At 44.9% G+C, this 72089-nt stretch overlaps 1 protein-coding gene across 4 annotated transcripts; it reads left to right on the top strand.

Moving 5' to 3' along the window:
• Window positions 1-28943: 28943 nt before the first annotated feature.
• On the top strand, window positions 28944-69773 carry BTG3 (BTG anti-proliferation factor 3). 4 transcript variants are annotated; one of them, XM_068270570.1, is made up of 6 exons: window positions 28944-29086; window positions 45548-45696; window positions 53917-54167; window positions 57063-57200; window positions 62089-62293; window positions 66499-69773. In XM_068270570.1, the coding sequence occupies exons 3-6, from the start codon at window positions 53995-53997 to the stop codon at window positions 66715-66717; spliced, it is 735 nt and encodes a 244-aa protein (XP_068126671.1). In that variant the 5' UTR covers window positions 28944-29086; window positions 45548-45696; window positions 53917-53994; the 3' UTR covers window positions 66718-69773. The 4 variants fall into 4 exon arrangements, with proteins under 4 accessions (XP_068126671.1, XP_068126669.1, XP_068126668.1 ...); XM_068270568.1 differs by lacking the exon at window positions 45548-45696; XM_068270567.1 differs by lacking the exons at window positions 28944-29086; window positions 45548-45696 and adding an exon at window positions 51275-51360.
• The last annotated feature ends 2316 nt before the right edge of the window (window positions 69774-72089 follow it).

The following is a 72089-nucleotide window of genomic DNA, read 5'->3' as shown; positions in this document are numbered from 1 at the left end:
TGTCTGTGTTTCCCACTGCCAGGGTACACAGATTTACCTTCTGCTGCCACTCTGCCACCAGCTATTACGTCAAACAATAGCTATATATCTGTGTAATTTGTTTTACAAACAAAACCAAAAAACCATTAAAAAAAAAAAAAGGTTTAATTTTTCTGAGGTGCCCGGGTTGAAAACTGTGTTGTCCCAGTTGTGTATTGGACACGATGTGGGCTGCACGACCGCTGTCTGGGACCTCCTGTTGTGTTCATTTATGGCCTGGTATCACCGCTAGGTACCAGGGCTATTATGTCACGCTGCCTGCCTGCTGCCACACTCACACTACTCCTCCATTCCTCCTGCTGCTGCTGTCTGTCTGTGTTTCCCACTGCCAGGGTACACAGAATTACCTTCTGCTGCCAGTCTGCCACCAGCTATTACGTCAAACAATAGCTGCACACATAATTACTCCTCCATTCCTCCTGCTGCTGCTGCTGTCTGTCTGTCTGTGTTTCCCACTGCCAGGGTACACAGATTTACCTTCTGCTGCCACTCTGCCACCAGCTATTACGTCAAACAATAGCTATATATCTGTGTAATTTGTTTTACAAACAAAACCAAAAAACCATTAAAAAAAAAAAAAGGTTTAATTTTTCTGAGGTGCCCGGGTTGAAAACTGTGTTGTCCCAGTTGTGTATTGGACACGATGTGGGCTGCACGACCGCTGTCTGGGACCTCCTGTTGTGTTCATTTACGGCCTGGTATCACCGCTAGGTACCAGGGCTATTATGTCACGCTGCCTGCCTGCTGCCACACTCACACTACTCCTCCATTCCTCCTGCTGCTGCTGTCTGTCTGTGTTTCCCACTGCCAGGGTACACAGAATTACCTTCTGCTGCCAGTCTGCCACCAGCTATTACGTCAAACAATAGCTGCACACATAATTACTCCTCCATTCCTCCTGCTGCTGCTGCTGTCTGTCTGTCTGTGTTTCCCACTGCCAGGGTACACAGATTTACCTTCTGCTGCCACTCTGCCACCAGCTATTACATCAAACAATAGCTATATATCTGTGTAATTTGTTTTACAAACAAAACCAAAAAACCATTAAAAAAAAAAAAAAAAGGTTTAATTTTTCTGAGGTGCCCGGGTTGAAAACTGTGTTGTCCCAGTTGTGTATTGGACACGATGTGGGCTGCACGACCGCTGTCTGGGACCTCCTGTTGTGTTCATTTACGGCCTGGTATCACCGCTAGGTACCAGGGCTATTATGTCACGCTGCCTGCCTGCTGCCACACTCACACTACTCCTCCATTCCTCCTGCTGCTGCTGTCTGTCTGTGTTTCCCACTGCCAGGGTACACAGATTTACCTTCTGCTGCCACTCTGCCACCAGCTATTACGTCAAACAATAGCTATATATCTGTGTAATTTGTTTTACAAACAAAACCAAAAAACTATTAAAAAAAAAAAAAAGGTTTAATTTTTCTGAGGTGCCCGGGTTGAAAACTGTGTTGTCCCAGTTGTGTATTGGACACGATGTGGGCTGCACGACCGCTGTCTGGGACCTCCTGTTGTGTTCATTTACGGCCTGGTATCACCGCTAGGTACCAGGGCTATTATGTCACGCTGCCTGCCTGCTGCCACACTCACACTACTCCTCCATTCCTCCTGCTGCTGCTGTCTGTCTGTGTTTCCCACTGCCAGGGTACACAGAATTAGCTTCTGCTGCCACTCTGCCACCAGCTATTACGTCAAACAATAGCTGCTCACATTACTCCTCCATTCCTCCTCCTGCTGCTGCTGCTGTCTGTCTGTGTTTCCCACTGCCAGGGTACACAGATTTACCTTCTGCTGCCACTCTGCCACCAGCTATTACGTCAAACAATAGCTGCACACATAATTACTCCTCCATTCCTCCTGCTGCTGCTGCTGTCTGTCTGTGTTTCCCACTGCCAGGGTACACAGATTTACCTTCTGCTGCCACTCTGCCACCAGCTATTACGTCAAAAAATAGCTATATCTGTGTAATTTGTTGTAAAAAAAAACCAAAAAAAAAAGGTTTAATTTTTCTGAGGTGCCCGGGTTGAAAACTGTGTTGTCCCAGTTGTGTATTGGACACAATGTGGGCTGCACGACCGCTGTCTGGGACCTCCTGCCTGCTGTGTTTATTTACAGCCCTGGTATCACCGCTAGGTACCAGGGCTATTATGTCACGCTGCCTGCCTCATTGACTGCCTGCTGCCACACACTCATCCTCCTCCTCCTGCTGCTGAATTTACCTCCTGCTGTCTGTGTGTTTCCACTGCCAGGGAGCACATACAATGGCGCTTCCAACATGCGTGCGCCACCAGCTATTTGTTACGCTCAAAAATAGCTGCATTTCTTTAAAAAAAAAAAATTGAAAAGAGAAATAAGTGAAGGAGAAGAAGATGAAGAAGATGAAGATGAAGAAGATGAAGAAGATGAAAAAGATGAAGAAGAAGAAGATGAAGAAGAAGAAGATGAAGAAGAAGAAGAAGATGAAGATGATGATGAAGAAGATGAAGATGAAGAAGAAGAAGATGATGAAGAAGAAGAAGAAGAAGATGAAGAAGAAGATGAAGAAGATGAAGAAGAAGATGAAGAAGAAGATGAAGAAGATGAAGATGAAGAAGATGAAGAAGAAGAAGAAGATGAAGAAGATGAAGAAGATGAAGATGAAGAAGATGATGAAGAAGAAGATGAAGAAGATGAAGAAGATGAAGAAGAAGATGAAGAAGATGAAGAAGAAGATGAAGAAGATGAAGAAAAAGAAGATGAAGAAGAAGAAGATGATGATGAAGAAGATGAAGAAGATGAAGAAGATGAAGAATAAGAAGATGAAGATGAAGAAGATGAAGAAGATGAAGAAGAAGATGAAGAAGATGAAGAAAAAGAAGATGAAGAAGAAGAAGATGATGATGAAGAAGATGAAGAAGAAGAAGAAGACAATATAAAAGAAGAAGAAGATATAGAAGAAGACATAGAAGAAGAAGATATAGAAGAAGAAGATATAGAAGAAGAAGAAGATATAGAAGATAAAGAAGAAGAAGAAGAAGAAGTATATACAGTACTGAACAAATTTCTGGACACAACTTCTCTTTTCAACTTTTTTTTTAAAGGAACATCCCCACATAATCACTTGCTGTTGTTACTTGGAAAAAAAGAGGTTTCTTGCATCATTCACCCTCAAAACAAGTGTTGGAAGCTATTTAAGGCCATTTCGAATAGTCAGCTCGAATAATGAGCTCGAATACCGACTCGAATAGTGAGCTCGAATTCCGAGGTCGAATCGAATAGTAAAAATTATTCGACTCGAATATTCGACTGACCTCGAATAATTTACTATTCGAATTCGACCTAACTCGAATTTTGAAAAGGGGTATTTGAGCACTACTAGGGACAGAGGAATTTGGTTCCCAAAGAGGGACTGTCCCTCCTAAAGGACATATGGGAGCTCTGCCTGTAAGAGCCATTTATTTCATGAATGAGAAGAATCTAATTCTATACTCAGGAGAAGGAGCTTAGTGCTTTGCAGGAGTCGATTGCAGCAAAACGGTTCATAAGAGTCTGATAATTCCCGGAATGTTGCGGCAGTAATTGACGACAAGCGTCTTCCAACAGATCGCGCCTAGCGTATGTATCCTTCCAGTATTCCCACCCTGCCTGTTCTCCGGATCTGTTGTGACAATTTATTCCTAAAGCGATATACCGCGCAATTATCAAGGATTATAGTAAGCTTAATGATACGTTGCCACTAAGTGGGGGGATATTTATTACATCTCTGGATCAGTTTTGCTGAGCCGCTGAGGGATAAGATGGTGGGCGGAATCTAAGCAAAGATAGATTATAATAATATTGTCAGCCTGTCTGCCACAATCCATTCCCCACCTATAGTAATATCTACAGGGCTGTGATAGATGAGATCCCTTTTATCGCTGGTATTTAGCAATTAGAGCCAATTAATCAACACCCCCCTCTTGTGGTAAAATGTGATAATGACAGCACACATTCAGCTAATTAAGAATCATTTAATCAACCTGTTCCCTTGTGATCGGATGCTCATATTTATGGCAGCACTTTGTGTGTTTTCTTCTGTCTTAATATTTAAAGGGAAGTATCACTTTTTAAGAAAACAAAAAAACATGCGGATCAGATCATAGGCTGACTGAATGATTCTTAAAACGGACCTGAACTCAGAACTTCCTCTATTCTCTAAAATATAAGCAACAGCATAATAACCTTTAAAGAAAAAAAAAACATTTCTTTGTTACAGCTGATACAAAAATCTGCAGTGTGTCTACTTCCTGCTTTCATGGTTAACATCCTGTGTTTACCAATTATCTGCTCTGCCGTGGCAGAGGAAATTCCTGAGCTGACACATCTGAGAGATCAAATTACAGTTGTGATTAGTCACAGATGAGGGTGAAATTAGACAGGCTAAATGCTCTAAATACACACAGGGAGCATTTCTCTCTGTTTCTTTCTGTCTTGTGCAAGAGGTCAGGTCCACTTTATTTATATAAATGCTTTCAGTTTGGCTCTGTATATTGCAAGAAAGGAAACCGTAGGGGAGAGGAGTTATATAAAGGCTGACATATTTATTTCCTTTTAAACAATACCAGTTGCCTGGCAGTCCTGCTGATATCTTTGCAGCAGTGTCTGAATCACACCCCTGAAACAAGAATGTGGCTGATCCAGTCTTCTTATGCTAGGTACACACGATACGTTTTTGCGTTCGATAGATAATTTCCGTCATGTCCCAGAAACAGTTCAAGATGACTTAAAGTGAAATGGGCAATACAATTAGACCATAAGACGCGGGAGCTTCACAGATTGCGATCGGTTTCATGCTGAAATCGATTCACAATCTGTTTGCCGTAAAGGCAGCCATACGATTTGATCAGAGAGGGATCTATCTGTTGGTCAATCTGATGGCAAATCGACCACCTACCTTTAGATTTTCTGTAATGCTGGGAATACACGGGTCGATCCGTCGGCCGATTAGCCGCCGGATCGGCTCTAGCCACGTCCCCGCCGCATCCCCACTCGTCCGCGCGGATCGATTACCGCTCGTCCCCGCCAGCACTTCCTTATTAGCGCTCGATTCCCTGCTATTGTCCGCCGGCGGGGATCGAGCAGGCGGGAGTCGAGCGGCTTGATCGGGCCAGCTGAATATTATCAGCTGGCCGGATCAGCTGCTCGATACACGGTACAGAAACTTACCGTGTATCCCCAGCATAAAGCTGGCCATACACTACTGTAGGCCGATTCCCTGCCGATCGACAGCAGATTTGATCACTGGGATCGAATCTGCTGTCACATCGTTCACGCTACACGCTAAATTTCGATCTATTTCATCCCGAAATAGATCGATCCCATCGATTGCTCCGTGTGGGAAATTACCGTCGATCGCACACGGGTAGGGAGCGCGTCGCTAGCGGCGTTCGAGTGCCCGACGACCGGCGCAATACAGCTGCAATACATTGCCTGCTCCGCCGGCGCGACTCCGCTGTCTTCTCTGCTCTGGTCTGGTCTCCGGGTCCACCATGCTTCACGTCTTCCTGTCCCAGCAGGAAGTTTAAACAGTTTAAACACTGTTTAAACTTCCCCCAGACAGGGGGAAGTGAAGCATGCCGGACCCGGAGACCTGGGGAGTCGCGCCGGCGGAGCAGGTAATGTATGCGGGGGGGGGGGGGGGGCGTTGAGCGGCGGCAGCAGCACCACCACCACAGATTGTGAATGGTATCAGGCTGAAATCGATTCACAATCTGTTTGCAGTAAAGGCAGCCATACGATCCCTCTCTGATCTGATTCGATCAGAGAGGGATCTATCTGTTGGTTGAATCTGATGGCAAATCGACCAGTGTATGGCTACCTTAAGATTTTCTGTAATTAGATTATTTTCTGAAAAGTACTGGTAGAGACTGGTCATTATCTCTGGTGCATTGTCTCCTGCTGAGTAGAACAATGCCTAATTGCTAGCCAGATAGATGGTTAGATAGATAATTTCCAACATGTTACAGAAAATCTTACAGAAAATTGTGGTGTTAAGGCCCATACAGACGTCGGATTTTTCCGAACGACGGGTCATTTGAACGTCCCGTCGTTCAGTCGTCCGCACGCCAAATCAGGCATGTGTACAGACTGTCGTTCGCGTGATAAGACTGAGTTTGAGCGATCCGCCTCAGTCTTATCACACAAACGACAGTCTGTACACACGCCTGATTTGGCGTGCGGACGACTGAACGACGGGACGTTCAAACGACCCGTCGTTCGGAAAAATCCGACGTCTGTATGGGCCTTTATGGTCATTCACTCCCTTAAGAGGAGGAGATGGGAGGGTGACAGGAGCGAACTTCACAGCAAGCCTGCCTCTTCCTGTCTGAAAGATTGACTCTGGCCAAAAGTCAAATTTTTCAAGTGGTGATTATGCAGACTGAGTAGAAAGAGAAGAGGAACGGACAACCAGGGTCTCTGTTAAGGTTTTGTGACCCCAAGCGCCACGTAACATGCACAACCCCCCCCCCCCCCCCCATTCCCGAAGGGAGCAGCACGCAAAGTTGAAAACAGGGCACGGCCATGACATGGGGCGAGTAGTGGGAACTCAACTTGTCTACAAGCCAGCGCCAAACCTCACTGCTCTACTGCTGCTTAGCGTCCTGTCACTTCTCATGATGGCGTCAGGAAAGCAGAGAGATTCGGAGGATTGTGCAGGGACGGATCTAGACCAAGTTGCGCCTGAGGCAAGGTCAGGTTTTGGCGCCTATGCTCTTATCCCTACTGTTCGAGGGTGGCGATTTACAAAACTCCCCCATGTGGCGACCCCCCCCTGCAGCCATCCCCTGCCCGGTGTAACTATACATACCGAGCCTGCAGATGTCACATAAGCTCTGCAGCTCCTTCTTCTCTGTCGGGACACAGGCTTAGTGACTTCACCAAGCAGAGTGTCTGTGTCCTTGGCAGGGAAGACGGAGCTGCAGCGCAGAGCTTGTGTGTCATCCATCCGCAGGATCGAAGGCTCGGTATGTATTATTACACCGAACAGGGGATGGCTGCAGGGGGGGGGGGGGGGGGGGGGGGCTCGTCACAGGGGGGGTTTAGTAAACCGCCTTCCTCGGAGGTGGATGAAAGGGGGGATTGCAATAAACGGGGCGGGGGGGGGGGGGGGGAGTCAGTAAATCGCCACCTTCAGAGAGGAAGAAGGAGGGGGATTGCTATATATGGGGGGGGGGGGGGGGATAGAACAGGGGAAATGCCGCAGAGGAGCTAGAGATTTCCCTGCTAGTAATGACGAGTGAGACTCGGCATATATGGGGGGGGGTGGATAGAACAGGGGGAATGCCGCAGAGGAGCTAGAGATTTCCCTGCTGGTAATGCCAAGTCTCACTCGTCATTACCAGCGACACATAAGCGACGCGCCGACGTGTCACGCTCCTGCGTCCGCCTATTAATGCTGCCAACTGCCAAGTGTTTATTTCCCCATCCAAATTTTGCCGCCTTTTTAAGAATTCAACAAACTGTGCCTGGGGCAAGAGACCCCCCCCCCCCCCGATCCTTCCCTGGACATGTGAGTTCCCACTACTCGCCGCAGCCGCCACAAGTAATTAATGGCAGTAGGGAAGGGGGGGGCGCCTCACCACATCCCTGCTGGCACATTGGCACAGCCCAGGGCAGCCCAGCATGGGAGATCTGAGGCCCCTGCAGAGGGTGCTGTCCCAAGTTGCCACAGGGGTCACTTGTTACTGTAACTAGTATTGGCCAAATGGACAACGCACAGAGCTATGTGGATCCAGCATGAGCATACCTCTATACTTACCTTCGGGAGGGAAGTTCATAGACAGCAATGGCACTAACATCACACTATGGGAAGGGCTTCATCACAATATCAGCCATACAGATGTCCCTGATGCTCTATTCAAGAGAAAGTAATGATTTCTCATGGGAAAGGGGTTACCGGCTACTTACTGAGATGAAGTTCAATCCTGGGTTTAAAGGGATACTGTAGGGGGGGTCTGGGGAAAATGAGTTGAAGTTACCCGGGGCTTCTAATGGTCCCCCGTAGACATCCTGTGCCCGCGCAGCCACTCACCGATGCTCTGGCCCTGCCTTTGGTTCACTTCTGGAATTTCAGACTTTAAAGTCTGAAAATCACTGCGCCTGCGTTGCCGTGTCCTCGCTCCCGCTGATGTCACCAGGAACGTACTGCACAGTCTCAGTACGGTCTGCGCCTGCGCAGTACGCTCCTGGTGGCATCAGCGGGATCGAGGACACGGCAACGCAGGCATAGTGGTTTTCAGACTTTAAAGTCTGAAATTCCAGAAGTGAACCAAAGGCAGGGCCAGAGCATTGGTGAGCGGCTGCGCGGGCACAGGATGCCTGCGGGGGACCATTAGAAGCCCCGGGTAAGTTCAACTCATTTTCTCCCGACCCCCCTACAGTATCCCTTTAAGTTACTCTTTAAAGTGAATGGGAACCGCATTTTAAAGAAAATGAAGCAAATACTTACCTAAGGAGAGGGAAGGCTCTGGGTCGTGTAGAGCCTTCCGTCTCCGCTCTCGGTGCTCTCTATCCTGTGCTGGCTCCCCCCCCCCATTTAAATCCCCCGCCGAAAGGGTATTTGGAAGTCTTCGGGAGCCGTGTCCTCCCAAAGACGTGCGGCTCCATACTGCACAGGCGTGAGCGTGCAAGAGAGCGTGCTTGCGTAGGCGCAGTACAGGGCGGCCCTTGTTCAGGAGCACTCGGGCTCCCTGAAGACTTCTGAAGCCTCCTTCGGCCGGGTAAAGCAGTATTTGACTAAATTAGTCAAATACTGCTACCGGGCGAGCCAGCACTGGAACGAGGGGACCAGGAGAGGAGCTGGAAGGCTCTATAGGACCCAGAGCCTTCCCTCTCCTTGGGTAAGTATCTGTCTCATTTTTTTTAATTGCGGTTCCCATTCACTTTAAGAGGGTCAAACGCTATAGTTAATTTATACTCCAAAGCCAACTTGTACTCAAATATACTAAATCTGTCTTATAGAAGCATGAAAAACAAGCTAACGTTTAATAGCTATTAAGTTAAAATGACTCTTGGAAAGACACATGAATCCTAAAACGTGAGCGTATTCTTCACAGCGGGCGATGAGAAAGGCACTGTCGCCGCACAGCCACATCCAGCTGGTCCTCTTCATAACGGATGCTGCAGAATTAGCGCCAAGGTCCATCCTCCTCACCGGCTCATTCATCATGCCTCTATCCTTCTCCATTGTTCCTTCAATGCATCTTCATTTTGTCATGCAGATTGCAAGCAGTCATCTCCTGTATTATGCAGATCTCCAGGAGATGAATCATGCTTGCCCTCACTCCCACACAGGATAACAATCGTTATTAATGAACAATGGCTCTTGGTGAGCTGAGAGTACAGCCTCTGCACTGAGAAGCCCACAGAGGATAAATGTGCTCCATTCAGTACTTTGCAGGTAGCTTTGTAAGTCTATTTGTGTTTAATAAAGCTACTTATTGCTTTCTCATCCGGCAGAGGTTCCTGGATTCAGATCTCTGCACATTATACCGTTATATCATCCTCGTCCCCCTGTGTTACAGCTCCAGCAAACTGCTCTCTTTTTTTGCACTTACAATTTTTTTGATTTTGTTAAGGCAAAAGAAATTGTTAGCAGCACAGTGAGATCTGTCATTAGGCAAAGGTGCCATCTTGTGGATAAAGAGTGATTAACATGGGAAATGTTACTGCTTGTCGGTACAAAAATATATATCACTGAAGTCTGGTACGCACTTTTAATTATGATTGGCCAATCGCGGACCACTGTTACTACCTCCATGTACTGTGAGGGTTTACCTACACAAACTGGTCATAGTATTCAATATCTGTTGACCCTCAAACTACATGGAGGTGGTTAAATTGGTCAGTGATTGGCCAATCGAAATTGAAAGTGTGTACTAGGCACATCCAGTTTTGATTGGCCTACCTTCATGTAGTATTAAAGTTTTTTTACCTACACAATCTGTTGATACTATTCAAAATCTGTTGGCCTCAGAATTGAAAGTGTGCACCAGGCTTAAAGGAGCAAAAATTATGACAAGACAAATAACATTTATTGAGAGGACTCCTGGCAGACTCAAAGCGCCAGAGCTGCAGCTACTAGGGTGCACTCTATAGGCATGAGCAGTGTTAGGGAGACTTGCCTAACGTCACCTTACTGAATAGGTGCCAGCTTACTGAACAGGCAGAGCAGAGATTCAAACCCAGGTCTCCTGTGCTAGAGGCGGAGCCCTTAAAGAGGAACTTCAGCCTAAACAAATATACTGTCATTAAGTTACATTAGTTATGTTAATTAAAATAGATAGGTAATATAATCTCTTACCCACCCTGTTGTAAAAGAACAGGCAAATGTTTGATTTCATGAGGGCAGCCATCTTTTTGGTTGAAAGGAGGTGACAGGGAACATGAGGTACAGTTCCAACTGTCCTGTGTCCTGATCACCCCTCCCAGTTGCTAGGCAACTTGAACAACAACATAGGAAATTCCATCATGCTTTGCACAGCATCAGGGAAAAAAAGACCGGGCAGTTTTCTTTGATGGGTGGAGCTTAGCTAAAAATGCAGCTAAAAATGATGCTTTGGTAAGAAAAACAAAGTTCTGATGCTGTGAAACTGTTAAAGAAACACCAAGCCTTTTCAGTGCTGTTGAGTAGATTTTTAGTCCAGAGGTTCACTTTAAGCAGTACACTATCCAGCCACCAATTATGCTGTTCCAATATCCCCACTTCAGTTATTTAGTATGGACAACATAAATTTCACCATAGACCGTGTATTAAAAAATATATATAAAAGGGGTTTTAGGAGATATTTTTTTAACACAAGGTCTATGGTGAAATTTATGCTGTCCATATTAAATAAGTGATGCGGGGCTAATGGAGCAGCATCATTTTCGTCATAGTGCCCCTTTAACCACTATATGACCGCCTAACGCCTAAGTGCAGAATTGTAAAAAATGTGGGGTGTAAGCCTGTGCTCCTCAAGAGGTTAAAATGAACTGCAGTGAAAATTACATAATGAATACAATTGCTTAATTTTTTTACAATAGTCAATTATAAATTAAATGAATACATTTCTAAATTCAGTGTTTGCCCATTGTAAAATCTTTCCTATCCCTGATTTACAGTCTGAAATGTATCACTGGTGGTGACATCTTTAGCTCTGCCAGGTGATCTGTATGGAATGTTCATTACTGAGAGTTCTATGCACAAAGGGAGATGCTGCTTGCCTGGCAGCTGGTAAAAGCCGTTATTTCCCACAATGCAACAAGGTTCACAGACAGCAAACTGTCAGGAATGGTCATGACATCACATTGTGGGAGGAGTTTCACCACTACAACAGCAACATTGACACCCCGATGATCTATTTGAGAAAAGGTAACGATTTCTCGTGGGAAAGGGGGGGTCAGATACTGATTAGTATGAAGTTCAAAACTTGGTTAAAGTTTCTCCAACTCAGAGACGAACATAAGTGCAGGTCTGATAGTTACCCGGGGCTTCCTCTCGCGGCTCGCCCCATAAACACGTCTAAGTCCCACACCGTCCTCCCGCGGTCTGCTGTTCAGCCATGGTGAGCTCCGTTACCAACCTCAGTGACGTCAGTCCGGGTCTACTGCACATGCATGGGAGGTCTGCGCATGCGCAGTAGATCCTGACTGGCATCAACTGAGGCTGGTACGGGAGCTCACCGTGGCTGAGCGGTAGACCGCGGGAAGACGGTGTGGGACTTAGATGTGTTTATGAGGCGGGAGGAAGCTCCGGTTAACTATCAGACCTGTACTTATGTTCGGCTCTGAGTCTCTTTAAAGGAATACTGTAGGGGGGTCGGGGGAAAATGAGTTGAACTTACCCGGGGCTTCTAGTGGTCCCCCGCAGACATCCTGTGCCCACGCAGCCACTCCCCAATGCTCCGGCCCCGCCTCCAGTTCACTTCTGGAATTTCAGACTTTAAAGTCTGAAAACCACTGCGCCTGCATTGCTGTGTCCTCACTCCCGCTGATGGCACCAGGAGCGTACTGCGCAGGCCCAGTATGGTCTGTGCCTGCGCAGTACGCTCCTGGAGACATCAGCGGGAGCGAGGACACGGTAACGCAGGCGCAGGTTTTCAGACTTTAAAGTCTGAAATTCCAGAAGTGAACCGGAGGCGGGGCCAGAGCATCGGTGGGTGGCTGCGCCAACACAGGATGTCTGCGGGGGACCACTAGAAGCCCCGGGTAAGTTCAGCTCATTTTCCCCCGACCCCCCTATAGTATTCCTTTAGGAGCGTGGCACAGAATCTACTATTTTCAACAAAACAGACCTGGATTTCTTAAAGCCTAAATCCAAGAGAAATACAGAGAAACATTAAATTTAATTATCACATTATTTTGCCTTCTTATGTCAACTTTGTTTATTGTTTATTCATTTTAAAGGACCACTATTATGAAAAAATGTAACATTTTAAAATGTGTAAAGTGTACACATACTAATGGTGCCCATAGACCCATAGATGGTACAATAAAAACGTTTCCCGTATATTCGACCAAAATGATCAAATCGAATGTAAGTCGGATATAATATATATCGTTTTTTCAATTAAGGAAAATAAACGATTATCCATTTTTTTTTTTATAAAAATCCGATCAGACATGTTGGTAAAATCTTTATATTTGATTAGTTTGTTCAGATTTTGTGACAAATCGAACGTTCGTGTATGGTATCTTAGAAACAACAATGCGATTTTTTTTTCAATCTAGTGTAATAATCGAACAAAATTATCTAATCGAAAAAAAAAAAATGAAAAAAATTGTACCTCGTATGGGCACTATAATAGTTTTCCCCTAGAGTAAAATGTACTATAAATTACTTTTGTCCTAGGTTGCTGTTGCTTACAATAGGTAGTAAAAATCTGACAGGTTTTGGACTACTCCATCTCCTCATGGGGGATTTTTCTCAGCATTTCCTTTATTCTTTACACAAGCGTTGCCTGGAAAGGATCTATAAGGCTGGCTCGCTGCACACATTTCTGGGAGCTAGACTGTGCAACTGTCATTCAATAAGCGCTTTCAAAAATAAAGAAATATCTGAGAAACCCCCATGAGGAGATTGACTAGTCCAAAACCTGTCCGACTTATCAGATTTATACAACCTATTGTAAGTGACAGCGACATAGGAAAAATGTAATTTATGGTTCATTTTACTCTGAGACAATACATTTTATTCATATGCAAGCACTTTTTCTTTCCACAATAGTGGACTTTTAATGTGCATACTGAATAAAGACGTCATGTAACATGAAAAATTAATGTAATACATGAAACAAAGACATCAATAGAGAGAGAGATCAAAGGAATTGAATAGAACAGTAACTCTATGGGGCTCTCATAAAGAAGTAACAAAAAGCTGAGGGAGGACTGCCGATGAGACAACAGGGTGAGGTGCTTGATTGAAGATGCTAGCTATTGAGTTATTCTACATTAGCGGCAGCTGGCAAGTATAACAAAGTATAAACCAGAGTATAAGTGAGGGGGAGATCTGGGACCAGGTGGCCGACCGTAAGGCACAGCAGCCAAAACCATCACAGTGTTATAGAAGGGGTAGGTTTAGTGGTACAGTAAAGAAGTGGGGGGTCGATGTTAAGGTATATTGAAAGAATTGCCTTGTTCAAATATTCAGCTTTATGTTGACAAGAAGGTACTTAGATCATTTCTTTATGTCCCTGAACAAGCCAAGTATATATGCAGAGCTGCTGGTTCACAGCATGCCTATTCATTTTACAGAGTTATACTAATCCAGATTATATAGACAGCTGTTTCAGGCTAGTTGGCCTTCATCAGTGTAAGGTAGAGATGATAGGCCTCTGTGGGTAGGACATGCGAGGACGAGGTGTTACAGAGTACCCAAGTTAAGTCATGAAGAGCTACAAGCACTAGGACACTTTTTAAAGGTGGCCACACACGATACAATAAAATTATCGAATTTTACAGCAATTTGATAAAAACGATCGGTTTTCCTGAAGAATAGAGAGCTTTTATTTCTATTTGAGTGAGAAATCTGATTGGGTTTCCCTTTTTTTCTACATAAGTTCATTGGGAGTGGTGGATATTTCTGATCAATTTTTTAGGAAAATTGAATGGTGTAGGGTAGATTATCAATGTATTACTGTATAGACCCAAGCAATTTTTTTCAAAACTTCCAATTTTTTTTTTAATACATGGGGAAAAATTGAACATATGTGTGTGGTACATTGGTCAGATTTTTGAAATGTTAAGGTGGCCACACACCATACAATTTTTTAAATATCTTTTTAATTAAAGAATTGCAATACATTTTTCTGACTGATTGTAACAATTCAAAAATCTGACCAATGTACCACAAACACGTTTAATTCTTCCCCAATTATGAAAAAAATTAGAAAAAATTGCTTGGGTGTCATGTCGGCTGCTTTGCCGGCCTCTGATGTGGATAGCGGCACAGCCACCGCTTCCGCATCTGCTCTCGTGGCGTCTCCCGCCGCGGTGTCTCCGGGCCTCCCGCCGGCATCAGGGAGGTCCGGGTTGTCTCAGGTTGTGGGCGAGCGTCAGGCTCGCGTGCGCGTGGATCGCCGCCGCACTTATTCGATCAGAAGACATGTCAGCTGACCTGGTGGTCAGCTGACACTGGCCTTCTCTCCGTTTGGCTGGGCCTCTGGGCGGCGCTGTACGCTTGGTCAGAGCCGGGACAAGGTCCTCCAGCACCCAAGGCTGAGACACCAAAGTGCGCCCCTCCATCCCTCCCACCCCAGCCATCACACACTGATTGCTATTAGACTAAGAGGGCCACAGGGACCACAACCTCCCCAACACCTTAATATCTAGTTATCTGGCTTGCAGTCACTGCCATGTATCCCCTTTTCTTATTTCTTTCTGCTTCAAACACAATTAGGAATGACAGCTGAATGAATTCTGCGCCCCCTCCTACACTGCGCCCTGAGGCTGGAGCCTCTCCAGCCTATGCCTCGGCCCGGCCCTGCGCTTGGTCCACAGTATATTAGGACCTACTTGTCATTCGCACCTTGTCTGTTGTTGCAAATACTTCCCAGTGTTAGCTCTCAGACCTTAGTCAGATCCTGGTGTGTTTGATCCGGCAGGACCCCGGGGATTCACACATAGCTTAGGATTATTATTATTATTATATTGTATTGATATTCTCAGGGGCAAACCCAGGATTTTCAAGGGGGGGATTCGCGAAAGGTCTCCCTCAGCACATAATGGAATTTCATGTCCAACCGACAACGGGATTGATCAGGAGCAGTTTGGATACAGATAATAATGAGGACAGCCGACATTGCTATTGAATGGGAAAGTGAAGCATTCACACAGCAGGACACAGGGCTGTGCTCATACCTGACTCTGTTAAGTTCCCCAAAGCTGCTCCATGCTTTGTACACACTGCTGCTCCATGCTCTGTACACACTGCTGCTCCATGCTCTGTACACACTGCTGCTCCATGCTCTGTACACACACTGCGGCTACATCCAAAGTCAACTGTAGCAGGGAAAGAAAGAGGGCAGTGCTGTGAGCTGCAGGATGCCTGCAGATATTCTGGTTTCTCAACTAGTGCCTGTGCCCAGACACTGCACTGAGGGGGGATTCTGGGCAGCTGTAATCCCCCCCTGCGTTTACCTATGATTCTGTGTATGACTTCTTGCTTGAACCTTTGATTACTCTCTCTGCCTCCTGATTCTGTACCTTACCAATCTGATCTGTTGCCGACCCTTTGCCTGATTACCGACTTTGTACTCTGCCTTACGTATCTGTACTTCTGCCTATCTGATCTGCTGCCGACCTCGGCCTGTTTATTGACTACGATTTTGCCTGACGATACTGTACCGCTGCTGACCGACCTATTACCGACCTCGTTTGTACGACCATTCTCTGTCTAAGTGATAGCCCCAGCCATCAAGGGCTATCACTTTAGGAGTACTCCTGATACTACTGTACACCAAATCACGTGTGATCACACTCTGAATAAAATACTGATTACTGTTCTGATAGAGCACGTTCTGATCATCAGATACGCCACTGAGCATTACATTGGGTCTGTACAACGAGTGATTGGCAATCTACCACACATCATACAATTTTGATAAAAATTGATCAGAAACATCCAAAACTCCCAATCTACTTTTATCAAATAAAAATGGGAAATTTGATCAGATTTCTCAAACGAATGAAAAAAAAAAAACTTTGATTTTTCAGGACAACCGATCGTAAAATTATCCAATTGGTGTAAATTTGGATCTTTTTATGGTGTGTGGCCACAAAATTGATTGTATTTCTTGAATTGAAAAGAAATCCAATATTTCTTGAATTTAAAAGAAAAATTGGATGGTGTGCGGCCACAATAAGACTTAGGGCTCGTTTCCACTATTGCGGTGCGGAATCGCCTGGATTCCACCCTGATGAAATCGCATGCGGATGCGATTCCCCATGGGTTTTTTGCCACGAATTCACATGCGAATTCGCATAGGTGAGGGTATATGCGATTTTAACCATGTCACTGCCTGTGTGAATTTACATTGGTACCTATGCGAAATCGCCTTCGAATTCGCGGCAAAAACGCATGGGGAAACCGCATGGGATTTCCCTATTAAATACATTGCATGCGATTCGCATGCATTCCACTCGCAGGCGAATTCTGCGGCTCTTTTGTGCGTTTTTTCCCCGCTGAAAAAACGCACCTCAACAACGCTACAGTGGAAACAGGCCCATCCACTTGCATTACATGTGCGAATCCGCATGCGTTGGACGCATGCGGATTCGCGATAGTGGAAACGAGCCCTCCAAGAGAAATCGTAACCAAGGATTGAACTTCATCTCAATCAGTAGCTGATACCCCCTTTCCCATGAGAAATATTTTCCTTTTCACAAACAGATCATCAGGGGCCTCTGTATGGTTGATATTGTGGTAAAACTCCATCCACAGTGTGATGTCAGGACCATGGTTCTGACAACACACTGTGGGAGCCTTGTTGCATTGTGGGAAATAACAGCTGTTTACAGCTGTTTCCAACTGCCAAAAAAGCAAGCAGCTTCTTCTCATCATCATTTATACATAATTGTAAAAATGAAGCACTGTTTTGTTACATGATTTTCACTGGAATTCCTCTAGAGTGATATACAGATTTACTTCCCTGGGTCTTCTTTTAGCCTCTAGAAGTCTGTCTGGTTCCTTGGTGGAGGTCCGCTGTGGGGCTGGAACACAGCAAACCTGCGCCGAGGGTCCAGACCAGACAGACTTTTAGGCCTGGAACCCGCTGAAAACAGCAAACGCGAAATGCTACCGCTAGAGTTTTGTCTGAGCGGTTTGCAAGCGGATTCATGCGCGTTTGCGGTCACGTTTTGCAACACTGTATTTTTTTGCTCAGCGGTTGCGTAGCGATTTGCGTTTTGCGTTTTTATCCTGATTGGTCCTGTGAATAATTTTTCATTTTGCTACAGTGTGCTGAACTGCAAAACGCTCGCAAAACCGCTCAGTTTAGGTTTTGCTGAGCGTTTCCGCTAGCGTTGCAATACTTTACATTGAAGCGCTAACGCTCCCAAAATGCTGCACGTCCTGCGTTTCTGGGAAACGCAAACGCTCCTGTGGAAGTTGCCCCATCCATTAACATTGGCCCAGCGTTTTGGCAAAGTGCTAGCGTATCGCAACGCTGCCAAAACGCTGCCAAAAGCGCTCCTGTGGGTTCCAGCCCTTAGGGTCTGGAAAAACTCCAGGTATGTCAACTTAGCTATGTATCACTTTTTCAGCTCGGAAGTCCTTTAACTGTGTACTCTGTAGCAGCTTATCTAACAACTTTTCCATATACAGCAAGCAAGAAAACAGTAAAAATAAGGTAAAATGTATTATCGGACTGCCCAGGGCATAATTTACAATACATTTAATGTAAATCTCATTTTAACTTTAAAAAGGAACTGTAGTGAAAATATCATAATGAATAAAATTGCATATTGTTTACAATATTCATTTATAGATTATTCAGTCAGTGTTTGCCCATTGTAAAATCTTTCCTCTCCCTGACTTACCTTCTGAAATGTATCACTGGTGGTGACTCTTTAGTTCTGCCAGGTGATCTGTACGGAATGTTCGTTACTGAGAGTTCTATGCACAGAGGGAAATACTGCTTGCCTGGCAGTTGGAAAGGCGTACGTTAAAAAGGGGCGCTGGGAAAAAAGGGCGCCGGGTTTTTAACGATAAGCATGGATAACGTTTAAAAATGTATTGTACTGTATTTCGTTTAAAATTAATGTTTTATAAAGTTATAAATCATTAAATAATGTGCATTAAATCGGCAATTGTAAAAACGTTAATCTTTCGTTTAAATAGCGAAATGTATAATAACGTTTAAAAAAAAAATTACTAAGTAACCCTCCCTGTACCTACCCCTAACCCCTAGACCCCCCTGTTAGTGCCTAAACCTAAGACCCCCCCTGTTGGTGCCTAAACCTAAGACCCCCCTGTTAGTGCCTAAACCTAAGACCCCCCTGTTGGTGCCTAAACCTAAGACCCCCCTTTTGGTGCCTAAACCTAAGACCCCCTGTTGGTGCCTAAACCTAAGACCCCCCTGTTGGTGCCTAAACCTAAGACCCCCCTGTTGGTGCCTAAACCTAAGACCGCCCTGTTGGTTTTTTCGTTTAAAATTAATGTTAAAAAAAAAAAGTACTGTTTTTCGTTTAAAAATAATGTTTGGAAAAAAATATTGTACTGTTTTTCGTTTAAAAATAATATTTAAAAATGTATAAATCATTAAATAATGTGTAATCATGAGAAACAGTAATAAAACATTAAGTCTCCGGGCGCCGCTTTTAAAACGTTAGTTTTCTCCGGCGCCCTTTTTTCCTATCGGGCGCCCATTAAACGATATTTATTATAGGAGTGAATGGCGGCGCCCGATTTGTCCACTAGCCTCAGGCGCCCGAATTTACTGTTACCGTTGGAAAGAGCTGTTATTTCCCACAATGCAATGAGGTTCACAGACAGCAAACTGTCAGGACCATGGCCCTGACATCACACTGTGGGAGGGGTTTCACCACAATATCAGCCATACAGACCCCCTGATGATCTATTTGAGAAAAGGAAAAGATTTCTCATGGGAAAGGGGGTATCAGCTACTGATTGGGAGGAAGTTCAATCCTGGGTTACAGTTCCTGCCTGGAAAGAGTTTGTTTGGTCATCTAACCCTGTGGTTATTCACGTTTTGATCTGTTTCTTTTTATCTCTGCTTCCTTTGGCTTTGTTCATTGTGAAAGTGGAGATCAAACATGCACAAGGCTGACAGATACAATAATATGAACAGACTTTTATAAACAAACATTTGTAAGTTAAAAGGTGTGATTTTTTTTTTTCGTACCATGCCTTGGGCGGCTGCAGCCAAAGGGGGCACCTCGAAAAATAGGCTGCTACATATGAATGAGAAGGCTGCAAATGGGTAGCAAAACATGAAAAAAGGGATGCGGATGTCCAAGGGACAGCGGCGTAGCTAAGAAGCCCTGATGCAAGTTTTACATTGGGGCCTCCAAGCACTCTATACATAACAATTGATACGGCGCACCAAAACCTGCCAATGGCAACTAGTACTACAGTGTCAGAGGTGCAAGAAGGGAATGGGGAACAGTGTGTTAATGATTACCACTATTCACAGTATCTATAGAAGTGATTATTATGAGCACAGGACCAATAGAGAGATAATACTGAAGTTGAGGGAGGGCCCTTCGTGGCCCCTCTGGCCCCGATGCGGTCGCAACCTCTGCAACCCCTATGATTCCGCCCCTGCCAAGGGAGCTGTACATGAAAGAGAGGGGCTGCAGTACATGGATGATGCACATGGAAGAGAGGGCTGCATGTGGAATGGGAGGGGACTAATATACACAGAAGAAGAGCTCCAACATACTTGGCCTAAGGCTTTGTTCACACCTGCGTTTTCAAAACGCCGGCAATTTTTGTTTTGCAGGAGTGATTTTTCCGCGATTTCACGCGGAAAAATCACTGAACACTGCAGCGATTTTGCCGCAATCGCGTTTAGCGATTCTATAGCACTGAAACGCGATCGCCTGAAAATCTCCTGAAAATGGTGCAGGCTACGCGTTTGCGCTTGCCGTATTTGGCCGTTTCTGGGCGATTTGCGGCGATTCCCGCAAATTGCTCAAGTAAGAACAGGCCCATAGACTTTAATTAAGCGGTAGCGTTTGAGCGTTTTGCCGAAATCGCGGCAAAACGCTCTAGTGTGAATGGGGCCTTAGGGTGGAAAAAGTATAAATCTGGCCTTGCTAGTGCTGTGTACTTGGAAGCACCTGCAGTCTTGACTTTGGGCTAAATAGGAATAAATGGCACAAGTCCAGTGTTTTTTATCCTGCCTTCCAATACTGCCATCTTGTGGGGGAAAATGGTAATACACTGCCTCTACACTACCTACTACTTACCGTAGGTTTTGTATATGCTACAATGTCCAAGTACTGAAGCTTGAGCTTAATAATTATTAGAATATCACACTTGACTGTGTGAGATCACGGACGATTTATCATTTTTGCATTGCGTTTTTGTTTGCGTCTTTCCTGTGATTTTGTAATTGTGCTAAAATGCAATAAAATTAGGAGCGCACACGGTATGAAGGGGGAAGAAAAAGCAGAAACGTTGTCTGCTCACATTTCCTGCGCATTAAAATAAAATATTAAAAAAGGAAAAAAAATCCTGCATTGTGATTGGACCATTGACTTTCGTTTTATGTGCGGTTTCACACCATGCAATTCTAACGTGTGTGCACCTGTCTGAATGTGCTACTTCGTAGTGATGAAATATTGCGCATATGAAATTAAATTACACTTTTAAAATAAATTGTCCTGCAGCACTTGCAAGCCTCTAATGACATTGGCAGTTGCAGGGACTGAAAAAGAAGCAGCACTAATACAACTTTTCTGCAGTAAAACCGCATTAGAATCCTTATCTCACAGTTTCTCAGCTGTTTTAGCTGCTATTTACTTTTCAGGAGACTGTACTGACTGCATGAAGCTGTCGACAAGCTGGCCATTAACAATATGACTCTTCAGAGGATCGATTCTCAGATTTGTAATATTGATCGTTTGGACCCACTAACAGAAGTAAAGCTGCTATCCAATTCAATCGATATTACGATCAAATCAGAGAACTGATCTTCCGAAGAATCGTAGCGTTAATGGCCACCTTTACACAGATAACAACTCAAGTGTTTTAAAGAGAAACCGTGACCAAGAATTGAACTTCATCCCTATCAGTAGCTGATCCCCACCTTTCCCATGAGGAATCCTTTCCTTTTTACAAACGGAGCATCAGGAGGCTCTGTATGGATCATCAGGATATCTCACATTGGGATGTCAGTACAGTTTCCTATCTGTGCACCTCATTGCATTGTGGGAAATAACAGCTGTTTACAGCTGGGTCCAACTGCCATAAAAGCAAGAAGCATCTCCTTCCACTGACATCACCTGCCAGCTGTAAAAATGTCACCATGTGGTAAATGTCCAAATGTAAATCAGGGAGAGGAAATATTTATCAATGGGCAAACACTGACTAAATCATTTATACATAATTATTGTAAATTATGTAATTATGAAGCACTTTTTTAATTACATTATTTTCACTGGAGTTCCTCTTTAAATCTTGCTGTAATGGAAAACAGAAAGGGGAACTCAGTCTAAGTGTGAAATAGGCCCTTCTAATAAAAAAAATATATAATAACCGTAGTCATCTTGAAATATGTGGAGATTGGACATGCATTTCGATAGGTCAATAGGTTTCACTGCTCCGGTTACAGCAGAGATAAAAATATGGCATGCAAATCTGCCTTCCTAAGGCGGCACGGCTAATTGAATTATTACCACTTGCTTTCTGTAAATTCATTTTTGAACAGCAACTGAAAACATATTAAAGACTGTACATTTAAAATAAACTTGTTAATGCATTTTTTTTCCTATTGGACTTAAAGCAGACCTAAGCCTAGGACTTAAAGGGGAACTTCAGCCTAAACAAACATACTGTCATTAAGTTACATTAGTTATGTTAATTAGAATAGATATGTAATATAATTTTTTACCCACCCTGTTTTAAAAGATCAGGCAAATGTTTGTGATTCATGGGGGCTGCCATCTTTGTCATGGGGGCAGCCATCTTTTTGGTTGAAAGGAAGTGAAAAGGAGCAGGAGACACAGTTCCAACTGTCCTGTGTCCTGATTACCCCTCCCAGCTGTACACGCTAGGCTTCATATGTCAAATTCAAAATGTAAAAAAAAAAAAATTGCACCAAAACAGCAGAACGAGAACAACAACATCAGAAATCCCATCATGCTTTGCACAGCATCAGAGGAAAAAAGCCCGGGCAGTTTTCTTCTGTGCAGCTAAAAATGAGGCTTGGATAAGAGAAACAAAGTTCTGATGCTGTGATACTGTTCAAGAAACACCAGGCCTTTTTAGTGCTGCTGAGTCGATTTTTAGTCCGGATGTTCACTTTAATAAGCATAATAACCTTTAGAATGGGTGCACACATAACATAACGTGAAAGGTTGTGTTTTATGTCATGTTTTACGTTAATGTTGTGTGCGTTTTTGCTGCGTTTGCGTGTTTTTTTTAAAAGCAGAAGCGTTTTTTTAAGTGTTTTTCGTGCATAATGCATTTGCGGTTCGCATATATAAAACACATATGCGTTTTGTATGCGTTTTTTATATTTACATTTATGCAAATCACAAACAGGAAGCGGAAATACATCAGAAACCTTTCTTTAAAAAAAATATATACATAAAAAATGTATCAAAAATGCAATACATTGCGTTTCCACTGATTTTCATTATCTGCGTTTCTGAGGCGTTCATGCATAATATGCAACAAAACTGGCGATTTTAACCACTTAACGACCACCTAACGGCGATAGGCGGCGGCTGGTCGTAAGTGGATTTCCATGGAAACGGCCGCTCGAACGGCCGTTCTATGTCAGTTCACGGAGGGTGTCTCCGTGAACAGCCTGCTCGCAGGCTAAATGTAAACACGTGGGGAAGAAATCCCCTGTGTTTACAGCGTACGGCGCTGCTCTCGCAGCAGCGCCGTAAAGGAGATCGGCAATCCCCGGCCTCTGATTGGCCGGGGATCGCCGGCATCTGATAGGCTGAAACCTATCAGAGGCGGGACAGGACGGATCGCTGTCCTGTACTGCCCATGGGAAGGAGGGAAGGAGGCAGAGGGAGAATAGCGCTGTGGAGGGGGGCTTTGAGGAGCCCCCCCACTAAACACATATAGCCGGCAGCAATCAGACCCCCCCAGCAGGACATCCCCCTAGTGGGGAAAAAAGGGGGGAAGTCTGATCGCCCTGCCTAAAAGCTGATCTGTGCTGTGGGCTGGAGAGCCCACCGAGCACAGATCGGGTGAGAAGACTGCGGTCCTCAAGTGCTTAAAAACGCTAAAGTACAAACGCATACCCATGCTTTTTTTTATGCGGCCCATTGAGCAACATTGGTGCATCAAACGCAGCATTTTACGCAACGCTAGCGTTTCTGCTATGTGTGCACCTAGCCTTAGGGCCCTTTCACACTGTGGCGGTGCGGTATGGTAAATTTACCGCACCCCACCACAGCCTAATGAAAGTCTGTGGGGTAGTTCATACTCCTTACGGTATGCAGCAGCGCTGGAAGTGCCCTATCTAACGTGTGGATGTACCTACATTACCGCATGGCTCCTGTGGCGATCTGCGTCAGACCGGTGGTCATGTAAGTGTATGGCGATGCTGGGATTTTTAAAAAATGTTGGCGTCAGCGTAGCAGCGCACATGCACGGAAACATATTTTTACAATACACTTTCGCACACTTCCGTATTTCCAAAACAGGAAGTGATAGCAAGCGAGCGTCACTTCCTGTTTGGATCTCGGCCAGAAGGGGACTACCTTATACTAACGCGGTAATCCCTGAAGGCCGGTTTTTGGTGCTGCGGTGCAGCCGCCAGAGCCCTGAATAACCGGGGCGTGGGGTGCGCATGATAGCATTGCTGCTATGATGGCGCCCTGCTTTGAAGTGAAATCGGTACAGGGGTACTAACGTAAAAACACAACCACAAGTATTTTAATATTCCCAATTAACCGTAAATACTTACCTTTAATTAATGATCCCACGCCAATATCGTTTTGACTTGCGTCAAACCAATCTGCTCTCAATTGATTGACTGAAGAAGACCCCTGATGAACAACGCAACACACCTCACTCCCCGGACCTGTTATACTAAAGTATAGCCAGCCCCGACAAGCATCATTAAATGTGCCACCGTGGCTCCTCATTGGTCCTTTAATAGACCAATGGGAATCCTTCATGAGTAGAATTCCCATTGAACTATTTTTTCCGCTTGACAACTGCTGGCATCCACCACTCTACCCCTCACTCGACGCATAGCACCCCTGCTGGCACCCACAGCACCCCAGTCAACCCCCAGTGCCCTCTCACATGCCACGCTATAGACGCTGAACTACTGGGGTACCCCAGCAAAAGTATCTTTAAATTTGCCCAATGGGATTCCTCCATTTTAAGGAATTTTTTAAATAATTCCTCTTCCCTTCTTGGTTCCCTCTATTTTCCTTAACCTTTTGAGGACCGTAGGCTTACACCCCCCTAGTGACCAGGCTATTTTTTGTCAAATTGGTGCTCTGCAGCTTTAAGAGCTCGCTGCAGAACACCACAACTTAGCACACAAATGAATTTTTTAATTTTACTTCCTTTTGTTGCCAACAGAGTTTTCTGTTGGTGGCATCTGATTGCTGGTATAACGTATGTTGTTTTTTTAAATTGCCGGCAGACTGTTGACGAGGCGGAGCTCCGTCATTCAAGCAGGGATGTGCGTACATCAGGGCGCGGGATCTCCTGCTCCCCCAGGACTTGACACCAATTTGCGTTACGCGGCCCTGGGGGAGCCAACTTGCGGCCGCCATAGGGCGGTAGGCTGTCGTAAGGTGGTTAACATACCTAGCAAATTTGGTGATTGTGGCATGTATAAGGGGTTCGCTATTAACAGCTAAAACTGGTTGTATTCTTCAATACAATTTTGCCTCGAAACCTGCCAGTGAATTTGTGGAAGGGCGAATTTTACAGTGAAATATGAGCCAAATACTGCAAAAAGTGTGGTAAGTGAGAATGGGCCAGTTTGGCAATTTTGCCTGCTCATCCCTAATTACCACAGACACAGCCCTTGCAGTGAGAGATTTCTACTGGAAAAATAACACTTACCTGCGAAACTCTACAGGTCAGTCATAGGGAAGGGCCGTTGGCAGCAAGAAGGACAGGCTAAATATACCCTATGTCAGTGATGGCTAACCTTGGCACTCCAGCTGTGGTGGAACTACAAGCCCCATGAGGCATTGCAATACTGTGATAGCTCTAAGCATAACTCAGGGAGGCAGAGGCATGATGGGATTTGTAGTTTTGTCACAGCTGGAGTGCCAAGGTTAGCCATCACTGCCCTATGATGTACTGGAGAAGGGGTATAACTGGGGGGAGCAGCCTCTGTGACTGCAGAGGGGCCCAGAAGTGTGGCAGGGCCCCAACTACTAACCTTCCCTTTACTCCAGATCAGGTTTTTGTTGTGGCTACACTTGTTATGGGTGTGAAGATCCTGATGGCCACACTTGTTTTATGACCCTTGTGGGATGGGCCCCCAGGCTATGAGGGTCAATAGGAGAGGCAAGGGAAGGGTTGCAAACATTATAGGGGCCCCATAAATGTTTGGCTGGGGGGCCTTATGATTTGTAGTTATGCCCTGCCCTTTCGGTCTGCGACCAGCCTAGGACACAGACACTGTGGTCTTTGCTGAGCGTACGAGAGAAATCGCCACCGGGAGACTTGGGTGCAGGATACAGCCGATATACGGCTCACCCTGCTCCTGCACAAGTCCCGGTGGCGTTAATTACTATTCCCCCTCCAGGTCCACCTGGATCGTGGGGAATGATGTAATTCGGGTTCCAGCAGTTGCTGGTGGACGGATTACAGTGTTTTAAAAGTAACTTCAGCTCTGTCTTCTGACAGCGCCGAGGTTACTGACTGTGTAGCTATGGCCGTAATTCCTATTACGGTCTATGGTGGTGCCGGGCCGGCTGCGCCAAAATCTCCTGCGCTCTATTCCACGTGCTCGTTTGCTGAAGTCCATTATGGATATGTGGTTGGACCTGCTGTTGAGGAGAAGTAGCGTGGCCAAACTGTCTTTCAAGCAAGGAATGTATTGCTTTCCAGAATGTCAGTGTGATAAGTGAAACCAAGACACAACAGATTCTCACACATCATAAGACTAGTGCTCATTACCAGTTCCTGCATCATCTGCTTTGCATCACCAGGAAATCTATTCATAGAAAGCGAAATCTCAGATTCAGCCAACAAGTCATGTCTGAATGAACACATGTAGTGAATGATTGTATCTTCTTACAATGTCATCTGTCAAGGCGTATATCGAAAAAAGGTGCATGGAAATTTTGGCATCCAGTAAATCGGATAGTAAAATATTGTGAGCGCCGCAAGCCCAGCTCTCAAGCAGACAAGTGTCACCAACACAGCTGCACAAATGAGCGGTGAAGTAACTGGGATAATGCTTGCGGTCATGGACAGAGCATGGAGGGGGGGAGGGGAGTGAATTATTATTCAGTGCTGTCTTTGCCTACAGGGCAGGATGCTCTGCAGAGTAGAGTGGCCACAGTGCATACGTATTAATAAAGGGGCTCCTGGAAATTTTGGCACCAGGGAAAGCCGATAGCTAAACCTAACCCTACACTCACACTGAACCCCTCCCCCCTGAAGCCTAACCCTAACCCCTCCACACACACATCCTACCTGACGCCTAAACCACTCCCCTATGCCTAATCCTAACCACAACATCTAGCCTTAATCCCCCCACCCCGCCACCAATCACCACAAAAACAAACAAACTAATAAACTGTACATTTTTAGGCACCGCCAAAGGTGCCCATTGAAATATTGGCATTAAGTAATAATTTGAGCACTATTTCAATGGGCACCTGTGGTAGCGCCTAAACTTCCTCTGTTAGAAGGCGCTCACATTTCCTACTACCGGCCCCAGTAATCAGTGGCAGTGCTTTCATCATGGGTGAGTATGGGTGGGTGGGAGGTATGCCTGCCACCGCTCCCGGACACCTCTGTCCACAAGCTACGCCTGTAGACACGCGCCTACAGTGCCTCATGACAAATCTGGCCCTGGACACTGGTCAGATAAGATTTTGATGGCTGCATGGCTGGGTCCGAGCAAATCCAAGTCTGGGTCTGAGCAAATCCAACTGCAAGTCTTGTGGGGTGTTCCTGATTTGCAGTAGTCAGTAGTACCAACAATGGTCAAAGGAAGGTCAACACGTCCTATTGCAGTGCAGGCAGGCGGAGGGCCGGTAGAGTGGAGCAGATGTGACATCATGTGGCGGATGGGGCAAAATAAGAGAACAAAGCTATCGGGCCTAGCTCAGCTAAGCTGATGGATTTCTGGCCGGACGGCAGTCGGGGGCTTCTGTACACACGCCAGATAATTAGCAGAGGCCTTTAATTTTACCCTTTATATGAGGCTAAGTTCACAGTAGGAAGTTGCGGAGCTGCGTTGTGAAGTCTTATAATGCAGCTTACTGCCATGCAATGAAAAGTGTATGCAGCATTCACGGTGCGACGTAAGCATTGCATGGTAATGTGTAGCGTTATGGCAACACACTCCTGCAATGCGTTACTTTCAAACGCACGCGTTACCAGGTACAGCAAAGCATACTTTTCATTGCCTGTATGCTTCACTGTACCTACTTTGTGCAACGGTAATGCAGCGTTATGTGCGTTACAACTTTTTTTGCTGTGTTGCATTGCAACTTTAAAACGCAACAGCCTACTGTGAACCTAGCCTGATATGCAACCAGTGAAGGGGCTGACAGAGCAGGTTATCATTAGAGGAGTATGAGGAGAAGAGGACCGGTTGTCCCTTGGAGTTCATAATGGACCAGAGCGCCGCTAGATGGTTAGCTGGCAGGCCACAGAACAGGGAGTTGCAGTAATTAAGATGTGAGAAAATCAGGGCATGCACAAGTTTGGTGACATACTGGGCAAAAAAAAGGGGTACATGTAAGAAATTATCTTTAGATGGAGATGACAAGACGTAGACACTTTTAGGACGGGTTCACACTGGCGTCTACCCGGCTTTTGGTGGTGTCGCGTTTGGCGGCGTTGCGTTCAGGCTTTCAGTTGCGGTCAACGTTTTCTTCCCCACAGGGGGACATTAGCCGCGGCGGTTAACCATCCCAGGGCGCTACATGTAGCATCCAGGGTCGCCTTTAACGCCAGGGAAAATCTGGATCCTAATGGCGCGTTCACACAAACGCCGGTAAAAGCCTGGTACAAACACTACCATTGACTTGAATGGGAGAGTTTAATGCCGAGTCCCAAACGGTGGTAAACGTGGGGCAGACGCCCGTGTGAAGCAGCCCTTAGCATGTAGAATATCGGTAAATTTTACTGACATTCTACTAGCCAAAATTGGGCGGCCAACTTTACTTGCGCTGCTTTTTCATGCATGCTTCAACACTGACTGTCATGCCAAATGGGGGGACTGAATCACATGGTGGAAAAAAAAAACTAATTTAGTTTTGTCACTGTTTGTTTTAGACATAAAGATCTGATTCTTATTAGTTAATTTTACAATTTAACGTTTCAGATCTTTACATTAAAAAAAAAAAACATATGAAGCACAGCTGAGTAAGACACAAGGACAGTAAAAAAAAAAAGTTAGCTTCAACAATGCATCCCCACAACATCCACCTGATCCTATTCCCATTGCCCACAGCAAAGATGGCGGTCGCGGATTCCGCGTGTTCTTGGTGATTGGTGGCGGATCGCCGCAGCGGCCTCTAGCGGTGAAAACTGGCGCTGCAGCAGAACTCGGCCCCAGATGGCCGCTTGACGTCAGCGGGCGGGAGGGCAGGCGGGAGCTGGCCGGGGCAGCGTTCTCCTCCAGCATCATCATCTCACTCCCGGGCTGCAGCGGCTCCGGCGTCCATGCGGGCTCCCTGGGGTAAGAGAGATCCACCCTCCCTTGTGCTGAACCTGAACTTCCCATAGAGCTTCACGACAAACTTACTGAGCCTCACTAGCATCACTTCTACTCAATCCTGATTCATTATTGGAGAGTGATTGTATTATTTTTTTTTTATTATTCATTTCTTTTAACTTATGTGGTAAAGACTTGACTGCTCTGATGGATGAGAGCTGTTGCAGATGCAAAAAAAAAAAGTTTTGCTGTTGCTAGGGAACCCACAGTTCATTTCTCATTGCAAAAGTTTACCAAAGGAGTTTTCTGAATAGTTCTAGACAAGTGCTCTGAAGTTGTCTTCAAGGGTAACCGAATTGAGAGGGATATGGAGGCTGCCATGTTTAGATTCCGTAATGCTGCCCAAGCGTATGTCCGTACGCTGCGGGCTGAAGGCTGCGCAGTCGCACTAAGGGCAAAGCGTACTGCGCAGCCGCGGCTCAAGGCGGCGGCCATCTTAGTAGTGGAAGCCTATGCGACCCGTTCAGTGGGGTCGGGCTGAGCCAGGGGGGGAAGAAAAAGGCAGCAATGACGGCGGTACGGTGCGGAGGACGCGCTGGACGTCCTCCGTGGATTCAGATATATAAAAGGTATTGTGTAATTTTCATCTTTTTGGCCTCGGAAGTCCTTTAAGCAATGCCAGTTGCCTGGCTGTCCTGCTGCTCCTCTGCCTGTACTACAGGGGCATATGCTAGATACACACCATACAATTTTCTACAAGAGATCTTACAAGAGAGCAGCGATGTGTGGGGGGGCAGTGTTCTAAAGAGACCCCAATTGCCTCCTATGTAGGGGTTCATCCTTCAGATCAGGTGCGTTTTGTGGCTACACCTGTTATGGGTGTGAAGGTTCAATGTCACACTTTTTTGATTTTCATGAGTGATAGTCAAGCCCCTGCTGTAATATTTTAGCCACAGGCGATGAACAAGCCTGCAACAGATCAGGTGTTTCTGACATGTCGGAACTGAGAAGATCAGCTGCATGCTTGTTTCTGGTGTGATTCAGACACTACCAAATAGATAGACCCAACAGGGCTGTCAGGCAATTGGTATTGTTTATAAGGAAATATGGCAGCCTCCATATCCCTCTCACTTCAGTTGTGCTTTAGGTTTTCTTCGCCTTGTTTTTGCCTTGAAGCTGAAATTGGTTGCAACAGGCAGCATCATGGTCAAACTGGTGATGACCTAAAATGCAGTTTTACTGGTATTTTTGTGCTCGGCATCAATTGAAATTAAGAGAGGGCTGATCGCTTTCAGAAGCTAATGAATGATTACACAATGTTCTCCCCAGAATTTTTTTTCCAGCTGGGTGGCATAAAGTAGCCGGGTGGGGCAATATGAGAGAATGCTGGGCTGGTGCTTCTGTGCGTAACTCTGCTTATGGCATAAGAGGAGGTGAGACAATGACAGCCGGGGTGCTCCTCAAAACCAGCTGGGTGGAGCACCCGGCTAAAAGAGCCAGGGGAGAACACTGATTACATGACAGCATGATTAAATAATCAAGTCAGGTATTTTGATAGTCTAGCCACAGGTGTTCTTATTACTGTGCATGTATTTATGTATTAAGTTCCAGTGAGGCTAGGTTCACATAAGACATAGTGTGAAAAAGGTGCGTTTTATGCAGGTGCGTGTGCGATTTTGTAATGCACTTTTGGTGTGTTTGCGTTTTTTTTTTTTTTTAACTCCAGCGCATTTTAATGCGTTTGCGGTTTGCTTATGCAAAACACATATGCGGTTTGTTTGTGTTTTCTTTAAATTTATGCAAATCACTTGGAAGACAACAGGAAGGGGAAACGCATAAGATCTTTACTGTTTAATGAAAAACGCAATGCATCTGCGTTACCATAGACTTTCATTAGGTGCGTTTTGGCAGCCAGCCTGCATGTTATGCAACACTACCAGCATCTGCAGAACGCTTACTGTAAAGACAGCGATCGGCTATTTCCGCCTATCTCCGAGCGGAGAGTCGATCCTGCGCTGGAGCCGGGAAGGTAAATATTTACATCCCCGCTGTTCGGGGAGCTTTATCGCCGCCGTAGGACCGAGAAGGATGGGGGAAGCCTCAATAGGATCCGGAGTCTTCCCCCACCCAAGGTGAGTACCCCCCAGGAGAACTTTTTTTCGTTACAGGTTTTCTTTAAAGTGAACCTTAAGTCCTAAAAAAAAAAAGTTTTACTCACCTGGGGCTTCCCTCAGCCCCCTGCAGCTGATCGGTGCCCTCGCCGTGTCTCTCTGATCCTCTCATCCCCGCCGGCGACCACTTCCGGTTTCGCCGGCAGGACCCGACAGGCATGGTAACGCGAGTGATTCTTCGCGTTCCCAGCCAAAATATCGCCCCTTATGCTGCTATTGCAGCCAGGAGGACTTTTAGGACTTAATTGGCTCTTTTAAGGACAACTGAGCTGTGAGCGGTATGAAGGCTGCCATATTTATTTTCCTTTTAAACAATACCAGTTGCCTGGCAGCCCTTCTGAAGTATTTGGCTTCAGTAGTGTGTGAATTCCACCAGAAACAAGCATTCAGCTAATCTTTTCAGATCTGACAATGTCAAAAACTCCTGATCTGCTGCATGCTTGTTCAGGGGCTATGGCTAAATGTACTAGAGGCAGAGGATCAGTTGTGCTTTATAATGGACCTGAACTCTTGCATAAGACAGAAGGAAAATATAGAGAAATGCACTGTGTATATATTTAGAGAGTTTAGCCTGTCTAACTCCACCTCCTCTTCGACTAAGCACACGTTGTAATTTGATTCCTCAGCCATGTCAACTGGCTGCCAAGGCAGAGAGATAATTCGTAAACACAGGATGTTAACAATATGTCCGCTTCCATGAAAGCAGGAAGTAGACATACTGCAGATGTATTGTAGGATTTGTATCAGCTGTAACAAAGAGATGTTTTTCGGTACTATTCCGTTAGCCGGGCGCAACCACCAGGTGGCGTTAATTACTAATCCCCCTCCGGGCCGCCATGGATAGTAGGGAAAGATGTAACTCTGGTGGATTTTTATCGCCACCTAGTGGATGCGCCCGGCTAACGGAAAAAAACCTGTTTTTCTTTAAAGGTTATTCTGCTGTTGTGTATTTTATAGGACAGAGAGGAAGTTCTGAGTTCAGGTCTGCTTTAAGTACCCACTAATTGTTGAATTTTATATCCCGTCTCTTTTAGTAAATGTACCTGGATTTGAGTTCTGTGCTCAGGCTTTGGAATTTTCTTCCTAGAGATGCATGTCTTAGCACTGCTAGATGATAAAGCAAACCCTAAAGTAATGTTGTTTTAAAACTTCAAGTTGTTTTATTGGGAGTGTGAAAGAATGCAATATGTATACATGAAGCACTGCAAATGCACGCTGACATTGCCTGACTCCCAGCCTGCCAAGTTTTGGCTCATTGAAGCTGAGCTTGGCACCCCCTGTGAGTGGCCTGTCTGCTCTATGGCTGCTATGCAACATGGGATACACGGTGTAAGCTTCCATCCTATTCTTCTCTCAGCCTTTTAGAAGGTATTTTACCTTGTGACAGAGCAAACTGTTAGGGCTTGTGCCCACTAGGGGCGTTTTTGACCATTTTTAAGCTCTGTCAATTTTCAAAATCGCCCTGAAAGCACTTATGCCATGATTCCCTGTGAGAGTTCACATCTGAGCGTTTCCGATCCGCTCAGATAAGCGGTGCTTGGACCATTTTTGAGGCGATTCCACCTCAATGGAAGGTTTGTTGGGGGGGGGGGGGGGGGGGGGGGGTTATTTTTATTTTTTTCCCTGCTTCCCATTAGCTTTAACATCCTTGGCGGTAACCCCGTGTGTGACACGGGGTAAGCCGCCGGAGGGTGCCGCTCAGGCCCTGCTGGGCCGATTTACATTATTATTATTTATTTATTTATTTTGCTACATGCAGCTAGCACTTTGCTTTAACGATCACCGCCGCTACCCCCCAATCCGGCACTATCCCCCGCTGCCTGGCCAATCAGTGCCAGGCAGCGCTGATGGGGTGGATCGGATCACCCGCTGATGTCACGACGTTGGTGACGTCATCGCGATCGGGGAAGCCCATACATGAAATCCCGTTCAGAACGGGATTCCCTGCAGGGTAAAAGCGCCGGCAATGATCGGAGGGGTGGGAGGGATAGCGAAGGGAGGGGGGAAGCATGTAGCTAGCGCTAGGCTAGCTACATGCTTTAAAAAAAAAAAAAAAAAATTAAAAAAAAAAGTACTGCGCTGCCCCCTGGCGGATTTATTCTACCGCCAGGGAGGTTAATACTTTTAGCCAGAGACCCTGAACAATCATGCACCAGATCGGGTGTTTCTGACATTGTCAGATCTGACAAGATTAGCTACATGCTTGTTTCTGGTGTTATTCAAACTCTACTGCAGCAAAATAGATCAGCAGGGCTGCCAGGCAACTGGTATTGTTTTGAAAGGAAATAAATATAGCTGCCTGCCTCCATATACCTCAGGCGCTCACTACAGTTCTCCTTTAAGGAAGGGGAAAAAATGAAATCCTGATTTATTTATTTTTCCCCACAATCCTTCAGGGCAAAGGTGAGACGTAACTCCTCACAGGAACAGACAGCACTTACCCTATAAAAAAAGTCACATGGTTAGTCCACCCTCAGTGCTGTTTGTTCCTGCGTCCAGGCAGGTCGGCATCTCCCCTCTGGGTGAAGCCTGTGTGCTGGGCTGCAGGTGGATCTCTCTGGGTGGCTGAGACTGTGGTACTGAGGCAGTCTGGCCATGCGCCCCAGGCTGGAGCTTTCCTGGGGTTTGCCTACCTTTCTCTCCCGCTTCCAGGGAGAGCAAGAGTGGAAGGCGTGGGTTCTCCTTGGCGGCCTTGCGGCGGAGTGAGCAGGACGGAGGTAAGCCGGCGGCCATGTGCAGCGTGGAGCGCATTGCGGCCATTAGGACGCTTAGCCGCGTCCGGATGCGTACTTTCCGGCGGGTATGCCGTAGGTAACAATTTGTAGTGCTGGCTCATTACTCTCTCTGCAGCTTCCGGGCCGCCACTCATCCATTCGCGGCAGGCCAGATATGTTTAAAGGGGAAGCTGCCCGGACCTGTAGCACTGTTGCTCAGAGAGAGTTTTTCCTGCGCTGGATGTGTCAGCTGGAAGCATGTCAGACGCTGAGAGGATTGAGAGCAACCAGGCCGCCCAAAAGGTGAGATAATGGTTTCTCTTTCTGGGCTGATTGTGCTATATGTGTGAGCAGAGTTACATGCCTTGTTGTGTTGTTGTTTATGCCAATACTAAGGCTTCTGCTAAATCTGCTGCTGCTGCAGATAAGCATAGGCATCCTCCTAATGATAAAACATGCCCTTTGTGCAATTTTATGTTGCCCTATGCAAAAACTCTGTCAGTTGTGCATACAGAGGGTTGTAGGGGAGGAGCCGGGTCACTCTGTTCAGGGTACATTGAATCCTTTAGAGAGGTGATTAATGCTTCATTGGAATCAATTAAGTCCTCATTATTGAATGCTAATCCATCCACTTCTCAGGTTGCTGTATTTGGAGTATCTGTGACTGAAGTTGATATTAGTCAGGCTGAGTTTGCAGCTAGTTCTGAGGATTCAGACGCTAGAGAAATAGAATCTGAATCTGTTTCAAAGTTTAAATTCTGTATTGAGGATGTGGTAGCTGTTTTGTTCATTATCAATTATACAAAGCTGAAGGATACACTTAAAAGGTGGATGTTTATTTGAAAAGGTCTTGGGAGGCTAGTGTGGCTATGTTTAGGCTGGCTTTTACCTCTACATGTGTGGCCACAACTTTGGAGCTGTGGATTATTCAGCTCAAAGCTAACATACTGGCTGGTGCACCTGTTTAGCAATTGTTGAGTTCTATTGCTATTATTTAAACTGCTGCATATTTAGCAGATACTTCTGCTGAAGCAATTAGGTTTACAGCCAGGTCCATTGCTCTAATGTTTCTCTTAGAGCCTTGTGGCTTAAAATATGGGATGGTAATATCTCATCCAAAAACAGGCTGTGTGGTGTCCCTCTTTCAGGTGAATTGTTGTTTGGTCCAGAGCTGGATTCAGCTCGAATAAAAATAAAGTTTTGCTTAAACAGAAGACTGGTAACAATTTTTTCGTAAGCCAAGGAGTGATCAAAAGGATGCCTCTAAGGATGAAAGTAAAGGCAGGAGGTGGACTTTTGACAAGTCCAGGAAAGGGGGGGTCTAAAGCTCTAGAGACCCAGTCAGAATCCCAATGACTCGTGTCAGGTGGTGGGAGGAAGGCTAAGATACTTTCTCTTAGGTGGGCAAAAGTGGCAAAAAATCCATTTATTCTCTAGACAATAATGTTTGGTTTCCAAATAGTTTGCCCTTCCTCCACCATCAAGATTTGTGATCTCAAAGGCCCTAAGAGATCCCACTCTGTTTCCAGAGATTTTGAGCATATTGCAGAACATGCTAAGACAGAATTAATAATAATAATAATAATAATACTATTATTATTGATTTATAAAGCGCCAACATATTCCGTGGAGCTGTACAAAGTAATGGAATTCATCCTGTGCCTGATTCTGAACCTAACAAACCTGAGTTGGTTTATGAAAAAATTTCGGATGGAATCAGTAAGGGAGTTATTGTTTCCAGAAGCCTTTATGGCATCTCTGGAACTAAGAGATGCATATTGGCATGTGCCGATTCACCAAAAATCACAAAAATTCCTAAGTTTTGCAGTGAGAATAAATGGGATGGTAGAACACTACCAGTTTGTTTGCCTCCTGTTTGGGATGACTTCTGCCCCAAGAATGTTCACAAAAATTCTGGGAGAAGCATTAATTCCGTTAAGGGAACAATCGATTTTAACCATTCCGTATTTAGACGACTTGCTTATTCTAGGAAGTTCAGCAGAACAGCTGAAAAGCCATTTGAATCTGGTATCGGAACATCTCCGATCCCTAGGTTGGATCATCAACCCAGAGAAGTTCTCTCTAATTCCAAGTCAGAGAACTCAGTTTCTTGGCATGCTAGTGGATTCAGTAAAACAGATGATTTTCCTTCCTCCCAAGAAGATTCTGAAGAGAAGTTTGGCAGTGAAATCATTACAAGGGGGAAGACAGTTTCCCTAAGAACGATTTTGTCGGTGTTTGGGTTAATGTCATCTACGATGGGGGCAGTTCCCTGGGCATTAGTGCATATCAGGAAGATACAGAGGTTCCTCCTAGAAAATTGGGACGGTCGTCCACAAACATTAGATTTCAAAGTCAAAATCCCTCAAACTGTGTGTTGTCTCTGCAATAGTGGTTGGAGGAATCCTACCTTGTGAAGGGCAGGCCTTGGAAGGGGCCTGTAGACAACGTAATAACTACGGATGCAAGCGCCTGGAGCTGAGGAGCTCATATAGCTCACAGAGCCTTTCAGGGGAAATGGACAAAATCAGAGTCTCAAACGTTATCCAATTGAAAGGAATTAACAGTAGTAAGGCTGGCTTTATTTCAGGTGCAATCGATACTGTTGCAGTCCAATGTTCTGATCCAGTCGAATAACGTTACGGCAGTAGCGTTTATCAACAAACAGAGAGGCACGCGATTCCTGTTGTTGCGGGAGGAAGCGGAGGACATCTTGTTTTGGGCAGAAAAGAATGTGTCATCCTTGAGAGCTGTTCATCTCAAGGGAACACTCAATATAGATGCAGACAAACTGAACAGAAGCAGGATTCTGTCATCAGAATGGTCTCTAAACAAGGAGGTGTTTTCGCAGACATCATAAAACGACGGGGAACACAGTCAATCGATCTGTTTGCAACAGAAGACAATACCCAGATTCAGACTTTTTTCTCTCTCAATCCAAGAGATCAAAGCCGGGGGGTGAATGCGTTCATTCAAGAGTAGAACTTTCCACTTCTGTTTGCATTTCCTCCTCTCAATTTGATTCCGGCGGTCATCAGCAAATGGAGAGGTTGTCAAAATTGGATGATTTTGATAGCACCTTGGTGACCGAGAAGGAGCTGGTTTTCAGCTCTCAGGAGGTTAGCATCAGAAGACCCTTGGAGACTTCCTTGCAGGCCGGATCTACTGCTACAAGGGAACCTGTGGCATCCGCATCCAGGCAGATTGAATCTGTTAGTCTGGATCTTGAATTAGCCTTACTCAAAAAGTTGGGAGTATCTGAGAAGGCAGCCTCTACATTGGTTACTAGCTGTAAGGAAGTTACTAGGAGGATCTATCTGAAATACTGGAAGACTTTCCATCTTTGGTTATCTGGCTCTGAGTTTGATAGCTTGTCAGTCCCAGCAGTCCTGGTTTCTCCAGGACGGTTGGGATAAAAATATTTCTGTGAGTACGCTTAAGGTGCAGATTGCTACCTTATTTGCCTTTTCAGGTATCCCCTTGTCTTCCTCTCCAATACTGAGATTTCGGAAGGCTCCATCTAGGAAACTGCACGTTTACAAGCCATACGTTTATCCTTGGGATTTATCGTTCGTATTAGAGGGGCTGTCCAAAGGTCCTTTTGAGCCGCTAGGGGACAGTTCTTTTAAATTTCTTACATTAAAGACGGTATTTTTAGTAGCCATCACTACAGCCAGAAGGGTTAGTGAGCTACAGGCCTTGTCTATGAAAAGTCCTTATTTTCAGGATAGGTTAGTATTACAGATGGATCCAAAGTTTTGTCCAAAAGTTATGTCTAGGTTTTACAGGTCGCAGGATATTATTTTGCCTACCTTCTGTGTGAATCCAAGTTGTGGAAAAGAGAGGATTTTTCACTCATTAGATGTTAGAAGATGTGTTCTGGAATACTTGAACAGAGCTGCAGATGTCAGGAAGACAGATTCCTTATCTGTTTTATTTCAGGGAAAACTGTAGGTCAGAGAGCTTCGAAATCTACTATAGCTAATTGGATTAGGTTAGCTATTATAGAAGCTTTCAGAGTTATGGGAAGTGAGGCTCCTGCCTCATTTAAAGCTCACTTTTCTAGAGCTAGGGCAGCTTCTTGGGCTAATAATGCAGGGGCTTCGCCTGAGCAAATATGTAAAGCAGCAACGTGGCCAAGCTTTTCTACGTTCATCTGTCATTACCGAATTGATGCAATGTCTGCACACGACCAGGCGGTTGGTAGAAACGTTCTCCAAGCATTGGTCCCACCCTGAGGTTGTATTACTTGTTAATCGTCTCACCTTTGCCCTGAAGGATTGTGGGGAAAAAGCAGAGTTAGTACCTGCTAACGATGTTTTCAACAATCCTTCAGGGCAACGATCCCACCCGGGTGTTAATTGTCTGTGTCTGATAGTTGCACGGTTATGGGTTAGTGGAATGTTCACCTGTCGGGTACTTGGCTAAACGCACTGAGGGTGGACTAACCATGTGACTTTTTTTATAGGGGAAGTGCTGTCTGTTCCTGTGAGGAGTTACGTCTCACCTTTGCCCTGAAGGATTGTTGAAAACATCGTTAGCAGGTACTAACTCTGCTTTTCTCTTAATTTCAGCCCACACCTTCCCTTCCACCTTCCTCCAGTGAAGGCGTGATTTGGACTCCAGGGCTTTTGGACAGTGCAGGGATGCGTTTGATAGTCCAGAGCAGGGTAGGGAGCCAGATGTGGCTCTTTTGATGGCTACATCTGGCTACAAGTTAGGGGTTGATAAACTAAGTTACTCTGCTAAAGCAGCGCCGCTTAGTGTGACAGCGCAAGTAACATTTTCAAAGTAGGCACGCTACTGCTGTAGCATGCACTACTAACTTACTCACACTCCCCCCAAAACTAACAGCTACTCCAATTGTCCCACTCTGGACTCTGTCAGGTCCAGTGACTTTGTAGGATGAGATCCCCGCACTTCGACTGGCCCATTCGGCTGCCTGTCACATGACATGCAGCCCAATTGGGCCAAAGTGTGGGGATCTCATCCTACAAAGTGAATTAACCCCCAAGTCAGCTAGCTAACTGTACAAGCTGTTAGTCGGTATTTCTCCTGTCTGGCTCTCAGGGAATTTGCTGATGTTGCTGAAACCCAAGAGAAGCTGAAGACATGTCTGACACTTCCTCTGCCCGGAGGATCAACTATGTACACATCACCATGACAACAGGGATGTGATCCCTCTGCTGCGCATGCGCACTGTCCCAGTTTGAAACCTATTGTATGGCTCTTGGGGAACTACATTTTAACCACTTCAGCCTACAGTGTTTTCACTTTATGCATCCGAGCAACTGGCACCTCCCATTCGTTCGCCATTAACTTTCACTACTTATCACGCTGAAATGATCTATATCTTGTTTTTTTTTCTGCCACCATTTAGGCTTTCTTTGGGTGATACATTTTGCTAAGAATTATTTTATTCTAAATCCATTTTAACAGAAAGAAATTGAAAAAATTCATTATTTCTGAGTTTTTGGCCATTACAGTTTGAAATTCATACATGCTACCGTAATTAAAACCCATGTATTTTATTTGCCCATTTGTCCCGGTTATTACACCATTTAAATTATGTCCCTATCACAATTTATGGCGCTGATATTTTATTTGGAAATAAAGGTGAATTTTTTTCAATTTGCGTCCATCACTATTTACAAGCTTATAATTTAAAGAATTATAGTAATATACTCTCTTGACATGCATATTCAAAAAGTTCAGACCCTTAGGTAACTATTTATGTTGTGTTTTTGTTTTTAATTAAAATTTTATTTGGGTAATTTTTGGTGTGGGAGGTAAACAGTTAATTTTAAATGTAATATTGTGTTTAATTAAAAAAATGCATGTGGGTGTAGTCTTACTATTTGGCCACAAGATGACCACAGTCAAAAAGCCTGGAAGCGAAAGTTCTTGCTTTCAGGAGACTTGAGTGGTTAAAATATGTGGCGTTTATGGCTCGCTCAGTAGGCCTGAAAGATAAATCGAAATCGCGATCACCAAGATCACAATTTCAGGATCGTCAAAGCGGCGAATATCGCGATCACGTCATTTCCACAAGAGGAAGTTTGAAGAAGCGCCTTCAAACTTTCCCAAAGTCCCAGTGCCCGCAGCATTGGACATACCTTCCATCCTCTATCGCCCTCTGCCGCCTCTTGTGCTTGGCAAAACTTCAGTTTCCTGTATGTCACATGATATACAGGAAGTATGCCGTGCATTAGAGCGTGCAGGAGGCAAAGTGGATAGACGGGCATCACTGGACTCGTGCTTGAAGCTATGTCCACAACTGATGCAACTTGGGGGACAGAGGAGGCACAGAGAGAGACAGTGTGGGCACAGAGAAAGACACAGAGGGGGCACAGAGAGAAACAGTGGGCACAGAGACACAAAGGAGGCAAGAGAGAGACCCAGAGAAGGCATGAAAAGGCAAAGGGGGCACAATGAGAGATGGGGACAGAGGGGGAACAGACAGGCACAAAGGGGGGGAACAAAGCTTGATTTGAAGGAAATCGTGAATCAAATCGAAATCGTAATTTTGGACAGAAATCGCTCAATTCAATTTTTCCCTAAAATCGTTCAGGCCTATCGCTCAACCAAAAAGGTTCCTGACCCCTGGTCCAGAGAGTCCTAATAGCAGCCACATAATTGTAGGTGTTGCAGTAAAGATGAAAACCCATCGGCTAGAAACCCACTAGGAGCGCTTTTTAAGCACTAGTGATTTGAAAAAGCTCTCACTAATGCAATGCTATGGGGGATTTTTTAAAAATCACATCCCTCTAGTGGGATCACACCCATAGCAATACATTAGCAAGAGCTTTTAAAATCAAAAAGCACTCAGAAAAGCGCTCCTAGTGGGTTTCTGGCCATCCAGTTTTGCTGCCTCCATGTACTCCATGTACTTTGGTGCAGAGTGAGCCGATTAAAGGCTCACCCTTCTGCCGCTGAAATTTCGGGCCGCGTTAATTACTATTCCCCTCAGAGTCGTAGCAACGCGGAGGGAGAAGTAATTTGGGGTCCGGCAATCGCCAGATCCGCAGATTACCTGTGCGGGGGGCACGGACTTTGTTGCTATAGCCATGCCAAACTCTGTGTACCCCAGAAGCCCTGCCTCAAAACAAATACTGCCTATCTGTTATAGGCTGTGTATGTGGCAGCTGGAGTGTTACATGTGAGGGTTTGGAGGTTTGTTCCCGATCTAAGCCTCAGCTGTATCATTTACCTCCCCGCCTGTCAGATTACCACAGCACATTCCTCAGAATCTGGCTGCTGCACGTGAAAATTACAAACCTTTCCAGGAACTGCTGTGCTGAATCTGAAGAAGCAGAACATCAGCCTTGTCTTATAAAATGGCCTAAAAGCCGGCCACATGGTTTCTGTGTGCCTTGGGGCCTGTACACACTGAAAATCGCCAAGCGCATACACAATGGGATTGTAAAAGGGCATACTTGCGTTTTAGCTTGTGTTTTTCAATGTGTTTGCCTTGCGAATTGGCTAAAAGTTCTTCAATTGGCAGTTGCAAGGTCTCCTGGGATTGGACCTTGAAGTCTGATTTCTTAAACTGAGGAGTCTGACTCGGATGATTTTTGTACAAAATCCACAGCCCTGGTAAGTATTAAGGTGGCCGCACACCATACAATTTTTTAAATATCTGTTCAATTTAAGAATTACAATCAATTTTTCTAAATGATTGTAACATTTCAAAAATCTGACCAATGTACCACACACCTATCTTCAATTTTTCCCCAATTATGATAAAAATGATTGGAAACTCTGAGAAAATTGCTGGGGTGTGGTTATTAATAAACTGACAATCTAACACACACCATACAATCTTTAGAAAGATTGAAGAAAAATATCTGGCATTCCAGATCGATAAAAATCGAAGAAAACGGGAAATCCGATCGGATTTTTCAGTCGAATGAAAACAAAGCTTTCGATCTTTTTCGGGAGATCCGATCATTTTTATCGAATTGCCGTAAAATCTGATCATTTTATTGTATCGTGTGTGTGGCCACCTTCAGACTAAGGAGTTGGAGTCGGAGCCATTTTGGGTACCCGGAGTTGGTGGTTTCATAAACTGAGGAGTCGGGAGCTTTTTGTACCGACTCCACAGCCCTGGATTTTTCAAACGTAGCTCTCAAAAATCGCATCTCACCACTCTGTACGGTTCATCACGTTTTTCATTATTTTTAAAAAGGCTTTGCAATTGACAAAATGCATGTGGTTATAAAAGCACAACGCAGCCCGTGTGTACAGGCCCTTCATGGTGGGTCAGTTTCACAAGAATTTTGAGCGAAATGAATTACAGCACGTTTCGGTAGACTTTCCTTTTCTATGTTCCTAGCGTCTTCTCTCATGGTTTAGCTTGGCTACATCATGACTCAGTAAAGCCCTCTTAGGCCCAGTGCACACCACGTAATCGCAGACGCACAGCGCATTTTGAAGTGATTTTTCAGAGCGATTCTAGGCATGTGCAGAGCGATTTTCTTATCATGCCTAATGATTTTTGGAGCATATTTTGGTGTAGCATCTTCTATTTTTTGTTACAGTAGAGCTGTAACTGAACAGCTTCTGTAACAAAACCGCTTGGAAAATCTGATCTAGCGATTTTTCACTTTCCTATATTTAACATTGATTCAGAGTCACCTCAGAAAACCGCAAAAATGCTGCAGGACCAGAGTTTACGTTTGGGAAAAAAATGATTCGCTCTGGTGTGCGTCATCCCATTGAAATACATTAGCCAATCGCTTTTCAAAGCGCAAGAGTTTATAAAAACTCTCAGAAGCGCTCTTGCGGTGCACCAGCCCTTAGAAATGGCCATATGGTGTGTTGTATGAAAAAAAACCTTTTTCCTGTGATGTTTGTTGTGGTGGATGTAAGTGTGACAGATTGAGCGCTGCTTGAAAGCCACTGACTGAGGCCTCCCTGTGTGTCAACACTTACATAGGGGAAGCACAGACCAAGGTAACCTTTTCTGCACATTCTTTGTAACATTACCTGAAGCACGGGAGGTCCGTGGACAATGCCTAAAGGCAATATTTACAGATAAGGTGGTGTCGGTGCTTAGATCACAAGTGACCTTTCAGAACTCCCAATATAGCAACCATTAAGCTAGTGCGCACTTAAGCGGACCTGAACTTGGAACTTCCTCTCTGCTCTAAAAGATAAGCATCAGCATTATAACCTTTAAAGAGAGACTGAACCCAATAAAAATAGTGCTTTTATTTACCATTCCTCTTCTGCCATTTCAGCCGAGATGAATCGCCGCATTCCTGTGGCGTAACAAGGTCTTTAGCAGCCCGAAATTCCCTGGCCAAAAATCCTCCGTTACTTCCTGGAGGAGGCGGAGCTTTTTGCTGTGAAAGAAGACTGAGGGGCGGGGAGAGGCAGCGATCAGCGCTGATTGACTGTACTGGAGGCGGAGCTACAGCTCAAAGCTCTGCCTCCCCGGACAGCAAAATCCACGACTTTGAAAGTCGTGGAAATGTTATGATTTTATCAATAGTCGTCCTTTAACTCTGGATTGCTGGTTTTCAGTTTATTGTTCCATGTGACTGACTCAATAAGGGCTGGCTCTCACAGGCTTCTGCGCAATGGTAAAAGTGATGTAAGCAGCTGGCAACGAAAGCAGCCTTTAAAAATGAACAACCGTTGTCCATTCAAAGGAATGGAATAGGTTTGGGGTTTTTTGTGTGTTTTTTTTTTTTTTTTTTTTTTTTGAGGGACAGGTAGAACGGTTTGCATCTGTGTAAACCAGGGGTCCCCAAACGTTTTGAGTCGAGGGCCGGGTCAACAAGTCTTTGCGGGCCAGACAGTGAAGCATACCCAGGTGACAACCTGCAGTGGACAGTAGTGTCACCTGATGTGGAATCTGATTGGAAACTAGTGAATGACTGCTTTCTGGCTTCCATGTGGATGGGTGGAGCCAGCACTGCTATTCTATATGCAGACCACCAATATTTAAAGATGTAGCTGACCGCATCTATATGTAATACATTTTGTGTGTGGGGGGGCCGGTAAAAAAGCCTCTGGGCCACATTCGGCCCGCGGGCCTTAGTTTGAGGACCACTGGTGTAAACGATGCATTCAGGGCTGTGGAGTCAGAGCAAATTTTGGGTACCTGGAGTCTGAGTCTTTGGTTTCATAATCTGAGGAGTCAGAGTTGGAGTCGGATGATTTTTTTTTCACAGTCCTGGTAAGTCTCCACAGTCCTGGTAAGTATGAGGAGTCGGAGCAATTTTGGCCGAACACACTGAAACCAGCGCAGGAGATTTGGACGCAGCCGGCGCCACCATATCCCGTAATGGGATTTACGGCTATAGCCGGCACGGAGTAAGTTCAGCGCCGTCAGACGGATCTGAAGTTACTTTTAAAACATAATTTGGCTTCCAGCAATTGCTGGAAGCCGAATTATTTCATTCCCCACCATCCATGGCGGCCTGGAGGGGGAATAGTATTTAATAAGGCCGGGACTTGTGCAGCAGCAGGATCAGCCATATACCGGCTGTATCCTTCTCCCAAGTCTCCTGCACTGTTATCTCTCGTACGCATTTTGGCTACCTGGAGTCGGTGATTTCATAAACTGAGGAGTTGGAAGATGGATCGGGGAACCTCCTTCTATGGGAGGCGTTGCTGTGAGGTTCCCTGATACATTGTCCGGGGAGTATTTAGCTTATAGAATGCACTTGAAAGACGATTCTGATATATGGAACACACCTGATAGGACTTGCTGGATCTTCTGGTGCCAGAGATCACAGGATGCCTTCAGAGGCCTAGTGAAGTCCATCACTTGATGGGTGGGAGCTATTTTGGTGACACAGTATAAGGAAAGGAGGTATAGGTGTGTGCGTGTACAAAACCCTGTGGCAGTGGTTAGTGTGGAACACAAGAATAGTCCCCTGCTTTCTGTAGGTTGCGAGTTGGCTTGTGAGCAGCACCTGGTAGTTTCAGGTGCCTGTGAAGCAAGCGTTGGTGTGAGGCATCTGTCACATGAGTCAGTGACCTGGGGATTTCTATGTTCTCAGGCCATGTGAATGAAGTGCTGAATGTGAAAGGAAGAGTTTGGTGACTCAACAGGATGATTTCATTGCCTCCAGAGGGTGAAATATTACACTGTAATTAGTTACCAGACCAGAGCCCATACATCGGGAGGCTGCACGTGGACTTCTGTTTCCGACTAACACGTATAGAGCAACCGAATCCAGCTTGTTTCTGGTTACACCGTACAACGTCACCAGGAACTGAGCGCACACATTGCTCCCAGGGACATAACTGCAGCCAGAGGGGCAGAGGTTGTATCTAAACTATTTTTTATTTATGGTTTTGCTTAATTTAGTCACCCTACCCAGTGACCACATGACTAGGTAGCTCAAAGGACAACTGAAGTGAAAGATATGGAGGTTGCCATATTTATTTCCTTTTTAAGCTATACCAAATTACCTTGCTCTCCTGCTGTTCCTCTGCCTCTAATAGATTTTGGCCTCAATTCACTAAGATTATCTCCTGTCTTTAATAACTCTTCTAGAGTTGTTACCATGGTGATAAGGCATGTAGTATTCAGGAAACATTTTACCTCAGGCAAACCTAAAGTTAACTCTTCTGTCTTTCAGGTTAACTCTCCAATCCTTAAAATAACTTCACAGTTAAAGACAGGCTGTTTATTAACTGCGTGTGAAAATAACTACAGAGGAGGTAAATTAACTACAGAGGAGGTAACTTAAGGAATGAAGAGATAAGATAACTCTCTCACTGTGTGGAGGTAAGTTTTCTCTTGCCTTATCTCCAGCATGATCTTAGTGAATTGAGGCCATAGACCCTTAACAAGCATGCAGCAGATCAGATGTCAGATCTGACAAGATTAGCTGCATGCTTGTTTCTGGTGTTATTCAGACACTACTGCAGCCAAATAGATCAGCAGGACTGCCAGTCAACTGGTATTGTTTAAAAGGAAATGAATATGGCAGCCTCCATATCCTTTCTGCTTCAGTTGTCCTTTTAAAGAGGAACTTCAGTGAATATAATGTAATAAAAAAAAAGTGCTTCAATTTTACAATAATTAAATAAAAAGGATTTAGTCAGTGTTTGCCCATTTTCAAAATCTTTCCTCTCCCTGATTTACATTCTGACATTATTACATGACATTTTATTGCTGGCAGGTGATGTCAGTGGAAGGAGATGCTGCTTGCTTTTTTTGGCAGTTGGAAACGGCTGTTATTTCCCAGAATGCAACGAGGTTCACAGACAGGAAACTGTCAGGACTATCACACTGTGGGAGGAGTTTCACCACAATATCAGCCATACAGAGCCCACTGATGATCCATTTGTGAAAAGGAAAAGATGTCTCATGGGAAAGGGGGCACCAGCTACTGATTGGGATGAAGTTCAATTCTTGGTTACAGCTTCTCCTTAAGGCTTATCTGGATTAGACACATGCTTGTTTCAAGTGTGTGATTAAGATACTACTGCAGCCAAAGAGATCAGTAGGACTGCCAGGCAACTGGTGGTATTTAACATGATCTAAATATGGCAGCTACCATATACCTCACATCAGGTGTCCTTTAAGGGACGTGCACCGTGCAATTGGAAAGTCAAGTATTTACAGGTGCACAGCTTGCAGCAGGACTGTGGAGTCGGAGCAATTTTAAGTACCTGAAGTCGGAGTTGGAGTTGATTTTTGTACCGACTCCACAGCCCTGGCTTACAGGCACGCTGTTCTGTCTATAGCAGCACATTGGTTTAAGGCCCCGTTCGCATCACAAACGCGGATGGCCATGCGTGCGGACGCACGCCATCCGCGTTTGTGTGCGTTGCGTGGCTGATCCCATCACTGAAAAGTGAATGGGACAGCCATGCGTTTTTACAAAAAATGCGTGCAGCATGCGTTCCCGGACCGCACAGGTCCGGAACGCATGCAGTGTGAACATCAGACAGTGCACTCTATGCACTGTCTGATGTCGTGCGTGTCGGCCACCAGCACGCATTTCCAAAACGCGGCTGAAAACGCCTGCAGTGTGAACGGGGCCAACTGAAATGAGCATATGGAGGCTGCCATATTTATTCTCTTTTTAATAATAGTAGTTGCCTGACATCCTGCTGATTTTTCATCCATCAGATTCTAAATCACACACCTGAAACCAGCATGTGTCAAGTCCAAACTTCAAACATCTGTTCTGCATGCTTGTTCAGGGTGTATGGCTAATAGTATTGGAGGTAGAGGACTGCAGGACAGCCAGGAAACTGGTATTGCTAAACAGGAAATGGGGTAGCCTCCATATTCCTCTCACTTCAGGTGTTCTTTAACTTGAGTATGATGGAGTTCCCTACCTCCGCACCAGGAATTGGTCATTAGTAACATTGTGATATTCGTTTAGTGTACTGTATATAAATCTATAACCCGCTATACAGTACAGTGCAGGAGGAACATTAGGGCAAAACAGCATGATAGTCCAGACACTTCTTGGATCAGGGCGTAACTAGACTTAACAGGACCCCCCCCCCCCCCCCTGGAAAATTATAGCATTTGGTCCCCGCACCCCATGCGGGTCACATGATCAGGAGCCGGCGAATGGCTGCAGAGTGTTCTGCTGTAAAGCAGCGTTTGGAAGCAGGAGAAAATTACACACTCTACTGCACACACTTTTGTGAGCGAACAAGGAGGTTTTTTGCTAATTGGCTGCACTTGCGGTTGAGTAGAGGGAGGAGGGGCCCCCCAAAGCCTCAGTCCCCCCTGCAATGGCGGGGGTTGCAGGGGTGATTGTTACGCCAATGTCTTGGATCCTCGTAGTGCCCAACTTTCCAGCTCTTGTTCTCTGTTCATCTGTTGAGCCGCAGCACTGACCGCAATGAGATTTGTCTCCGCACGAGGGGGGCCAGTTCATGAAACCACCGACTCAGATTCCAGGTACCCAAAATTGCTCCAACTTCTCAATTCCAACTCCACAGCCCTGATTTTTGTACCCTCTCCATATCCTTGCTAGGGCTGTGGAGTCAGGGGGGAGGAGTTAGAGACAGCAATTTTGGTACTCATCGGTGGTTTCATAAACTCGAAAGATTTATTTCTTATTTTTTGTACTGACTCCACAGCCCTGGTGTCTATGCAGTACTGCAGGTAATAGAGGAAGCCGCAGCGTAGCCATGCTGCTTTATCACAAACCTTCTGTTACCTCCGCTAGCCCTCAGACTGTTTATTCCATTGTGCTGCTTCCTGTGATGTAAGCACGCAGGATATTTTTCCATTGTTCCATGCTTGCATTCCTGGCCACTGTAGGTCACATTTTATTCTGTCCGTGTTCTAAGTCTATGTACAGATGTGTGAAAATGGGTTTAATTGTTGCATGCATTGGAGACTCAATGGGGAGAAATAGCAGCTCATCCAAAACCAGGCTGCACCTGAATGACTCAACAGCAAGAGGTGTGCAGAGCCACTTAAAGTGAACCTCTAGACTAAAAATTGACTCAGCATCACTGGAAAGGCCTGGTGTTTCTTTAACAGTTTCACAGCATCAGAACTTTTTTTTCTCTTATACAAGCCTCATTTTTAGCTGCACAGAAGAAAACTGACCAGGCATTTTTCCCCTAATGCTGTGCAAAGCATGATGGGATTTCTGATGTTGTTCTCGTTCTGCTGTTTTGGTGCAATTTTTTTTTGTTTTACATTTTGAATTTGACATTTGAAGCCTAGCGTGTGCAGCTGGGAGGGGTAATCAGGACACAGGACAGTTGGAACTGTGTCTCATGCTTCCTGTCACCTCCTTTCAACCAAAAAGATGGCTGCCCCCATGAATCACAAACATTTACCTGTTCTTTTAAAACGGGGTGGGTAAGAGATTATATTACCTATCTATTCTAATTAACATAACTAATGTAACTTAATGACAGTATGTTTGTTTAGGCTGAAGTTCTCCTTTAAAGGCATAAATGCAACCAATTGTGTATCTGAAACGGGTGCTGGAAATTTACACCGACGGAGCATGTTAGCTTCCAAAACAGTTTGCATGCAAAAAAAAAAAAATTGTATAAGACCCTACCACCGACGTGAGGTCATACCATTGGAATTTTGTAAAGGGCAATGCTTCTGTTTCAATGGGCAGCACAGATGTAGATATCTCATCCGCATGAGGGGATTGATGAACTGGGAATTAATTTTTTTTTTTTTTTTTTTTTTTTGTAGCCACATAACATAAGGCCTAGATTGCACACTTGTCAAGCAGTTCAGGCTGCCGGCCACAAGTGGCATTCGTCTGCAATTACGTGGTTTGGTAAGGCCCCATACACACATCAGACCATAGTCTTTTGAAACTGAAAGATCACAGACCAATTTTACCCCCTTCCATGTAGTATGAGAGCCATACCTACACAATCTTTTCTATGGAGCTGAACTCCCCATCAGAAAAAAAATCTTTGCAAGATGCTGCACACACAGATGCTGTACAGACACAAAGGATCAGTATCTGCAAAAGATCTGTTCCTGCAAAAGATCTGTTCCTGCAAATTGCAATGATAGTCTATGAGATCTGCAGATCATCATACACACATGATTTAACTGACATTCATCTGCAGATCAGATCCACCAGGATGGATTTTCAGATCTGCGGATGATTGCTTGATCTGCAGATGAATGTCAGTTAAATCATGTGTGTATGATGATCTGCAGATCGCATAGACTATCATTGCAATTTGCAGGAACGGATCTTTGGCAGGAACAGATCTTTTGCAGATACTGATCTTTTGTGTCTGTACAGCATCTGTGTGTGCAGCATCTTGCAGAGATTTTTTTTTTGATGTGGAGTTCAGCTCCATAGAAAAGACTGTGTAGAGTATGTCTCTCATACTACATGAAGGGTGGTAAGATTGGTCTGTGATCTTTCAGTTTCCAAAGACTATAGTCTGATGTGTGTATGAGCCTTAACACTGCACGTCTCACGTTTTACAGGCTGTAGTGTTACTCCGTGGTCTCATCTGAGGTCAGCAACCGCTGTGCACAGATGCAACTTCATGGGGGGGGCAACTATCCACCGCCCGCGCCGATCACTAGCAAGCACCCGGCTGGTGCAGCTGACAGGCAGGGAATACGCTGTTAGAAGCTGCTCATGGAAAAGAGGCCTTACAGTAATTGGCAGCACTGTTGCTGATAGGCAAGTGTTGAACGTTTCAGGGGATAGAAGGTCAGGAGAAGCTGAGGTTGGAAGGGTGAGGCAGGGCTGACTTTGCCACAAGGCGACAATTAGGCAAATGTATGGGACCAGGAAGAAGGTGTACTTACCTGGATTGGGAGAGCTTTCTAGGTACTAAAGTTTACTTTTGTTAGTTGCTCAGCGGTGTCTTAGTGGTGAGATCCGCCGCTTGTAATCAAAATTACGAGTACAGCTTGCTGGCCACGGCAGAGGAGGGTTAAAGAGGAACTCCAGTGTAAATAACGTAATGAAAAAAAGTATTTAATTTTTACAATAATTATTTATAAATGATTTAGTCAGTGTTTGCCCCCATTGTAAAATCTTTCTTCTACCTGATTTACATTCTGACATTTATCACATGGTGACATTTTTACTGCTGGCCGGTGATGTCTGTGGAAAGAACTGATGTGTTTTTGGCAGTTGGAAACAGCTTTTATTTCCCACAATGCAACATGGCTCCCACAGTGTGATGGCAGCACCATGGTCCTGACATCACACTGTGGGTGGGGTTTAACCACAATATCTGACATACATACCCCTTTGATGATCTATTCGAGAAAAGGTAAAGATTTCTCATGGGAAAGGGGCTATCGTCTACTGATTGGGATGAAATTCAGTCCTTAGTTACGGTTTCTCTTTAACTTACCCATGCTGCTTAATAGCCTTTGCGGTTCTCTCGCGTTCCCACATCAACATGCTTCCCTGCCTTCAAGGAAGCATGCGAGCGACATGGGAGTGCGATTGAACCGCATCGTCTATAGGTGGTGACTTGGGTAAGTTTACCCCCCTCTACCGCAGCGAGCAAGTTGTATTGATGATTTTGATTATGCGCGGTAGAGCTGAGTTTCTGCGTTCCCTGCTGCAACTGCATCTCTGACTTCGCATGCGTTTGGCCTAAGATTCACCGCAAGGCAACCATGATTATAATGGTCGTGTTATGTCTTCTCACCACTGTAATTCGATTCCTACGCATTTTTCCTGCATTTGGATTTGAGTCCATGGAAGCGCAAGAAAATCCCATGTCAAATGCGGATGTTGTGCCATGTGATTTTTTTTTTTTTTTTTTTTTCTTGCAATTTGCCTTGATTGTCTCAGCTGAGTGCAGAGCCTACTGATCCCACCCACTCCATGCCACTCCTCCATGCACCACACCCTCCTCCCTCCATAGCAACAGAAGACGTCCCTAGACTGGAGGCATCTGTGCAGCAGTGGGCCCAGACCCTGTATCCTGATCTTTGCAGACGTAAAACGTGTGTGTGTGTCTGTGTGTGTGTGTGTGTGTGTGTGTGTGTGTGTGTGTGTGTGTGTGTGTGTGTGTGTGTGTGTGTGTGTGTGTGTGTGTGTGTGTGTGTGTGTGTGTGTATCTCAACTGTCTGATAAAATCTTAGGTTAATTACATATAATCAAATCAGTGAATAAAGCTGTGGCAAATAATGGACAAACTAAGAAAGAAAAGGAAAACTAACTCAAATGTGTTTATCCTATGAAGGAAAGAGGGAACTGGTAGAAACAAAATGTACAACCTTTTTGTACAGGCAGTAGCTGCAAGTACTTTGAAAAGCACATGTACAGTAGCTGTGTTCCAGGTATTTGCTAGACAGCTGTCGATTATGAGGAGGAGGGTTACCAGTGTCCAACCACTCTCTACCACTACCTCTGTAGTTCACTCAATAAACGCTGAACAAGTATGCCGATCAGGTGTTTCTGACTGAAGTCTGACTGGATTAATCGTATGCTAGTTTCAGGTGTGTGATACACTACTGCAGCCAAAGAGATCAGTAGGACTGCCAGGCAACTGGTATTGTTTAAAAAGAAATATGTATGGCAGCCTCCATATTACTCTAAAGATGGCCCCACACGATGCAATAAAACGATATGATTTTATGGCAATGCAATAAATTTGATCAGATCGCCTGAAAAAATCGAACGCTTTTTTTTTTTTCTTTCAACTGAAAAATCCGGATTTCTCATGATTTTTTTTTTTTAATTGATACATTTTTTTGAAGATTGTATGGTGTGTGTTAGTCAATTTATTAACCATTTCTGCCGCCCGGACGTGAAGCTCACGTCCTGGCGGCTGCTCTGCTGCGGTGCCGCTCTTTGGCGCGCGCCCGTGGTGTCCCCCGGTAGCCCTGGGATCAGTGAATGGGAACATTGTTCCCAATCACTGATCCGTGTCACCAGCAGAAAAACCGAAGCGCTCTTACAAGAGGCTTCAGTCTTTCTGCACGTAAAATTTTCCGCATCCCCCTTGTGCTTCCGCTTAGCGAGCACTTGGAGGGAAAAACAAAAATCTCATCTGGCCAAATAGTAAAACTACATATACCGTACATATTTTTTATATTACAATTTACACATATAATAACATTAAAAATGTACTGTTTATTTCCCACACCAAAATATTACCCGAATAGAATTTTTAATGGAAAAAAAATTTACAATTTAAAAAAGACATTTAGTTACCTAAGGGTCTGAACTTTTTTAAATATGCATTTGAAGGGGGTATACTACGAACATTTTTAAAATTATAAGCTTGTAAATGGTGATGGATGCAAAACGGAAAAAATGCACCTTTATTTCCAAATAAAATATTAGCGCCATACATTGTGATAGGGACAAAATTTAAATGGTGTCATAACCGAGACAAACGGGCAATTAAAATACATAGGTTTTAATTATGGTAGCGTGGATTATTTTAAAGCTATACTGGCCGAAAACTGAGAGATAATGAAATTTTTTTTCTTATTAATCCTGTTAAAATGTATTTATAAAAAAATAATTCTTAAGGGGCCCATACACCTAACTATTTTCCCGCCGATATACGGCCGATTCGATCACAGTGATCGAATCGGCTGTGAAATCGCCGCGCACACCGCTGACAGAACGATCGATTTCCGTCCGAAATCAATCGTTCCCGTCTATCCGTCCGTGCGGAAGATTTCTATCGATCGCCAGCAGGTCGGGAGTGCGTCGATAGTGGCGTTCGAATGCCCGACGCAATACAGCGGGTATACATTACCTGTTCCAGCCGGCGCGAGTCACCGCTGTCTTCTTTCCGTGCTGGGTTCCGGACCGGCTGCTGCTACACAGAACTTCCTGTCCCGGCAGGAAGTTTAAACAGTAGAGCGCCCTCTGTTTAAACTTCCCCTGGACAGGAAGTTCAGTAGCTGCAGGAACGGTCTGGAGCCCGGCGCGGAGAAGAGTACAGCGGGGACCAGGGGACTCGCGCCGGCCGGATCAGGTAATGTACGCAGAGGGGGGGGGGGGGGGGGGCAGCTCCACAGATTGTGATCGGTTTCAGGCTGAAATCGATTCACAATCTGTTTGCCGTAAGGTGGTTCGATCAGAGAGGGATCTATCTGTTGGTCGAATCTGATGGCAAATCGACCAGTGTATGCCCACCTTTAGCAAAATGTACCACCCAAAGAAAGCCTAATTAGTGGCGGAAAGAAACAAGATATAGATCAATAAATTGTGATAAGTAGTGATAGTTATTAGCGAATGAATGGGAGGTGAAAATTGCTCTGATGCATAAGGTGAAAAATCCCCACGGGCTGAAATGGTTAATATAAACACACTAGCAGTTTTCTCAGTTTCCAATCATTTTTATCATAATTAGTGATAAAATTGAACACAATTCTTAAATTGAAAAGATATTTAAAAAATTGTATGGTGTGTGTGTGTGGCCACCTTAAGGTCTGCTGTACTTTAAACCACCCCTCACTACAGGTCCCTTCAGTTGTTTGAATAGTAGTGAGCCCTGAGATGTTCAAGTAAATAACAATTTCTTTTTTTTTTTTCTTCAGGTCTTTAACATCCAATTTTATTATTTATTTTTTTTTTCTTTTTACGTTTTTTGTTTTACTTTTTGCGTGTGGTAGAAGATGAAGAACGAAATATCTGCTGTTGTGTTTTTTCTGAGCAAGTTGTTGAAAAATAATGAAAAGTTAAAGAAGGAAGAGATTGAGATGTTTTCTAAAGAACTCGGTAGGATTTTGCATGAGAAGTACGTCAATCACTGGTACCCGGAGACGCCAACCAAAGGCCAGGCATATAGGTATGTTTTATATATGAACTGTGTTTACTCTTTTTAATCATGACGCAGTGGATGGGGTGTCGGGACACCCTGGTAAGAGACAAAACAAAAAATCGGGAGCCCAAATGGTTTAGTATGTCAGTAACACTGAAAACAATATAATTATAAAAGGGCTGTTCACAAAGGTGGGTTGCTGGGGGCACAGGAAGCAGGTGGAGATAATGAACCCTTCTCCACTCGGGGTGTCCCAGACTGGGATTGGTGGTAGTCGCTTCTTCCTTAAGACAATAACTGCTTAAAACACGGTCTGTTTTTGAACCCCACCCACAACAGGTGGGTGGGTGTGTGTGTGTGGGGGGGGGGGGGGGGGGGGGTTGTGACTAAGCACAATGAGGGTAAAGCGCCCAGGGGTTTATAAAAACAGTAAAAACGATAGATGGAGGTGGCTTTCCTCAATAAGGACATTCTCATAGGAAAAAAGAGAATTTTAGTTTTGTACAGGCAAAGCATTTAACGGGTCTAAGGCCTGGTTCACATCTGCTATATGAGCCAAAAGGATCCGGTCTCCGCTTCACTGGATCCGGATGGCTCAGTCCGTGGCTCGGTTCACATATGAAAATGGATCTGATCAATGATTGATCGGATCAGTTTTCATTCAGCAAATACATACCTAATCTTCTGCAGCAGCCGCTGGTAGAGGGTTCCTCTTCTGCTGTAACTACACAACACGTCATGTGACTAGTCACATGACGCGGAAGAAGACGGAAGCCTCTACCGCCGGCTGCTACGGAAGATTAAGTATGTATAAACCCTCCCTAGCCCACCCGCCCGGCTGCTGCACCCTCCCGTCGCTAGATTCGCGTCGGCACATGCCCCCATCCCCTGTGGAACAGTCCATTTCTTCACTAGTGTGAAGAAACGTTCCATTTCCGATTGCCCCTAATGCTGCTGCATTTTTGTCTGGATCCGTTCCACTGGGCAGAACGGTCCGGAAAATTAGGTCCGTGGGACCGAAACGTATCAGAACGGACGGATGTGTACAGCCCTATAGATTAACATTGGATCCTTTCGCGTCTGGTCCATTTGTACAGTATACAGTCAGTTTCCGTTCTGGAAAAACCCGCTAATGTGAACCGGGCCTTTGCCCGCTTCCTCAGGCCAATAAGTGTATGTATTGAGTGTTGCACATTTGTTGATTTTAGGCACTCTTATTGGCCTGAGGAAGCAGGCTTAGACCCGTGAAATGCGTTGCCTGTGCAAAAATAAAATTCTCTTTTTTTCCCTATGAGAATGTTCTTATTGAGGTAAGCCACCTCATTTTATCGTTTTTACGGTTTTTAACTCCGTTTTATAAACCCCTGGGCACTTTACCCTCAGTGTGCTTTTTAAATCATAATCTCTGCACAAGCTATTCAAATGACCCTGATCAAAAGTTTACACACCCCAGTTCTTAATACCATGTAATATGAATGCAGTAAGTAATCAAATACCAGAGGAAGATTTACTCTCATTAGCCAGGAAGCTGAGCCTGGGATATTCTAAGGCATTCCAACATGACAATGATCCAAAACACATGGCCAAGTAGACCAATCATTGGTCACAGCAACTTAAAATGAAGGTTCTGGAGCGGCCATCTCGGTCTCCTGATCTCAATATCATTGAGCCACTCTAGGGATACCTCAAATGTGCAGTCCATGCAAGACAGCCCAAGAATTTATGGGAATTGGAGGCTTTTGCCAGGAAGAAATGAGCAGCTTTACCGTCTGAGAAGATAGAGCCTCATCCACGACTACCACAAAAGTCTTCAAGCTGTCATCAGGAGAAGAGTGCTATCCTAATGTTAGGATTATTAAAACGTGCAGTACATGGTATTAAAGGATATCCAAGAGGAAGAAGATTGTAAGAATGGGGGGATGTACAGGGAGCAGTCCTCATTCCCAGGCTGCCATATTTATTTCCTTTTAAGCAATACCAGTTGCCTGGCATCCTGCTGATCCTCTGCCTCTAATACGTTTAGCCACAGACCCTGAACAAGCATGCAGCAGATCAGGTGTTCCTTGTCTACATGCTTGATTCTGCTGGTGTTCAGACACTACCACAGGCAAAAACCCAGCAGGGCTGCCAGGCAACTGGTATTGTTTAAAAGGAAATGAATATGGCAGCGCCTCACCTCGGATTCACTTTAAAGCAACCTAAAGAAAATGGTTTGAAACACACCTATGGAGAGGGAAGCCTCTGGATGCCAAAGAGCCTTCCTGATCCTCTCTTGTTCCTTCATTACACCGCTGCCCCCGCCCCGTAAAATTATTCGACCTACAGATCGAACTAAGTCTTCGGCTCTCTTTGGACAGTCTTTGGAGGCACTCATGTTCCCGAACAATTTGAAGACTAGCTGATCCATACTGTGCATGTATGAGTGCGAGCTCTCGGTTGTGCCCGTCTTCAGATGCACTTGGAGACATGAATGATTTTCTAAGCCTTCTGAGGACTCCCGAAGGCTGGACATTTGAACAGAGCGCAGCGGGGGAATGAGGACACAGAGAGGACCGGTGAATGCTCAATGGAATTCTAGGCCTTCCCTGTCCTTAGGGAAGTATCTAATTTTTTTTTTTAGGTCGCTTCAGGGTTAGTTTAAACCTCTCAATCTGGCTGTAGACGGTAGAAGGTTGTTTTGATGTGTAGTTGCTTTCTATCCACCCTGGGGTGATACACCCCCGCCCCCAGCTGGGGAGGCGGATACATCCAAGGATGGCTTATCTTGCTAAGTTCAGGGTGATGCTTGGGGGAGCAATAGATCCCTGTCCAGGACAACTCTTGCTGGGTTTTTTTTTCCAGATGGACAAAAAATAAAGAAACTTTGCAAAGTGCCATTGGTGTGAAGTTTGTGTAGTGACGGCGGTGTTTTTCTCTCTCTAGGTGCATCCGTGTGAACAGGTTTCAGGGTGTTGATCCCGACCTCCAGAGGGCTTGCTTCAACAGTGGTTTAGTGTATGAAGAACTGGGCTTACCCAAGGAGATGACACTGTGGGTGGACCCGTGTGAGGTGTGCTGCAGGTGAGCTCTCGTTGGAGGCGCCTCTGACGGGGGGCCGCGGCATAGATTTCACCTTTCTCTTTTCAGAGTTCAACTTTGAAACCTTGTCATGAAATAACTAGTAAAAATATTCCCTCCCAAAAAAGCTTTACGCATCCTATAGAGTATAAAAAATGCTGTTTGTGTACCTCCTTATATAAGGGTGTTAATCATGTATGAATGCAGCTTAAAGCATGCCTTAAGTGACATGAAATAATTTATACGCATATAGTACTACCCCTACTAAGAAATTATCTGAATTCTCTTTCTCAGCATAGAACGAGTAAAAAAAAAAAAAAAAAAAACTTAATCTATGCAAGACAGCTTGTAAATTTAAGATAGCCATACATCAGCAGACTATGGGCAGATTCGACAGACAAATTTATCTCTAATCTAATTTGTAGGGATAATCAAGGAGACGCAAATACGTCTGAAATTATGCACATTTTTATGCAAATATATGCAGTTTGAAAAAGGACCAATTAAATTCAAACTGGGTTTAAATTGATTGGTCCATTTTCAAACTGCATACATTTGCATAAAAATTTGCATAGATTTGCCAAGCCAAAGAATTTGCATATGTTTGTGCATCCCTACTGATTAGAGCTAAATTTGTCTCTAGTCATAGCTGCCCATATACTGCAGGCCAATTTCAGCATGAAATCTTTAAGGGATTTGGCTGAGCCCGCCGCGTTCCCTTCTGTATAAATGTTCTATTCGCAGGTAGGTGCAAAAGTCATAAACAGACAACTTGTGCTGAGATGTCAGAAATCAATAACTCTGAATAAGATGAATGTCCTACCAGGGCAAAATATAGGTACCTCTGGAAGAAGCACCGCCGTGCGAAATGGCTGTTAGACTACCTATATTTTGCCCTGCACCCACCGCCCTCTGATATGTTAGGACATTCATCTTATTCAGAATTATTGCTTTCTGTCATCTCAGCACGAGTTGTCTATTTATGACTTTTGCACCTACCTGTGAATAGAACAAGTCCACATGTTGTGGTTCACACTATGCTTGAATATTGAATACATTTGAATCAACTGCAGTGCCTGATGCAACCTGTCTTTATCTCTACCTATTTATGCATATATGCAGTTGCACAATTAAAAGTGTAAATTATCTTCATTCTTCTTCAGGCCTAGCACACTGATCAAAAAGAGGAATTGTCTTTGAAAGCAGTATATTATTCACGGTACCCCCTTTAACTTTATACCCAGGCTCCAGCTTTAGAAACCCTTCCTATATCTATATTTTGGTGCTCAGCCTAGGCTTCTTTATCATGTGAAATCCCCTCGCCCCCGAAGTATTGTGGGAGATCAGAGAACATTTCTACTGGCTTTAGAACTCTCAGTAAGTGAACTTTTCACACAGGTCACCTGGCAGGACTAAGGCCCAGTTCACACTTGTGTTGAGTAGCAAACAGACCTGTGTATCAGCAAAGTTAATCTTGCTGGATAGAATGGTCCATTTCTTCACTAGTGTGAAGAAACGTTCTGTTTTTCTCATTGCCCCCAATGCAGCGTTTCAGTTTCTGTTCCGCTGGGCTCAGTGGTCCGGAAAAATTGCTGCAGAACAGTGTCAGGCTGACAGTTCCCCATTGGCCGGGAACCTAAGTGACGTACTTCCTGTCCAGGAGGAAGGGGGGGCAGCGAGCGCTAGGCAGCCAGCGCTAGGCATATGACCCTGTTTTTTGCGTTATGGAGCATCGCGACGCATTGGCCAGCTGTAAAACTGGCCTAAATGTAGAGCCTTGTACACACGCTAGAGGGTTTAGGGCCATCTTTGCTGATAATCTAGCATGTCTATGGTGGCCCGCATGAGTCGCAGGGGGATCCAGAGTGCTGGATTGTCTTGGCTGAGCACTCTATCCTAGCTTCTCCCACTAGATGTGCTGTACCGTCATCCCTTCTCCATAGCAACAGAACCCATCGCTAGGCAACTGTATGACTCTCAGCCCGAGACTATCAACTGAGAGATCGAATCCCAATCCTTGCAGATAACAGTAACTGTGCATGTGGCGTAGTGGTTAGCTCTCTCGCCTTGCAGCGCTGGGTCCCTGGTTCGAATCCCAGCCAGGGCACTATCTGCAAAGAGTTTGTATGTTCTCTCTGTGTCTGCGTGGGTTTCCTCCGGGCACTCCGGTTTCCTCCCACATTCCAAAAACATACAGATAAGTTAATTGGCTCACTCTAAAAAAAAAAAATTGGCCCTAGACTACAGTACTTACACTTCATAATATAGACATATGGCAATGGTAGGGATTAGATTGTGAGCTCCTTTGAGGGACAGTTAGTGACAAGATATATATATATACACTGTACAGCGCTGCGTAATATGTCGGCGCTATATAAATACTAAATAATAATAATAATAATAATAATAATGTGCGCACCTTATCATGGCATCTTGCACTGAGCTGTATGTAGGAATAGTTTTGCTCAGCCTCCGCTGCAGTCTTTTACACGGCTGGGTTGGACACAGGTCTCGGCGTGTAATTTGCTTTTATGGAAAATTCTGAAACGTGGCTCTGACAGATCCTGGTAATTGCGGGATTACAGAGGTACAGCTTGTAACAGGAACACTGACATATTTGGCAGTCACACTGCAAACGTCCACTGCAGTCCAGAGAGAGTGCGGCCCAGGCCAGCCCTACATTATGGGAAACCTAATACTTCCCTGGTGATAAAAGCAGCTGCTTGGATCGCAGAACGGATTTCATGACCTTGCCTCAAAGTCCTGAGGTGAGAGACACACACACAGGCTGCCATATTTATTTCCTTAAAGAGAACCTGAACTGAAAATAAAAAGTCAAAATAACAATACACAGGTCATACTTACCTCCTACGTAGTCTTTTATTCAATCTTACCTCTCCTGCGTCCCATTTGTCCACTGTGATCAATGAAATTCTCCATCCGCCATTTTAGAAATGGCCATTACCCCATAACAGCTTCCTGGTCAGCACACTGTTAAACTGTAATATCACCCACTTGAGCCATAGAGAAACATGGACCTTACCTTGCACATTCAGTTGTAACAGGACAGCTGCTGATATATAACTGACTGCAACTGGATGGGATCACGGTTAGAAGAAAACGTTGAGCCTCTGAGAGGGACTGATGGTGAGGTTAGTATGTAGTATTCATTTGCAGCTACATCATGTTTGTTTTAAGTAATTTCAGGTTCCCTTTAAACAATACCAGTTGCCTGGGTGTCCTGCTTATCCTTCTGGTCAGTAGTGTCTTGAATCACACACCTGAAATAAGTGTAGCTAAACTTGTCAGATATTTTTGTCAAACACCTGATCTGTATGCTTGTTCAGGGTCTATGGCTAAATGTGTTAGAGGCAGAGGATCAGCAGGACTGCCAGGCAATGTGCATTGTTTAAAAGGAAAGGGATGTCAGCCAGCCTCTGTCTTACCTCAGGTTGGCGTTAAAGGGTGAAGCTCTTCTAGGTCCCAGCCGCAGTGCTACTCTCCGCCACTGTCTACATCTGTAGACTGCAGCCTTCCGGTGTACGCACGCCACCGCCATCCTCCCTAGTTACAGCGTCTTCCTCGACACTTCCTGTTTACAGTTCCTGTGTGACCTGCAGTACACGGGTGACGCATGACATGAGGTGCCCTTGTGCCGCAGGTCACACATTAGAGGAACTGTAACTAGGGAATGCCGAGAAGCACGCTGTAACTAGGGAGGCTGGCGGCGGCATGTGTGCACCCCAAGGCTGCAGTCTACAGACAGACACGCGTGGCGGCTGGGACCTTGAGCGCCATCGAATGACCAGAAAGAGACTGAGAAGAGGAGCGTGGCGGCAGGATCCGGTAAGTATATTCCGGGGTCACAATACTGCATTTTCGGAATATAAAACGCACCCACTTTTTTCTCCCAGTTTTGGTAAAGAAAAAGCATGTGTCTTGTGAAAAATATGGTATATAAAAATACTTCAAGTGCAAAAAATGAACTTTAATCAGCAAGTGGTGCTGCTTTTTTTTTTTTTTTTTTTTTTTTTTGAGAAATCAATACTTTCCAAAGAAGTTTTTGAATCTAGATGATCTCATTTATTAGTTAAGTAAGAAGAAAAGGCATAAGCTTTTGGCTATGAAGCCTTCCTCAGACTTTATTCCTGTGTGCTGACATGTAGAACACACAGCTTATATATATACACTGGGCATTAAAGGGACTCCGAGCACCTCTCATGGGCATGCCTTTAAGACTCTGACCAGTACTGCAAAGTACTTAAAGATTCATACCTTTCTGTAGCTTGTGCTCTCCTCTTCCATTTGATGCTTGAATCTCCATTATACGCCAAATAGTTTTCGTTCGATATCAATTTAAAATTGCCGCTGCCATCTTGGCTATGTTACAACTTTGGGGTCACCCCTGTCTTCTCTGTTAGAGAAGTGCATCACTGAATGAAGCAGGAAGAGGAAGTGACACGCATGGCCATTGCAAGAGGCTCCTCTAGAGGGGTCATAGCACGACTTTGTTGGAAGTCGTCTGGCATAAAGGCATGCCCATGAGAGGTGCTCGGAGTCCCTTTAAAAGGAGATGCATTGTTTTTCAAACCTAAATAAACGCTATTGGATTTCATAATTACTACATCCAATGGCATGTATTTATGTTTGCAGAACAATGTATCTCCTTTTAATGTCCAGTGTATATAAGCTCTGTAAGTTCTACATGTCGGTATACAGGAATCAAGTCTGAGGAAGGCTTCATAGCTGAAAGCAGACTGTATATACTTTAAAATGCAGCTTTTATTGGCTCATTAAAAGCATAATATTGGTCTAGATAGTTGAACACTGGTATGTGGACCTCAGTTGCCCATGAAATTTCTGAATAGACTTTTGTTTCTTGCGATACCAGGTATGGAGAAAAGAACCCGTCTTTTGTGGTGGCCAGCTTCGACAGCAGAGTCGATAAGATGGAGATATCTTGGAAACTGCATAACGATGTGGAGAAGGCTACGTCTGATTATCATTCAGGTTCTTCATCGGATGATGAGGTGTATGTAACCCACAAAAAGTCTCCGCCCGCTCCACTGCCGCCCATCCCATGCGAAGTTTACCAGGTAGATGAATGGTGCCAGTACACACACCACACAGTTGTGTACATGTTCCCTGGTAGCAGTACACATACACCACACTGCTGTATACACATTCCTCAGTGCCAGTACACACCACACTGCTGTATACACATTCCTCAGTGCCAGTACACACCACACTGCTGTATACACATTCCTCAGTGCCAGTACACACACCACACTGCTGTATACACATTCCTCAGTGCCAGTACACACACCACACTGCTGTATACACATTCCTCAGTGCCAGTACACACACCACACTGCTGTATACACATTCCTCAGTGCCAGTACACACACCACACTGCTGTATACACATTCCTCAGTGCCAGTACACACACCACACTGCTGTATACACATTCCTCAGTGCCAGTACACACACCACACTGCTGTATACACATTCCTCAGTGCCAGTACACACCACACTGCTGTATACACATTCCTCAGTGCCAGTACACACACCACACTGCTGTATACACATTCCTCAGTGCCAGCACACACACCCGGGGCTGGTTCTAGCAACAATGGGTCCCCTAGGCAAAATGAACCTGGGGGCCCCAACAGACACCCCCTGACGAAAAAGCAGCATTAGGGGCTCCTTAGTTGCAGCCAAAATTCCTCCCAGGGCCCCTGAGCTTGATGCTATCAGTCTGTAGTTCCATTCACTCCCAAACTTCATCTCTGGAGGGGAGCCTCTCCTCTGTGATCCAGTGCATGTTATTACATAATAACGCACTGTGGGTCACAGAGAAGATGCAGCCAGTGGTGGATGAAGATGGGAGTGGCTGGAGCCACAGACTGCTACTCTGCCAAAGACTCTGCAGAGGCCCCTGAGAGCAACAGATATGATGGGGTAGACACTTTGCCTCTATGGTAGTGCCAACCCTGCACACACCACAGTGCTGTATAAACCTTTCTCATGTATAAATATTTTTCAGTGCCTGTACACACACCACACTGGTGTATACACATTCCCTGGTGCCTGTACACACACCACACTGGTGTATACACATTCTCAGTGCCTGTACACACTGGTGTATACACATTCTCAGTGCCTGTACACACTGGTGTATACACATTCTCAGTGCCTGTACACACTGGTGTATACACATTCTCAGTGCCTGTACACACTGGTGTATACACATTCTCAGTGCCTGTACACACTGGTGTATACACATTCTCAGTGCCTGTACACACTGGTGTATACACATTCTCAGTGCCTGTACACACTGGTGTATACACATTCTCAGTGCCTGTACACACTGGTGTATACACATTCTCAGTGCCTGTACACACTGGTGTATACACATTCTCAGTGCCTGTACACACTGGTGTATACACATTCTCAGTGCCTGTACACACTGGTGTATACACATTCTCAGTGCCTGTACACACACCACACTGGTGTATACACATTCTCAGTGCCTGTACACACACCACACTGGTGTATACACATTCTCAGTGCCTGTACACACGCCACACTGGTGTATACACATTCTCAGTGCCTGTACACACACCACACTGGTGTATACACATTCTCAGTGCCTGTACACACGCCACACTGGTGTATACACATTCTCACTGCCTGTACACACCACACTGGTGTATACACATTCTCAGTGCCTGTACACACCACACTGGTGTATACACATTCTCAGTGCCTGTACACACCACACTGGTGTATACACATTCTCAGTGCCTGTACACACCACACTGGTGTATACACATTCTCAGTGCCTGTACACACCACACTGGTGTATACACATTCTCCGTGCCTGTACACACACCACACTGGTGTATACACGTTCTCAGTGCCTGTACACACACCACACTGGTGTATACACGTTCTCAGTGCCTGTACACACACCACACTGGTGTATACACATTCTCAGTGCCTGTACACACACCACACTGGTGTATACACGTTCTCAGTGCCTGTACACACACCACACTGGTGTATACACATTCTCAGTGCCTGTACACACCACACTGGTGTATACACATTCTCAGTGCCTGTACACACACCACACTGGTGTATACACGTTCTCAGTGCCTGTACACACCACACTGGTGTATACACGTTCTCAGTGCCTGTACACACACCACACTGGTGTATACACATTCTCAGTGCCTGTACACACCACACTGGTGTATACACGTTCTCAGTGCCTGTACACACACCACACTGGTGTATACACATTCTCAGTGCCTGTACACACACCACACTGGTGTATACACATTCCCTGGTGCCACTACAAACACACCACACTGGTGTATACACATTCCCTATGTATACACATTCACTATGAGCAGATTGTGTAGGTAAACCCTCATACTATAGGGAGGTGGTAAAATTGGTCAATGATTGGTCAATAAGAATTGAAAGTGTGTACCAAGCTTTAGTTGTATTCAGTGCAATGACCTCATGCGCTCAGTCATGTAGCCGGCATAGAGTGGGGCCACTTCAAACGATGATTAGTGTCAGTGTTAAAAGTGATAAAACCTGTGGGGGGCTCAATGTCACATTACCTGGGGCTTCTTCCAGCCTCTAGAAGTCTGTTAAGTCCCAAGCCGTATTTCTGCTCTCTCCCCTCCGGAAAGTCACGTCCTGTACCTGGGTTGGGATCTTCTGCGCGGGCACACACCTCTCGTGAACACACTGGCAGATCAGAGAGAATTGAACTGCACATAGCGCTCCTGGTGTTGGGAGCGCGATCATGAAGCGTGCATGTGCAGAAGAGCCTGACCCAGCCGAAGGTTGGAGAGTGGAGAGCATGAGAAATGTTTTTATTTCCTCAAGCGGATTATCAGGGGGGTCTGTATGGCTGATAATGTGGTGAAACCCCTCCCACAATGTGATGTCAGCACCAAGGTACTGACATCACTGTGGGAGCCATGTTGCATTGTGGGAAATATCAGCTGTTTCCAACTGCCAAAAAGGCAAGCAGCATCTCTTTCCACAGACATCACCTGCCAGCAATAAAGATGTTCCCATGTGATGTCTGTGTAAATCAGGGAAAGGAAAGATTTTACAACGGGCAAACACAGACTTTGGCCTCAATTCACTAAGCTTATCTCCTGTCTTTAAAGATAATCTGTATTGTTAAAATCGCTCAAAAGTATATATACCAGTGCGTTAGGGGACATCTCCTATTACCCTCTGTCACAATTTTGCCGCTCCTCGCCGCATTAAAAGTGGTTAAAAACAGTTTTTAAAAGTTTGTTTGTAAACAAACAAAATGGCCACCAAAACAGGAAGTAGGTTGATGTACAGTATGTCCACACATAGAAAATACATCCATACACAAGCAGGCTGTATACAGCCTTCCTTTTGAATCTCAAGAGATCATTTGTGTGTTTCTTTCCCCCATGCACTGAAGTTTCAGGCTGCTCTTTTCTTCCTGCAAACAGCTTTGCCCTTGTTTGTAATTCCTCAGTATGTGAAAGCCCAGCCAGCTCAGAGGACGATTTATCCAGCTTGTAAAAAATAAGAGAGAGAAGAGAGAAGCTGCTCTAATCCTAAATAACACACAGGCAGTGTGCATAAAGGGGAGTTCATAGCAGAACCACAACACTGAAGAACTTGGCAGCCTTCCAGACACAGGCCGACAAGTCTGACAGGGGAAAGATACATTGATTTATTACAGAGACTGTGTTAGTAGAAAGTGCTGCAGTTAGCCAGAACACATTAGAATAGCTTTTGGAACTTGTAGGATGATAAAAAACAGGATGCAATTTTTGTTACGGAGCCTCTTTAATAACTCTTCTAGAGTTGTTACCATGGTGATAAGGCATGTAGTATTCAGGAAACATTTTACCTCAGGCAAATCTAAAGTTAACTCTTCTGTCTTTAAGTTAACTCTTCAATCCTTAAAATAACTCCAGAGTTAAAGACAGGCTGTTTATTAACTGCATGTGAAAATAACTACAGAGGAGGTAACTTAAGGAATGAAGAGATAAGATAACTCTCTCTTATGTGGAGGTAAGTTTTCTCTTGCCTTATTATCTCCAGCATGATCTTAGTGAATTGAGGCCATTATCCTTTATAAATAATTATTGTAAAAATTAAGCTTTTTTTTTTTTCATTGTTGTTTTCACTGGAGTTGCTCTTTAAGTACACATGCAGACGCTTTAGTTTTTATATATATTTGGGGTGATTTTGACAATGTTTTGCTCCTTGTTTTCTCTTTCAGATACCAGAGTTTGTGTCCCTTCCTCCTCCATGGAACAAAATGCCAAAGAGGAAGCAGGCCGCAAACTACCACTACCAACAGCGCTATGTGCCTGGCTACCAGCAGGGCAGGAACAAGATGATGGGACACATGCCATGGATACCACCCATGATGCAGAACGACCGGAACCAATGGACTAACCTGCCTCTGCTGAGTGCCGGCCGCCAGTGCCTAGTCTAAGCAGAGATTTGCACATGATGGGGGGAAGCGTTCGCTCATGCACAGCTCGTGTGTACAGCTAAGTGCGCCCATCAGTTTCCCAGACAAGAAGTTCCACATTTGTTTTGAACCTCTGCAATGTAACATGGGAGATCCCCCACCCCCCTTCACAGCAGATCCTGGCATAGTACCAGGAGGCGGAGTTACTTTCCTAGTTTAATACACCACCTGCTGGTGAAATGTTGCATTGCAGTGGTCACACCTCAGTATTCTCAGCACTGCAGTAGGTTGAATTTTTTTAATTTTCGGTTAGAGTAGGAACGTTCTATGACCTGTCTCTGGCTTCTCTTCAGGAGATTTTTCTCGGCCTCCTGTCCTATTGATAAGGTCACCACATAACAGGAAGGGAGATTAAATCTCTCTTGGAGTCCCAGGCAGATTTTTTTTCCCTAGCAAATTGGGAAAAGACTTGTCTTGAGGTTTGTTTGTGTCTGACATTGCTCAGGCTTAGCAGGAGGGCATTAGGGTAAGTTTTCCTAGTTGGGGAACAGCAATAAACACCCTATAGAGTGTCTAACCCTTCCCCACTTTGTCCAGAATGAAAAAAGAAACATGAAGTTGCGCTTGAAAAGCATGTTAGGAGGAGGCGCACTCACGTTTTGTAGGTAAATTCCCCCAACTTTAAAGGACAACTAAAGCGAGAGGTATATGGAGGCTGTCATGTTTATTTCATTTTAAGCAATACCAGTTGCCTGGCAGTTCTGCTGATCCCTTCTGCCTTACAATACTTTTAGCCATAGACCCTGAACAAGCATGCAGCAGATCAAAGGTTTCTGACATGTCAGATCTGACAAGATTAGCTGCATGCTTGTTTCTGGAGTGTGATTCAGACACTACTGCAGCCAAATAGACCAGCAGGGCTGCCAGGCAACTGGTATTGTTTAACAGGAAATAAATATGGCAGCTTCCATATACTTCTCACTTCAGTTGTCCTTGATGGGAAATGTGTATTTTTTCCCTAGTTTAACCTATATTCATATATTTCAGAAATGCACAGTCGGCACAAATTGATCTATTTTTGTAAACATGTAGAAGAGTAAAAACAGCCTGGTCAGGATTTGCAACCCTAGCCTGGGTCATATCAAGCCTAATCCTAGGGATACATGAGTGACGCTATATAGTGAGGGCTTTAACTCCCTTATTTTCAGCCGCTTTATTTAAAATTGGCATATTGCACAACATTTCCTACAGCTACATCTCTCTCTCAATCGGTAGGAAGGGTCAATAAGATGCAAATTTTGATTTGATGCAGCATTATGCAAATTTTGTATGCAAATTCATGCAGCTTGAACATGAACCAATCAAATCCTGCTGAGGTAAACTTTGATGGGTCCATTTTTAATCTGCATAAACGTGTACAAAATTAGCATAAACTCTGAAACCTTTGCATATCATTGATCATCCCTTCTCTCAACCATCCTTCGTGTAGGCTTGGGTTACATAAGTTAGACTAATAGGAATAATCAATGAGATGCAAATATTTCTGAGTTAATGCAAAATTATGCAAATATATGCAGCTTCAAAACGGACCAATTAATTTAATCCCAGGTTTAAACTAATCCACTTTGAAACTGCATATATGTGCATAAAATTTGCATTAACTCGGAAATATTTGCATCTCATTGATCCCTAGAGATGTAGCGCCCCCTAGGGTTAGTGAAGTATATGGAAAGGATTGTGAGTTAGTTGGTGGTTGTGTGACTGCAGTTGAATGCAGCATCAATGTTTTTGTTTTGTTTGTTTTTTTGTTTTTTTTACGTTTTGGGGGGAAGGGGGCTGTTTTTGTTTTAAATCCAGGACCGCTTGATTGTGTTCGTATAAAAACAAGAATCCATACTGGTGCATAAGACTGCAATCACACAACTATTTGTTTACTGACTTCCACAGTTTTCCATCAAAACCTGAACGAGGGCTGCAGTCTACCACCATACAATGGCAGACTAGTTCTGAGCAATCCGCCTCACGTTTGCCTGATGGTTTATGATATCCTGACTTGGGATCCTCGTGGAACGCTGGAGTTGCACTAGTACATTAAAAAGAACCCGAGGTGTGAGACGTATGGAAGATATTTATTTCCTTTTAAAGAATACCAGTTCCCTGACAGTCCTGCTGATCTTACTGGTCAGTAGGGTCTAAATCGCACACCTGAAACAAGCATGCCGCTAATCTTGTCAGATTTGTCATGGACATCTGATCTGCATGCTTGTTCAGGGTCTATGGCAGAGGATCAGCAGGACAGCCAGGCAATGAGCATTCTGTAAAAGGAAACAAACATGTCAACCTCCATATCCCTCCATTTAAAGGACATCTGAATTGAGAGGTATATGGAGGCTGCCATACTTATTTCCTTTTAAGAAATACCAGTTGCCTGGCTGTCTTGCTGATCCTCTGCCTCTTTCCTTTCAGCCATAGACCCTGTACAATCATACAGCAGATCAGATGTTTAGCTGACAAGATTGGCTGCATGTGTGTTTCTGGTGTGATTCAGACACTGCTGCAGCCAAATAGATCAGCAGGGCTGGCAGGCAACTGGTATTGTTGAACAGGAAATAAATATGGCGGCCTCCGTATACCTCTCACCTCAGGTTCCCTTTAAACCTGAAGTTAGGCAGCCACCATAGAGATGAATTGTACAGGGCTCAGCGTGCAGTCAGTGCACAGCGAATACAGCTGCATGAGAAGAAACGCACCTTAACATTCCAAAGTCAGCGCTGGACCAAATTGCGTTAAGCATCTTTTTTTTCTTTCCTTTTATGTTGAAAAACGATATTGCACTTTGGTACATAAGACTTGTTGGAGATGCACGATTGTGGTTAGGGTTGTAGAGAAGTGCCTGATTATTGTTTTTTTTTTAATATTTATACATTGTGACTTGCACAGAATCCATGTTAATCCTTGCCCTGGACGTTTCTATACCAAATGTATTTATTTACAAATGCAGTTTGATATTTTATGTATTGAACTAATAAATGACCTTTTTATTCTAATGATAATAATAAAAAAATAGTATGACCGCCTTGAAATGTGGGTGAGTAATCATTGAACAGATGAGGTTACAAAGCTGCAGATGTTGGAGGAAAAGGTGTCTGTCTGTCTGTCTGTCTGTGTGTGTCTCTGTCTGTCTATCTGTCTGTGTGTGACTGTCTGTCTGTCTATCTGTCTGTGTGTGACTGTCTGTCTGTCTATCTGTCTGTGTGTGACTGTCTGTGTGTGTGTGACTGTCTGTGTGTGTGACTGTCTGTGTGTGACTGTTTTTTTATTTTTATACAGTTGCATGGCCTGGATCTTTCTGCATTTCCTTACACTGATTTCCAGATTCTAGGGCAGTGATGACTAACCTTGGCACTCCAGCTGTGGTGGAACTACAAGTCCCATGAGGCATTGCAATACTCTGACAGTTCTAAGCATAACTCGGGGAGGCAGAGGCATGATGGGATTGTAGTTTTATCACAGCTGGCGTGCCAATGTTGGCCATCACTGTTCTAGGGTGTGCGTTGCTGGCGGTTTGTGCTTACAGCAGGTATTTAGGCTTCACCTTGTTCACACAGGGGCCCATATGCAATGAACTTTTTCTCCTAAGTTATCTCCTAGGAGTTAATTTTCATATTCTCTTTATAATAACTTATAAGCATTTTAAATTGAAAAAGTAGCCCAAAAAAAGTACTATCGAAATTTATTTTGAGTATATTCATGCTAAGGCATTTTATGACAAGGTGTGAAAATATCATCATTTAGCAGAAAACTGAATTGCATATGGGCCCGGGTGTGATATGCAGGTGTTTTAGGGAAGCCTTTAATAGGGGCGCTTGTTAATTAATCAGCTTTCCTAACTTGGAGTACTGTAGGGGGGGAAAAAGTTGAACTTACCCGGGGCTTCTAATGGTCCCCCGCAGACATCCTGTGTTGGCGCAGCCACTCACCGATGCTCCAGCCCCGCGCCTGCGTTGCCGTGTCCTCGCTCCTGCTGACGTCACCAGGAGTGCATTGCGCAGGCCCAGTGCGGTCAGTGCCTGCGTAGTGCGCTCCTGGTGACAGCGGGAGCGAGGACATAGCCACGCAGGTGCATTGGTTTTCAGACTTTAAAGTCTGACATTCCAGAAGTCAACCAGAGACTGGGCCGGAGCATCGGTGAGTGGCTGCGCGGGCACAGGACGTCTGTGGGGGACCATTAGAAGCCCCGGGAAAAATTAAACTCATTTTTGCCCCCCCCCCCCCCCCAACAGTATTCCTTTAAAGCCCAATACACACGCCTGATAATGACAGGTGTGTGTATAAGGCTTGGGTGCTGAAAAGGCTGTTCCATGAATGGAGAGTGAATCTTGGTTCCTACTGGTAATCAGAACTAGAGATGTGGCGAACTGTTCGCCCGGCGAACATCTCTGGAGCTCTTACTACTTCCGGGTCGCACTGACCCGGAGTAGTACGCCTGCGCTGCCCGGCGGAGCGCGTCCTAGATCGCGCCCCTGTTGCCGGGCACTCTCTGCGCATGAGCGTGACGTCATTCATGACGTCATGCACAGAAAGTGCCCGGCAACAGGAGCGCGATCTAGGACGCGCTCCGCCGGGCAGCGCAGGCGTACTACTCCGGGTCAGTGCGACCCGGAAGTAGCAAGAGCCCCAGGGATTTGGAGATGTTCGCCGGCGAACGGTTCGGGAACCGTTCGCCACATCTCTAATTAGAACGAGGCTTGGCTGCTAAAATTTGCTAGAGAGAGAGTACGCCCACCACCTTTCATCCACAGCGTCATCACACTGAAGAAGCCCACGTGATGTGGGTGTACCGCGTATGTGGGCGTGGACAGCGGCGGATGGCTGACAGGATGCTCCCCTGTTGCACACGTGGGTTGAGAGTCTGGCGTCCCTCTCCTGGCTGCTGAGACTGGATACCTGGTAGTTGCGGGATGCTGCAACATCGCTGTAAGCATTAACACACTTGGAGGAGAAGGTAAAGACGTGTTACCACTGTGCGGATGTCAGTAGATTGTCTGTTAAACAAGGTGTGTATGAGGATCTGCAGATATCATAGACTATGAATGCATTTTGCAGGAACGGATCTTTTGCAGGAACGGATCTTTTGCAGGAACGGATCTTTTGCAGGAACGGATCTTTTGCAGGAACAGATCTTTTGCAGATAATATTTTGAATGTGTGCAGCATCTTGCAAAGATTTGTATCTGATGGGGAGTTCAGCTCCATAGAATAGACTGTGTAGAGTATGGCTCTCATACTACATGGAAGGGGGTAAAATTGGTCTGATATCTTTCATTTATCTTTCAAGTGTGTACACACCATAATCTTTCAGATCTGGCAATAATGTCAGAAACACCTGATCTA

This window comes from Hyperolius riggenbachi, chromosome 2 (assembly GCF_040937935.1).
Source record: "Hyperolius riggenbachi isolate aHypRig1 chromosome 2, aHypRig1.pri, whole genome shotgun sequence".
In the NCBI taxonomy this organism is placed as follows: Eukaryota; Metazoa; Chordata; class Amphibia; order Anura; family Hyperoliidae; genus Hyperolius; species Hyperolius riggenbachi.
The sequence above is the reverse complement of the archived record's forward strand: the minus strand, read 5'-3'. Positions and strand labels throughout refer to the sequence as shown.

What these genes read in the sequence shown, in the direction of transcription:
- BTG3 (XM_068270568.1), top strand. Translation starts at nt 53,995, where the DNA reads ATGAAGAACGAAATATCTGCTGTTGTGTTTTTTCTGAGCAAGTTGTTG. An exon ending in ACCAAAGGCCAGGCATATAG is followed by an intron (nt 54,168 to 57,062) that starts GTATGTTTTATA and finishes TTCTCTCTCTAG; the next exon opens with GTGCATCCGTGTGAACAGGT. An exon ending in TCCCATGCGAAGTTTACCAG is followed by an intron (nt 62,294 to 66,498) that starts GTAGATGAATGG and finishes TTTCTCTTTCAG; the next exon opens with ATACCAGAGTTTGTGTCCCT.